Below are 60,786 nucleotides of genomic sequence, written 5' to 3' on the forward strand. Positions count from 1 at the left end.
AGATTACCTACCTATCATTGTTCTTACTAAAGCTTGTCCAAAGACCACTTGGCAGGAATTGCAGGATATACTCCTCAGCTACAACAGTAAGATGGGCATATGGCCACCAATCGGTTTTATCTTACCATAATATGTCACTTTGTCATTCGATAAAACTACTAATGAGGAAACCATGTCTCAAATCACAAGTCAAAATCTTGGGGCAACTCTAAACTCTTTTGAGAACGAATTGCATAAATATCCACTAATTTGGGTGCTAGCGGTGTTACACGGATATTTTGGCATGCATTGGGCAACTAAACAGTTTATCTAACACTAATAATGCACTAAGTTGCTTGATAGAACTAATAATGTAGAAATAACATTATCCCTAATCACAAGTCACAACCTCAGGGCTAATCTAATCACATTTGACATCTAAATCGAGAAGTATCAACTTACTAGAATGCTAGCTGTTTTATTTTGACATTCTAGAATGCATGGGGCTTCCAAAAGATTCATCTTACCTTAATATGTAACTTTTTCCCTTGATCGAATTTCTAATGAGGAAACCATGTTTCCAATCACAACTTAAAATCTTGGTGCTACTCTAATCTCGTTTGAGAACAAACTGGAGAAGTATCCACTAATTTGGATGCTAGTGATCTCCTTTGGACATTTTGTATGTATTAGGCTATTAAACAATTTATCTCACATTAATAAAGCACTAATTCGATAGATAAAACTTCTAATGTTGAAATAACATTATCCCTACTGACAAGACACAACCTCAGGGCTAATTTAATAACATTTGACCTCTAAATTTAGAAATACCCATTTATTGGAAAGCAAGTTGTTTCGTTTTGACATTCGAGAATGAAAATGGCCACCAATCGGTCTTATCTTACCATATTATGTCACTTTGTCATTCGATAGAACTAGTAATGAGGAAACCAAGTCTCAAATCACAAGTCAGAATCTTGGGGCAACTCTAATCTCGTTTGAGAACGAATTGGAGAAATGTCCACTAATTTGGGTGCTAGTGGTCTCACAGGGATATTTTGGCATGTATTGGCAACTAAAAAGTTTGTCTAACCCTAATAATGCACTAAGTCGCACTATAGAACTAATAATGTAGAAATAACATTATCCATAACGACAAGTCACAACCTCAAGGCTAATCTAATCTCATTTGACATCTAAATCGAGAAGTATCAATTTGCAAGAATGCTAGCTGAATGTGCTATCTGGGTCAAACAAGGTGTCTCCAATGGAAAATGTTGTCACCAAATCTCAAAATCCATCAATTGGTAGAGGTACCCATTCTAACTACTTTCGCCGAAATAATCATGGAACTTACAGAGTAGGTAATGGCCGCTCAAGAGGTCAAAATGGTGGCCGTGGTGATTCAAAACCCACTTGCCAAGTTTGTGGACGTTATGTACACTCTGCTACTTATTGCTATAACTGATATGACGAGTCATACATGGGTTCTTCTCTCTCTAGTGGAAATCAGCAAAACAAAGGAACTTAGGGAGGTGTTATAGCTTTCATTGCCACTTCGGACATGGTTGAAAATGATGCGTGGTATGCTGATAATGGTGCGAGCAACCACATCACCGCAGACACCAATCATATGACTCAGAAAAATGAGTATAATGGTAAGGAAAACTTTATTGTTGGTAATGGCAGTAAGTTAAATATTGTTCATGTTGGAAAAGGTGTCTTGACAACCTCTAAAAATAAGCCTTTAATCTTGAAGGATTTGTTACATGTTCCTCAAATAACAAAGAACCTTGTTAGTATTTCTAAGCTCACATTTGATAATAATGTCTTAGTTGAATTCTTTCCCTTCTGTTGTCTTGTGAAGGATCTTGCAACAAAGAATGTGGTTCTTCAAGGGAAGCTTAAAGAAGGGGCTTTATCAATTTGAAGACTCCAACACAAATCAAGTGTTTCACAATCATTGTAGCCTCAAAAATGACCAATGTCTGTCTAGTGTAGTTTCAGATTCAAATCAAAGCCAGCATGTAGCTTAGCCATGTTTAAATTCCAAAAAAGATATGTGGCATAGACATTTAGACCACCCATCAGCTAGGATTTTGAGTCTTGTCTTGAGTCATGTTAATGTAAATTTTTTAAAGAATGAAAAAGAAAGTTTATGTGAAGCTTGTCGATTTGGCAAATCGCATTCCTTACCTTTTACTATCAATCACAGCCGTGCTAAATTTCCTCTTGAATCAGTCCATGCAGATGTTTGGGGTCCTGCACCAGTCATGTCAAATACAAACTATCGATTCTATATCCATTTTATTGATGACCATAGTAAGATTACTTGGATACATCCATTGAAAGCCAAATCATATGTTATTTCAGCATTCATTCAATTCAAAACTCTTGTGGAAAATCAGTTTGATAGAAAAATAAAAACACTCCAAACTAATTGGGGTGGAGAATTCCAAGCCTTCTCTAGGTTTGTCACTGAAAATGGTATAGCTTTCCGACACTCTTGTCCACACACATCTGCCCAAAATGGTGGGGCAGAGGGAAAACACAGACACATTGTTGAAATAGGTCTAACACACTTGGCTCAAGCTCACATGCCACTAAAATATTTGTGGGATTCATTCCTAAGTGATGTCTGTCTCATAAATAGTTGCCAACGCCTATTTTGGACAACAAAACTCCCTTTGAAGTCCTTTTGTCCAAACAGCCAGATTACATGTTTCTCAAAGTTTTTGGTGTAGCTTGCTATCCTTACTTCGTCCATATCAATCTCATAAGTTTCAATATCACTCAACTAAGTGAGTTAATCTTGGCTATAGCGATATGCACAAAGGTTACAAATGTCTTAGCTCCACAGGAAGGTTGTACATCTCTCGAAATGTCATTTTCAATGAAAATGACTTTCCTTTCAAATCGGGGTTTCTAAACTCATATGAGCCAGAGCAACCAGTCAATGTGTCTATCCCCTCCTGGTTCACATTCACTCCAAATCCCTCTACACGAATATTTGCAGATGACCAAATTGATAGAGCCCACTCATCAATGTCTCTTGCAGTACCACCTTCACCACGGGCTTCCATTCACAGCAGCAATCAAGCATCTGAGTCTGAACAAGATGGTCCTAATCAGAGTCCATGCCATAGTCCGAATGCTCATCAAGAGACCGAAGAACATGAAGAAGCTGATGAACGCGTGCCTACTTCCCTTGATCATGATACAGTGGTTCCAACACATCCAATGATCACGAGATCAAAAGCAAGAATATTTAAACCAAAGGTTTATGTGGGGGAAGCAAAGTGGACCGATTATGATGAGGAACCAAACTCAGTTGATGATGCCTTGAATCATTCTGGTTGGAGACAAGCTATGCTTTAAGAGGTGACTACACTCAAAACAAATGAGACATGGCAGCTAGTACCACGAGAGCAATGGATGAATGTGATTGGAAACAAATGGGTTTTTCAGGTGAAGAAAAACTCAGATGGGACATTTCTGCAGTTCAAAGTACGCCTAGTAGCAAAAGGATACAATCAAAGACTAGGAATAGATTTTGGGGAGACTTTTAGCCCAATTGTGAAGGCTTCAATAGTGCATATTGTCCTTACAATTGCAGTGGCAAAGTCTTGGGATATTAGACAGTTGGACATTAATAATGCATTCCTGAATGGGAAACTTGAAGAGGATGTTTTCATGTGTCAACCTCAAGGCTTTGAAGACAAGGTGAGACCTAATTTTGTATGCAAACTTACTAAGTCTATTTATGGCCTAAAGTAGGCTCCAAGAGCCTAGTTTGATAGATTGAGAACTACATTACTCAGCTGGGAGTTTAAAAATTCTAAGGCTGACTCATCTCTTTTATTTTATAAAACTCTAACTGTGATCATAATGGTGCTTATATATGTGGATGATATAATAGTAACAGGGAACAATGCTTTGAAGCTTCAGCAATTCACCAAGTAATTGAATGATACTTTTGCTTTGAAGGATTTGGGAACTTTACATTATTTCTTAGGAATTGATGTTAAGAGAGATAAAACAGGCTTGTATCTAAATCAAGCCAAATATGTCAAGGAGCTACTGTTCAGAATTGGTATGCTGCATCTAAAGCCAGTTTCTACTCCTATGACAGTAAAAACGCTATCCAAATCAGATGGAGAAGTGCTTGAGAATCTGAAAATGTATAGGAGTGCGATCGGTAGGCTGCAATATTTGACGCATACAATACCTGATATCTCTTTTGCTACTGACAAGCTTAGTCAGTTTCTTCAAACTCCTACTTCAGTACATTGGAATGCAGCCAGGAGAGTGCTTAGATACTTGAAGGGAACCTTGCACCATGGACTGCACATAAAATACTCAGATCGGCTTGCTATTACAGGTTATTCTGATGCCGACTGGGCTTGCTGTCTAGATGATAGGAGGAGTTTTGCTGGCTATTGTGTCTATCTAGGTCTCTAATATCACGGTCATTGAAAAAGCAGGCAGTAGTCTCTCGACCCAACACTGAATCAGAGTACAAGGCTCTTGCACACGTTGCTGCTGAGATTTCATGGATTCAAGTTTTACTACAAGAGTTTGAATTCCATTTACCAAGTACTCTAATAACATGGTGTGATAACATGGGCGCAAGTGCACTAGCTGCAAATCCGGTGTATCATGCTAGGACCAAGCATATAGAGTTGGATGTTCATTTTGTCAGAGACAAAATCCTTCAGAAAAAATTGGAAATCTGATATATACCATCCCATGACCAGATCGCAGATTGCTTCACAAAGAGTCTCACCCATGACAGATATCATTTCCTTACTGACAAACTTTGTGTGGTTGAAACCCCACATAGTTTGAGAGGAGCTGTTAAGAAATGATATTTTGCATACCTTATTTACTTTGCCATTATCCTGTTATTTCTCATAGCTTCTAGAAGATTGTCTTGCTGTCATTGTGGTCTCAATGTAACAAAGTTTGTACAAACCGTTAGAATATTCCTTGCATAATTTTTCTGTGTATGATTTTGTAATCATAATGTTTCTGTTAGAATCCCTGTACCAATGAGGTTATAAATAGAAGTGCGGCCAGCCTCATTCAGTGAGCTGAGCATTTATCAATATTGTGCAACTTTTCAAATTTCTTTCTATGACCTTGTTATTTGATCCATGCATGCATAGCATAGTAAAGTACAGATAAATATACGTAATTACAAACACACAGATTGAATTCTTTTAAGAGAATTTCTGAGCAATCTCCTGGAGGCAGCAAGTGAGGTCCTCTGGTTTGGAGAACATGACCATATGATCTGAACCATTGATCACCTTGACCTCATCAGGTGGGTTGTTCTGGATCATCCACTCCTGGAAACTGGGCTTGATCACATTGTCTTGGTCACAAAGGATGAAGACTCTATTGACTGATCCATACTTCTCTTTGGACGGTTGGTCTTCTGGTGATAATATGGTGACTGAGAGATTGATTGGTCGAATCAATGACATCCCAAGAACTAAATCCTGTTTCATTTCATTATATTAATATTGGAAAGAAGTCGAAGAGAATTAATGTTCTATGGTCAAAGAAGAGAAGAGAAGTAACTGTTGTGCTGTGAGATCTTTGTAGTTGTTTACCTCTGGTGGGGAGAGCTGATACAATTTGGATTCCATAAATTTGGGCCCAAAGACTATGGTGGTTGGAGGATGACCAGGCCCTTTATCAAATGTAAATTCTGAGTCCAAGTAAGAGTCCAAACTTTGACCATACTGCATATTCCACACACAAATGAGTTGAGAGATAATAGAGGAGAGAAGGGTACAATAATATGGGAAGAAAATGATCAATATGCATATGAATTAAATTTTTAGTTATATATATCGCTGTCTACTTTTTGTTTTGCTCATATTAAAAAAATAACTTAGTACTAGATGCATCATAGAAAGAAACAAATATAGATTTAGAATATTGATTGGTCAGTTGTTTTGATTGCTGTTGTGTACCTGCCTGCTACCAAAACAAGTATATGGAAGCCATAACATGTGTACCTTTTCATTTATAATGGAGAAGCTCAAGTCAAGACCAGGCATAGATGCTGTGGCGAAAACAGCCACAGAAATTTTCTCAGGGAACCTTTCCATAGCAACAGATATGCATGCTCCACCCACGCTGTGACCCACCAGAATGACCCTCTCCTCTGGGGGTAGGGATGCCATGAAATCCATCAGTGGCTCAACGTAGTCAGAGATTGACTTGATTTCATGAATCGGCTTTGGGTGGATGCCGGAGGAGGCAAGGTCCAAAGTTGTGATTTTGTGGCCTTTTGACTTAGGTAGAGCCACCACCTTATACCAACACCATGCTCCATGACAAGCTCCATGAACCAGCACAAAATGTGTTCCTTTGTTTTCCATCTCCTGATGTGTCTTTGGACTTTTATTGCTATATGTCATTCGTCATTGGGTCCAGCCTTTTATAACAAAGAAATCACTCATAATATGGTCCCCGCAGATATCTTCAACTGGTACATTTCAAATAGGTGCGATAATACTTTTTAATCATGCCCATAGAGCCTGCCGACAAGTGTAAAAAAATCATTTATAGAAAAGAAAAGTCTTAAAGCATTCAAACAAGAATTCACAATAGTCACCTAAGATTTTTACCTCAAAAATGTCATGTTGGCAGCTTGGTATGGTGGCATTCTTAGTCAAAAGAAAATAAAAGTCCATGGGACTTGGGACCATTAATAAACTATTCATGATAATCTCACACAAGATCTTGTTTTTGTCGAAACCTTAATATTAGAGGATAATACTGCTAACACTCTTGCTGCTTGCACTTCTATTTTGTTTCTTTATTCTTTTAGAGGAGCTGTTTATCTTCCTCAAGACAGAGCTCCTCAAATCTCCATAATCTACGCACACAAAAATAGTGAAAACATATATGTTAGGATTACAGTGCCTTCAGGATCCTGAATTTACCAGAACGCTAGTGAAGTTAAATACCTTTTCAAGAGAACTTTAGGATTGTAAGGAAACAAATTCTTGTTATGGAGACTTTCAACAGAAACTCTAAGTGATAGCAAACACTCTCTGGCTTTCTTGTATGGTTTTACTGCAAGGCAATATTGCTTACCACCAGATTTCGACCCTTCGGCAAATCCCTCCACACATTTATCCTCAGGTACTGAAGAATCCAAATCATGATCAGTTGAGTTGTCCCATAAAAATTTTCTTTTCTTGTAAGATAATTGATTCTCATAATGCCCATTTGCTGAGAACTGTACAAAAAAGTGCCAGGAACCGCAAATTGTGCGCAAGCACCTAAACAGAGGCCATGAAGGAAAAAGTAAGTAGCAACTAGTAAGCCAAAATAATAGTGATATAAGGATCTACAGAAGCCACCTTATTTATATCAGTAACTGTATTTTTCTATGAAAAGAAGAAAAAAGTTCATTTAAATGACTAGACTAATGCTTAGGCTGTTTAGTTTAGATCATTATATATGATTTAAAATGATGAAAATAAAAAAATTTAAAAGGAAAAGACCACAACAGGTTTTAGTGAAAATAATTTCCACTAATAAAGAAAGAATACGAGCCCAGTCCAACTACAGTTCTCATGTATAACAATTTCATACAACAGTGAGGATAAAAGAAATTCAAGAGAACACACCTTAAAAGATACTCGGCGCAACTTATTCCTATATCTTTCGAAATAAGGTAATCCAGAAGCACTTGATGATCATAGTGTAACTGAGAGATAAGATTCATAAACTCAATAATTATAATAAATATGGTGACCGTTTACTACAAATTAGCAAATGGAAAATATCTAGAGCTTGTGGGTTGAGAATTTCAAAAGTCCCCCAGATATGGAATACTTGCCTCAGAAAGAAATAGATGGAATAAGTGCACAGGATTAAAATGTTTGAAACGTGAGAAATCACATCATGTTTTTCATCCTTGAGAAGCCACTTTTGCCTTCTGAAACCTATAAGAGACCAAATGAGGTTGTTTAAAAAACAATCCTTTACTGCATAGAGATAAAGGAATAAACCAGGATGTTTACTGCTTACTGTGTCTCTGGTGGAAAAGGTACAGAAAGCAGTAGCAAAAGCACTCTGAATAATAAATCATCCTAAAGTTCAGATAAATGAGAAAATAATTAAGAAATGAAAACATAGGAAACCTATAAGTAATAATAAACAACTATTTACTCAGACAACAACTTCATCCATTTAAAGAGACACCAATACCCCTATTATTTATTCAAATCAAATCTCATATTTATTCACAAATGAGACTTCCAGATATATCTACTTCTGCAAAAGCAGCACTCCCTTTATTTATTTTAAAGGATAATCACTATCAGTGTATACACACAAAAAAATAAGTGTGTTAATGGTCCCAGGTTGGAAAAACTTCTAAAGATTATAAATAAATTATTATACTATATATTTTTTTTTTAAATAAAAGGATAATCTATAAAAAAATTATAAAAAGTATACACACAAATACATCAATTCATACATCAAATTATGCTCTTTTATCATTTACTCTTTTTTCTTTATATTTGTCCCTATTCTAGTTGACATATTCAGTGTCCCGCCTAAAATATCGACAAAAATTAAGACTTGGTAGTCCATATTTTTTTTGAATCATCATCTTGACCGACCTATATTATATCTCTTCTATATAATAAGTTCTTCTATTTAGGTAACGAAAATTATTAGTTTTAACAATTTTTTATTTTTTAATGTTAACTTTGTAAAAATATTTTTATATTTAACAGAATATTAGTATATTTATTTTTAGTTTATAAATATCACTTAAATTTAAATAAAATAAAATAATTAATTAAAAAATTAAAAAAAGATATTTTTTTAGATATTTAAAATAACAATTATTTAAAAATACTAAATAATTAAACAAATTAAAATATGATATTTTTGAGATATTTTACCATAATAATTATTTAAAAATAATAAATAATTAAATAAATTAAAATAAGATATTTTTTTATATTTTACAATAATAATTATTTAAAAATAATAAAATCATACATTTTATAACTTAAATAAAATTTAATTAAAATTAAACTTAAACTCAATAATATCATATTAAACATATAATATAATCTACTGTCAATTAGCAACAAATTACTTTTTTTTTTTTTTAAAAAAAACTAGCAAGAAACTTAAATTTAAAAGTCACGTATAATATTTAATATTACATTAAATATATAATATTTAATATCTTGTTATCACTCCCAAATTCAAAAACTATAACAAATATAAATTTAAATTTAAACAAAAATAAATAAACTATTTAATTAAAACATGATATTTATTTGAAATTTATATGACATTAATATAAATTTAATAAAAATAATTAATAAATTCTATAAATAAAACTAAGAAAACGTGCATTGCATGTTACTTGTATCTAGTATATATATATTGAAATTATGTTTTTAGTGATTACCAAATTAATTAAACCAAGTATATTAATTAAGGTGCGAAATGGTAATTAAATGTTAAAACAGATTTCAGATTTGTCGGGACAGAATACAAACTTGTCACGACAGAAACTGAACACAATAAAAAGACAGTGCAAAAACAATAAAGAACACAACGAATTTTTACAAGGTTCAGAAACTATTTTGGATAACCTACTCCTTGGGGCCACACCCAGAGAATAAAACTAATTAATAAAGAATCACAAGTACAAAATATTGACTTAATGATAAGCGTACAAAATATACGCTTATTCATGACTTTTCCGGCTTGATGTGGTTGTTTTTCTCAAGTGAAATTATGTGTTGACGCCATTTTTCGTCAAACAGTGAAAGAAGAGCACTTAAACAAGAATTGATAATGGCCAAATACAATAAAACAAATCAAACACACGATTTTTACGTGGTTCAGCAGTTAAATCTGCCTAGTCCACGAGTCTCTGTTATTAAACTCAAGATTATCTCTGAAAATTCTTAAGCATGAATTCTTCAGAGTTTTCTCTCAAGGATCAGACTTTCGGTCCTTTACAATGGCGCATGGCTTCTCTATTTATAGAGAAGGATGCAGAATACTATCCCACATATTTTGGGTAGTTACTCTTTTTGTGAATAAAATAAATGACTTTAAATGCCTATAATCAGATATAAAAGGAAACGTCCCTGAAGACCAGGAAACACATAACTGATCAAATAATATCCCACGATTCTAGGGGATTTACATTAATAAATGAGGATTACATCTCATTTTTATAATACTTGTAGATATTCAATGTGTTTATTGCGTATCTCTAAGGCTTTAGTCTCCCAGGTTTCCTGTCACCTTTCGAGCTGGAGACATCTTCCGAGGTCACCCAATCTGTTCGAGATCGTATGCGCGTCGAGCTCGGGAACCCTGATCCGAAGTTGTCTCCAAAGATGAATGTGTTCCCGGGGCTGTCTTTCGAGATCATGAACTCTTCGAGGTCACCATACTCGAGATCGTCCATATCCTGCAAGCTCGGCATATGATCCTGGAGCTTGCTTCCAATCTTATGAGTCCACTTATTTGCGAATCCAACTTTCGAGGTCATAATTAACATGGCTCAAAATCTAGGTATAACATTTTGCCCCCTCAAAAGTATTTGTTCGAATCCTAAGAGAAGGAAACTTTTGAACTACTTTCCCTGAGAACTGTACTGTCACACCTTTGAAAATGGACACGCGTCAGCTGGGTATTGCTCACTTTTGGTACTCGAGTGCCTTGGAAACACGCCCACGATCGTCCGTCTGACAACTTTTCAGCGCCTTCTTGTCATTGATCCCCATCCATTCGATCTAGTGAAGATTTCACTCGACGCTCCTGATTAATTCCTTTTCCCCACTTATATATACAAGACCCCACTCTTCATCTTCTTCTTCACTTTTACCTTCATTCGCCATAAGCAAAAAAGAAAAACAAACTCAGAGACCTCTTTGCAAAATTCATATCCTGTGCATGTTTTCTCGACCAAAGAAGCAAAGGAATCCTGGTCTGTTTGAGTCAGTGAGTTCTTTCCTGGAACCTCTTCTTCAATCGACGATCTCTCTGCAATCGCCATTACTGTGTAAGTATGCCATTTTTGTTTTCCATTTAAAATGTTCTTGCTGTGTATGCTAGTTTACGTTCTTAGCATGATACGATAGGAGGTTTTGATCCGATAGGCTTTTATGCTTTCTAGATTTTCATTCTGGATGTTCGTCTCTAGTTTATACCCAGTTTTGACGTTTGAGTGTGGTTCCCATTTTCTGGGTTTTGAAATTTTTAGGCAGCGTTTCTTGTACATTAAGTTTTCGGATAAAAACATGGGCTTTGACAAATGCACGAAACCCAAAAACGCTTTTCCTGGCTAACTGCCACTCTTCTTTCCCTTGAATTTCAGGATTTTCAAAAAAAATTATCCACGCTCCTTTTCTTTTTCGTGGAATACACGCCCCTGACTCCTCAATAAGGATCTTAGTATTTAGTGTCTCGTTCCTAAATCTCCAAGCTCATTCCACCGAGCTCGTGATTCTTGCATGCATGGCCCTCACCATTTTTTCTTTCTCGCTAGATGTCACAGAATCTGGAAAGACGGTGGGGGTTATTGCTGGCAATACCTTACGAGCCGAAATCTCCGAGCCCAGAATCGCTCTTCGCCCGGAACCAACGTCGGATAAGAGAATACGAGCTTGCACGCGAGCAAGAAGACATTCGAGCTCACTATCGCCGCCAGATAGACGAGGTCATTGAAAAGAAGAGAAGAGTTCTTCGGGAGGCCCTCTATCCGGAGCCCAATTCAGGACCTAGGCCTATTCCCCTCGACCCTGTGCTAAAAGTCACTGTTGCGTATCATCCAGGGGAACTCCAGTTTTCCTTAATGGGGGAAACTTCATCATCGCAGCCGAGGAAGGAGATGTTCGAGGCCGAGCTCTACTGGAGCACGGTTACCACAACCAGCCAAATATCTGAAATCCTGGCTTTCCATGGCCTTAGCTCGTCAGACGCCTTTAAGTGTCGAGTTCCGACCAGCCATGAACGGAGCTGTTTTGCCCTTGGCGGCCGCGACGCCACAGTGAGATACGCGGCATGGAGCCAGGAGCACATGAGGGCAGGAGCTTTTCTGCCCTTGAAGTCTTTTTTCAAAGACTTTACTGATTTCGTTGGGTTGGCACTGTTCCAACTCAACTCCAATTCGTACAGGGTGCTGTCTGCCCTGAGGTCCTTGTACCACGAGTTGGGGTGGGAAGGACCTTCACCTCAAGAGATTTTATATCTCTTTTGTTTAAAAAGTAACCCCTCCCGAGCTCGGGGAGGGGATGGTTTTTATTACCTCTCGAGCTACCCCAAGGAGACGAAGGTTTTTGGGGATCTCCCCAACCACCCGCCTGATTTCAAGAGGGCCTTCTTCTGGACAGATGGTCTGTCCCCGTCTCGACATTATTCGTTCAGGCGGATTCGTAAGTATTCTCGTTACTTTTTATTCTTCAGCTCGAGACTTTAGTTCTTAAATCCATATTTAGACGAAATGTGTTTCGCTTTTCAGCTAATTTTAAGCGTCCCACCCCCAATGAAGCAATGATGAGGCACAGAGAGGCCTTGCTCCAACTTCCCTATGGCAGGAGGTCTCTTTCGTATCTATTACACGAGGACAAGCTCCGAGCTTGCGGGTTGTTGGGAGAGGGCCAGTCAACCTCTGACTGGTCCAGTAAAAAATATGAACACTGGGAGGAGGTGCCACTGCCCACAGGCGCCCTTCCTCCGAGGAGAGAAAGGAAGACATCACTCCCAGTTCGCTTGAGAAGTCCGCGTTCTGGGAATGAAGCCAATGATGAAGCCTCGAGCTCGGACTCAGATGAAGGTAAAACCCTTCCTACTTCGCGAATGTGGTCCCCCACTTTACTAAAACACAGGCCCAATAGGTTAGTCTCGTGCCCACAGGATAGATACCACTTCTATATATGGAGTTGGGTAGACGACTGTGTCCATAGGTTTGATAGTGGGCTCGGGAAATACCACACCATGTACACCACAGACGAGGTGTGGAATGAGATAGCTGTGCAGTACGGGACCAATGATTATAGGGACCTCTCGAGGTTATCACCTACTTATAGGGAAGGCACTCCCCACGCCTCCTCTGAAGACGGGGGAATTTCATGGTCCCCAAGCTCGAGCTCGGGGGAGAGTTCCAGTTAGGTTTCTTCTATCATCACTCTATATGTCTGTGATACTGAAATAACTTGATGTACACTTCTCTTTTACTGACTTACTGTGTTGTGACTTGTGCAGGCGAGATGGACTCCGACCTTGACACCCTTATCTACAATGCAGGCGCCAAGAGGAGCAAATGCCCTAGGGCGGGGTCACTGAAGACCGGTCAGCCGGGCAAAGGCTCCAAGAGATCCAAGAAGACACCTCCCCTTGCCCCGCTGGTTTCAAGCTCTATTGCTGCGTCGACTGTCCAGGCCAGTGCCTCCACGACAATGCCATCCTCGCAGACCGTCGTCTCTGCGGTTGCACCGACTTCGCTGGTTGGTGCCCCTGCCATTGTTGAGTCCCAACCTCCTGTGGTGGGCGAAACGTCTTCTGCTCAACTTTCCAGAAGACCTTCTGCTTCTCGAGTTCAGAAGCTAACAATCTCCACCCATATGGACTCGTATGTGGTGGACAATGCTGCTGGACCTCACGGATCTACGCTGATCTCGGATGTCATGTCCCGGATCGGCCAGAGCTATGGCAGTTTCGAAGCTCCCCAGTGGCAGTGCTTAACCGGCACCCGAGACCGCACTGTCCTTTACGAGAAGAGTATCGAGCACACTGCTGCGGTAAGTATCCTTCTATATTCCTTTTGCTTACATTCATACTGACCTGAGGCTAATGGTGGTTTCTTCCTTTTTTCAGGCTCTTGCCTTCACTGCCCAGCTCAATTACGAGCTGAACAACGAGATCCATTCGAGCAGGACTCATGCTCAAGAGGCGAAGGACCTCCACCTTAGAGCGAATGACGATCTGAAGGCGGCGAATGCTAAGCTCGAGGCAGTGGTTAAGGAGCGTGAGGACATGGCCAAGGAGCTCGGAAAGCTGAGAGCTGAACTCGAGGAGCAAAAGAAAGATAATACCCAGCTTTGGGAGACCAATAAGAAGCTCGAAGAGGACAAGGCCGCCACCTTGGACATCATAGAGGATGCCAAAACTCGCCTTCTTGTCGAGTACAAAGAAAAGAAGGAAAAGGCGGTCGACTTAGCTATGTACCGGATGTGGGCTTATAATGAAGATCTGGACATCAGTTTCTTAGGTCCCCATGAGGCGCCGCTTCTTGAACGATGGAATGCTCGGCTCGAGAAGGAAGAGGTTGAACAACTCGAGAAGGAGAAGGCTGCTCCGGACACCGTTTCGGAGGGAGCTCAAGAGGATAGTCATGCTATTCGTCCTGGGGGGTCCGGTGCCACCGACGCTGAGAAGGCCAAGGAGACTCCTCTTCCTTGAATCTGACCTCGGGGAGATCAGTTATCGGGGCTGTGTCCCCTTATTTCTGTAATTATTTTAATATATGCCCACGGGGCTGATACTATTTCTTTTACCATTCTTTTATATGCTTTACATTTCTTGGCTCGAAATATTTTGCATATTTTTATATTGATGAACCGGTTATGTTTATTTAATTCATACAAACATAGTTTGGATTTAGGCTCGAAATTCGATGCATTCATGCATAGTCTATTCGAATTATCCGCTTCCGACCTTGTTACTTATCAAGGTCAGATATTACTTTAACCATGAACTCAAGAGTACTTATATGGTATGTAATGTGAATGATCTGGTTATATCTTTTTTTTGTTTAGTCACTTTTCCTCATCCTCATTTTTTGTTCCGAGGTTAAGAGTTTGAAACTATTTTTCTCTTAAGATATTCCAGCCTCGATCTCGACTTGTCTCGTGATAGGTTTAGGCTCCTACTTATTATCGATCAATTTTTTGGCTGGTTCCAGACCTGTTAAGTTTGCACATCTGGTTAACTCCAAACATTTTAGGTTTTTGGTAGTTCGGTTTTGTCCGAACTATCTAAGCTCGCGTATTTGGTTATATCCAAACACTTCATATGTTTTTGATAACTCAGTTATCTAGGCTCGCGTACTTGGTTATCTCCAAATACTTTTATCTTTTTGATAAGTCAGTTATGTCCGAACTATCTAAGCTCGCGTACTTGGTTATCTCCAAATACTTCATGTATATATATATATTTTTTATTTTTTAATCTGATGGTATATATACCAATGATGCCCCCTTAATATCCTATGAGTGTGACTATAGGTTATTAAATTAAGAGAGATTGCAAAAATAAAAAGAAATTACATATGGAACAAAATAGACCTTTTATTTGATGAAATTCAAAAACAAACAAACAAACTAGTACAGATAGAAAGTCATGGTTACAGGCAACACTTCCTACACTATTGATAGTAAGGTCTAAGGTGTTCGCCATTCCATGCTCGCGGTATTGGGCTCCCATCCAATCTCGCAAGTTTGTACACACCAGGTCGGATGACTGACTCTATCTGGTATGGTCCTTCCCAGTTCGGCCCGAGCACTCCAGCTGCTGGATCTCGGGTTGCCAAGAATACGCGTATTAATACCAGATCTCCCATTCCGAACTTTCGATCTCGAACCCTCTTATTGAAATATCGTGCAGTTCGTTGCTGGTAAGCAGCGTTTCTCAGCTGAGCCTCTTCTCTTTTTTCATCAATCAAGTCTAGAGTTTCTTCGAGCTGAGTGTGATTGGAACTTTGATCGTAAATCTGAGTTCGAATCGTTGGGATTTCGACCTCGATGGGCAACATTGCCTCACAGCCGTATGCTAGAGAGAACGGGGTATGCCCTGTTGAGGTCCGAGCTGTGGTTCTATACCCCCAAAGGACTTGAGGTAATTCCTCGGGCCATCGTCCCTTGGCTTCTTCCAACTTTTTCTTCAGAGAACTCTTGAGAGTTTTGTTAACGGCCTCGACCTGACCATTCGCCTGAGGGTGAGCCACAGATGAAAAACTCTTTATTATGCCATTCTTTTTGCAAAAGCTGGCGAACAAGTCGCAATCGAACTGAGTTCCGTTATCGGATACGATTTTTCTCGGTACTCCGTATCGGCATACGATGTTCTTTACCACGAAATCAAGGATCTTTTTCGAATTTATGGTTGCCAATGGTTCAGCCTCCGTCCATTTCGTGAAGTAATCAACGGCGACTACAGCATATTTCACTCCGCCTTTTCCAGTTGGGAGAGAGCCTATGAGGTCGATGCCCCATACTACGAAAGGCCATGGGGATGTCAACATGGTCAGTTCGGATGGTGGAGCTCGGGGTATCGTGGCGAATCTCTGGCATTTGTCGCATTTCTTCACATACTCAAAAGAGTCTGTTTTAATGGTTGGCCAGAAATATCCTTGGCGTATGATCTTCTTGGATAGGCTATGCCCCCCGGTGTGGTCTCCGCAGAACCCTTCATGAATTTCTTCAATGATTTTCTTAGCTTCGGGAGGGGTTACACATCTAAGCAGCGGCATGGAATACCCTCTTCTGTATAGCTTTCCGTCTAGAATGGTGTAGCGAGGAAGTTGATACATCAACTTTCGAGCTTGATTTTGATTTTTTGGAAGAATTCCATTTTCGAGATAGTCAACTATTGGACTCATCCAGGTCGGCTCTGTTTCAATCATACACACATCTTCCTCGTCTGGCTCAGTAATGCTGGGTGTTGATAGGTGTTCTACGGGTACAACATTCAGTTCTTCATTTTCGGCGGAAGTGGCGAGTCGAGCTAAGGCATCTGCATTTGAGTTTTGTTCTCGGGGAACCTGTTCAATTGCATAAAATTCGAAATACTCCAATGAGGATTTTTCCTTCTCCAGATAAGCTGCCATTCTTGTGCCACGAGCCTGGTACTCTCCCAGGATTTGATTAACCACGAGCTAGGAGTCGCTGTAGCAATGTATAGCTTTGGCTTTGAGCTATTTTGTTATTCGCAGTCCCGCGAGTAGAGCCTCGTACTCAGCTTCATTATTAGATGCTTTAAAGCCAAATCTTAAAGCAGAGTGAAATTTGCTCCCTGCAGGAGTGATCAGGATTACTCCTGCCCCCGCTCCATTTTCATTTGACGAGCCGTCGACGTAAAGTTTCCATAGCTCGTGGGCCGTGGTTATTACCTCATCGTCGGCTATTCCAGTACATTCCACTATAAAGTCTGCCAATACTTGTGCCTTAATGGTCGTTCTTGGATGGTAGGTGATCTCGAACTGTCCGAGCTCAACATCCCATTTAAGGAGTAGACCTGACGCCTCTGGTTTAGACAGGACCTGCCTAAGTGGTTGATCTGTCAGTACATGGATGGGATGTGCCTGAAAATAGGGGCGGAGCTTATGAGACGAATGAATTAGACTGAGGGCGAGTTTCTCCATCAATGGATACCTTGACTCTACCCCCAGTAATCTCTTACTGATGTAATAGATGAGTTTATGCACCCTCTCTTCCTCTCGAATGAGCACCGCGCTTATCGCGTGTTCGGTGGTCGAGAGGTATAGGTACAATACTTCTCCCGTTTCGAGTTTTGACAGGATGGGTGGTTCAGCGAGGTGTATTTTGAGCTCCTGAAAGGCCAGCTCGCACTCCTCTGTCCATTCAAACTTCTTACTTCCTCTCAATAAGTTGAAGAATGGAAGGCCACGATCCGTTGACTTCGAGATGAATCTGCTCAGGGTGGCCATCCTGCCAGTCAAGCTTTGGACATCTTTATGCTTCTGAGGTGAAGGCATATCAATCAGGGCCTTTATTTTTTCGGGATTAGCCTCAATTCCACGAGAGTTGACAATGAAACCCAGAAATTTTCCCGAAGATACCCCAAAAGTGCACTTCTGAGGATTTAGCTTCATGTTGTATTTTCTGAGCACGCCAAAGCACTCTTCGAGGTCATCAACATGGTTCTTGTTAAGTTGAGACTTTACAAGCATGTCATCAACATAAACTTCCATGTTGTTCCCTATTTGCTCTGAAAACATCATGTTTACGAGCCGCTGATATGTAGCTCCAGCGTTCTTGAGCCCAAACAGCATAACATTATAACAGTATAGCCCTTTATCTGTGATGAAGCTCGTATGTTCTTGGTCGGGGGCATACATGGGGATCTGGTTGTATCCAGAATATGCATCCATGAATGACATCAAGCCATGCCCCGCCGTGGCATCCACGAGCTGATCAATTCTTGGCAGCGGAAAGCAGTCTTTTGGGAAAGCTTTGTTGAGATCCGAGTAGTCAATACAGGTTCTCCACATCCCATTGGGTTTTGGGACCAACACTGGATTGGCTACCCAGTCAGGGTAAAAGACATCCCTAATGAAATGGTTTTCTTTTAACTTGTCAACTTCCTCCTTTAATGCTTTCTTTCTGTCCTCGTCCAGCTGTCTTCGCTTTTGTTGCTTCGGGGGAAAGCTTTTGTCTATGTTTAATGCGTGGCTCGCAACATTCGGGCTTATCCCCACCATATCTGAGTGTGACCATGCGAAGACATCCTGGTTTTTCTTCATAAAGCAAATTAATTGCTATTTTGCCTCGTCTCGGAGGTGTTTTCCGACCTTCACCTTCTTCGAGGGATCAGTTTCCTCGAGCTGAATTTCTTCGAGCTCCTCCAAAGGTTCGAGGTCAACTTTCTCCTCAATCCTTGGATCGATCTCCTCGTCAATTTCTAAGACTGTTCCGTCTTTATTTTGTATGATAACGAGTGTTTGAGCGCTCGTTTGTTTCTTTCCCCTCAAAGAAATGCTATAGCACTCCCTTCATGCCAATTGATCTCCTTTTAATGTCCCGACCCCGCTTGGGGTTGGGAACTTAAGGGCCAGGTGCCTCACAGATGAAACTGCCCCCAGCCCGACCAGGGCGGGGCTCCCGAGCAGTACATTGTAGGCAGATGGTAAATCTACTACCACGAACTCCATTATCTTGGTCACCGAGACTGGATAGTCTCCCAAGGTCACAGGGAGTTCAATGGATCCCATACAGGCAGTCCCTTCTCCTGAAAAGCCGTACAAAGTAGTTGCACATGCCTTCAGGTTGCGAAGGGAGAGTCCCATTTTCTCGAGGGTCGCTTTATAAAGAATGTTGACTGAGCTCCCATTGTCTATGAGAACTCGGCGGACTCTCTTGTTGGCAAGCTGAAGAGTAATAACTAATGGATCATGATGAGGGAACTGAACATGGGAAGCGTCCTCCTCAGTGAAGGTTATCGGTTGTGTTTCAATCCTTTGGCTCTTCGGTGCCCTAGGTTCGGATTCATAAGGAGTCCCGTCCCCTGTCTTCAGCTCGTTAACGTATCTCTTTTGAGCATTTCTGCCCCCTCCTGCGAGATGAGGCCCTCCCGTGATGGTTATTACGTCCTCTCCATCTATCGGCGGGGGCCTGTCTTCTTCCCAAGATCGGGAGTTATTATTTTGTGTCGTCGAAGGCGCGGCTACTCTCTGGCTCGCAGTAGTCTGTCCAGTACTCTGGTTTTTGACGTACTGCCGGAAGTAACCTCTCGAGATCAACCCTTCGATCTCATCCTTCAGCTGTCGACATTCATCAGTTGTGTGTCCGGTGTCTCTGTGGAATCAGCAATACTTACTGGAATCCCTTTTGGATTTTTGATTTCTCATTGGGTCCGGACGCCTAAAGGGGACCTGGTTTTCATTAGCCAGGTATATGTTTTCCCGGGACTCGTTGAGCTCGGTGTGCACTTTATATACGGAGAAATACCTTTCTCCTTTCTTTTTCTTTCCTCCTTTAGCCTCGGGGTTATTTCCCTCGCTCTTTTTCCTCTTGGAGGGATTCTCCGAGGTAGGCTGTGGAGCTGCTGGGTAAGCCGAGGTTGAGGCGGAGTTAATGTTTATCGTTGTAGTTTCAGTCTGCGAGGTCGCCTTGAGCGTTGACCTCGCCTCCTCTACATTGACAAATCTCTGCGCCCGTCTGTTAAACTCGGTTATTGACCTCACCGGTTTCCCTTGCATGTCGTCCCAAAGGGCACTTCCGGGTAAAACACCAGCTCGGATAGCCATCAGGTGCCCACTGTCATCCACATCTCAAGCCCGGGCGACCTCCAGATTAAATCTTGTCAGATAGCTTTTCAGTGTTTCGCCTGGCTGTTGTTGGACGTTGGTCAAAGTGGATGCCTCTGGCCTGACTCCCACCATAGCTCGGAACTGCTTCTTGAAGTCTCTAGACAACTGTTCCCATGAAGTTATTGAGTGTTTCTTGTACTTTTCGAACAAACTTTTGGCAGGTCCTGCCAATGATGTTGGAAACAACATGCACCTGAGCTCGTAACCCACGTTACTAGCTCTCATAATAGTGTTGAATGTACTCAGGTGACTACATGGGTCGGTTTTTCCTTCAAACGCTGGGACGTGAGGAATCCGGAACCCTTGAGGAAATTGAGTGTTAGAAATAGGTGGAGCAAACGGCTCGAGCTCCTCATCAGAGTCCTCGTATCGACCATTCCCCTGTTCATTCTTTAAAAGCCTAAAGGCTTTTTCGAGCTGATCGATCCTTTCTTGGACTGGTTCCGTGGGAGGTGTTGTCTGGAATTGACAGTCATTGATCATGATTCCAGGCTCGCGTCTCCTTGAGGGATCTCTACGCCCATTCAGGTGATTCCTCAGGTCCGGATTTGTCTGATCTTCCTTCCCCCTACTCTGATTCAGATGATTTCGCAGGTCAGGACGATTCTTGCGGCTTCCAGTATTTTTACGACCTCGGTCGTGTTTACTGACGGACCTGGTCTCTCCGGACTCGTCACTGGTGAAACTCATTGATCGGTCATTTCGCGATGGGTTCTTCCCATGTCGCCTCGTCTCCGCAGTGCGAGACCGAGACGTCTGACTTTTCTCAGATTGTGCGCCTCTCCGCTCCTGGAAAGTCTCCCTGTGTCCTTGTCTATCCCTTGTACGCCCTTGATCCTGATCTCGAACAGGTTGAGCGTTTCTGCGGGGAGGTGAAGGATATCTTATGGGAGATAGAGGGAACCGTATAGGTGATGGTGGCTGCCGCCCTTGCCTCAGCCTAGAGGGTCCAGAATTTGCCTGAGATGGGTCAGTCGCGTTCGGTGCACTACCAGGAACCTGAGTCCGAGCCTCGGCAGAAGTTCGGTTATTCTTAGTTCCTGGAGGCACTTCCACAGGTGGATTAGGCGGGACCTGAGTTCGGGTACTCCTCTGTGGCCTAGGAGGAGCAGATGGCTCCGCTGGTGTCGGAGGTTGAGTCAGCCTCCTTGTGGCAGCATCCTTTCGTGGACATCCACGGGGCCTCCGGGGATGAACGTGCACGTCCCTTGGAGGAGGGACTTGGTTTTCGCGCGAGGCGGGGGCTGAGCCACCTGCGCCTCTGCGGCTATCCTAGTCAACTCCTCATTCCGTTTGTTGGCCTCTGCCAACAGCTGTTTCAACTGCCGGTTTTCCAGTTCTACAATAGGAACGTAACGCTCAGGATTGTAGTACATGTCTTCATCCCTTGGTGGAGGCGGTGGTCCCCGGGAATCAGAAGACCCACTTCTCTCCTCAGCATCCGGGTTCTCCATTGGTTGTTTTCCAGGATGCCTTGGGTAACTTTCATCAGGCGTGTTCTGATTGTTCGTGGCCATGAATCTCTCAGGGATGAATGCTTAAGGCTCTCAATGAAAGCACCAAACTGTTGACACCGTTTTTCGTCAAACAGTGAAAGAAGAGCACTTAAACAAGAATTGATAATGGCCAAATACAATAAAACAAATCAAACACACGATTTTTACGTGGTTCAGCAGTTAAATCTGCCTAGTCCACGAGTCTCTGTTATTAAACTCAAGATTATCTCTGAAAATTCTTAAGCATGAATTCTTCAGAGTTTTCTCTCAAGGATCAGACTTTCGGTCCTTTACAATGGCGCATGGCTTCTCTATTTATAGAGAAGGATGCAGAATACTATCCCACATATTTTGGGTAGTTACTCTTTTTGTGAATAAAATAAATGACTTTAAATGCCTATAATCAGATATAAAAGGAAACATCCCTGAAGACCAGGAAACACATAACTGATCAAATAATATCCCACGATTCTAGGGGATTTACATTAATAAATGAGGATTACATCTCATTTTTATAATACTTGTAGATATTCAATGTGGTTATTGCGTATCTCTAAGGCTTTAGTCTCCCAGGTTTCCTGTCACCTTTCGAGCTGGAGACATCTTCCGAGGTCACCCAATCTGTTCGAGATCGTATGCGCGTCGAGCTCGAGAACCCTGATCCGAAGTTGTCTCCGAAGATGAATGTGTTCCCGGGGCTGTCTTTCGAGATCATGAACTCTTCGAGGTCACCATACTTGAGATCGTCCATATCCTGCAAGCTCGGCATATGATCCTGGAGCTTGCTTCCAACCTTATGAGTCCACTTATTTGCGAATCCAACTTTCGAGGTCATAATTGACATGGCTCGAAATCTGGGTATAACATTATGTATTTGATCTGTTTTGTGAACTTGTACAATTTTTTGCTATAATTCTTATTAGTATGTGAATTCGGAGTTTTTAAATTAAATATTTGTGTGGCTAGTATTCGGAAAGCTTCCACATGCGATATATCGTTGGTCTTAGGTGATATATCGCCCTTGAGAAATATGGATTTTCGCAAAGACAGAAACGACAACAGATATTTTGCGTTTTTATCGAGAATTTTTTGCATGCGATATATCGCAACATGGGAGGGGATATAATGGCACGAGGGCATTTTTGGAATTTTCATGAAATTTTGTAGGGTTTTTTTCGTGAAAATAAAAAGAAGAAGGAGGCAGAGGTGTTCTGGATGGCATAGAGGAGGAACAGAGCAAGAATTCATTAGTTTTATTTCATCATTTTATGCTTTTCAATTTTAGATCATTTTTATGCAATTATGTTTAACATTATGAACTAAATTTTTGTTTAGAGTATTTTAATGTAGTTGTTGGATATTCTTTTCATCTTTAATGCAGTTTCTATGATTTCTTGAATTTATGTTTATCTATTGTTCTTATGCTTAATGCTTGTAATTGATTGGCCATCTTTTGCATGATTTTTGGTTTGAATTCAATATCTGAAAATTGAGAATTGGAATAGCTATAGACAACAGACACAAATTTCAATTTAGAACGAAAGTATCAAACTAGTTTGTGTAGCAATTAGGTTTCTGTTCTTAATGCGGTTTACTTAAACAAAACAAGACTCTCTCTTGAAATTTGCTGCAACTTTGTTGTACTTCTCTTCACTAATCTGATTCTGAATGAAACGCTCAACCACTTGAACTCCCTTCAATGGTCAGCAAGCGCTTAAAATTATAGACAATATTTACAACTTTAAAACTAAACAAACGTGCATTGCACGTTGTTTCTACCTAGTATATATAAAAAGTTGGTATTTAATGTTTTTTCTTGGTTTTAATGATTTTTTTAACTTCAATGGAATATTCTAAACATTTAACGAAATATACTTTTAAAATAAATTAAAAATAAATATTTATTAATTATATTAATATAAATTCAAATATTATAAAATATTATTATAATATTTAATAATTATATAAATATAAATTAAATATTATAAAATATAATTGTTATAATAATATATAATACAAGACTATATATTTAATAATTATATTAATATAAATTCAAATGTTATAAAATATTATTATAATAATGTATAATATATAATCCTAATCTTGAAATATGTTTTTTTATTACTTAATCTAACTTATATAAATATATGCATATTAAATAACAACAAATATTATAAATATATTTTATGTAAGTGTCATGTATGACAGAATAACTACATAAGAAATCAAAATAACATTTCTCTTTTATCAAGAATTAGCAAGTTTCTTCTCCGATTATTGATGTGTGATTTGAATAATATCATAAATATTTTGTACCTTAAATAAGATGATCTAAAATGTTATCATATTATTATTATTTAATCATAAACAATGTTTTAGTTAATTTTTCGTTTAATATGTTTATGTCATTCTTTTATTTATAATATTATTTATTTATTTGAAATTTATATGACAATCATAAAAACTTAATAAAACTAAACATTTATGTGCATTGCACGTTGACCTAATATATATATATATATATATAACTCAACATTTGTTTTGTTTTATTTAAAAAATATATTAATTTATTTTTATCATATTTTTTAATTTTCATATAAATTTTAAATCAAAAATTGTGTCATATATTATAAAAGAATAGCATAAACATATTAAATAAAAAATATATTTAAACCAAAAAAATTGTCAATAATTTAAAATATATATATATGATAATTTTTTAAATCACAAATTGTCTTACTTACCTCTATTTAAGGTACAAAATATTCGATTATGATATTATTCAAAAATACATATTCTTAATTAGAGAAAAAAACTTGTTTATTCTTAATTAAATAGGTATATTAATCTACTTTCTTATGTAGTTATACGGCAACACTATTTGTACACATATATATAATATATTTGTAATGTTTGTCAGTATTTAATTATATGAACATATATTTATTTTATTTAAGTTGGATTAAGTAATAATAAAAAAAATAAGTAATGTGTTTTTAAAAAAAATTAGGATTATGTATTAAATATTATTATAATAATGATATTTTATAATATTTAAATTTATGTTAATATAATTATTAAATATCGAATTTTGTATTAAATATCATAATCACTATATCTAGTCTATCGTATTTTTTAAATGTTTTAGGTATATTCTATTAAATATTTGTAAGATTCTTTTAAAGTTAATAAAAAAATTGTTAAACCAAGAAAGCATAAAATATAGGGGACTTTACAATAATATACCACTATAACAAAATAACTACAAGTTTGTTATAAGAAAAATAATATACCCAAATGGACTATAATATTATTAAATATAACAAATTTTATATTCATGACAAATATCTCACATAACTAATTCATATCCTCATTCATTATTAATAACATATTCCAAAACATTTAACACTCATTAAAACAATTATTAAATATAATAAAATATTCCTTATTAATCGTTTTAAAGTGGAAATACGTAATCACATTATAAAATATATCATGTAATTATATATTATAGTATGATATTATGTAGTTTTTGATTGCATACTATACACAATAACAAGTTATTTAAGAGATTCCAATTAGTTCCAAATTGCATATGACACCAATGGATATCATACAAATATTGTATGCCAACTCATAACAAATTATTTTGGATACCAATTAGTACCGAATGGCATAAGATACCAATAAATATCATATTGTATACTAGCTGATCATAACAAGTTATTTTGGATACCAACTAGTATATATACCAAAGTGCATAACAATTAATACACAATTACATATGATACCAATAAGTATCAGATTGCATATTAGCTCATAACAAGTTATTTTGGATACCAATTAGTACCAAATTACATATGATATCAACAAATATCTGATTGTATATACTAGCTTGTATAGGATATCTCCAATAAGTAGTTAAATATGGTAGTATATATTATTCGATAAGATACTAAATAGTAAATGTTTTATAAGATATACAAACAAACAGATTCTATAGGATACTAAATAGTATTGTTTTATTAATTATGTAGTAGTATACTACAACACAAAGTAAATGGAGAAATAGAATAATAATGATTATAAAGTAACTATTATTTTGATACTATTTAGTGGTTTATGTGATTTTTTTAGAAGCTAAACTAATAAATGATAACAAAATAAAATATAGAATACCAAATAGTATCCAAATAAATCAATTTTTAATATTGAAGTAAACATGGAACATTGTTCATTCAAAATAAAAATTTACTACTTATAAATTGTTTAAAAAAACATAGAACTCAAAAATTAGGGATTGAAAACTCAGTCGTAAAAAGCAAAGAAAATAAGGAAAAAATTGATTTAGTCATAATTAGCAAAGCAATTAATTAAGGAAATGTAATAAATTAATATTTCCAATTGGGTATATTATACACATAATTATTGAATTAATAAATTAGTTTATAGTAAAAAAGTAGTGGGTATACTAAATAAGTAAATAAAACTTGAATATTTGTTATTTAAGTTAATAAATATTATAATATGGGTATATTAAAATATCAATAACAAATTAGTAATTATTTATAATATAAAGTGTGTGAATGTAAATCTTCCTAAAATATATGGTTTATAAATTTTCAGACTCTGTATTTTGTTTTATTATTTGTGTTATCCCCAAAAATTGGAGATCAATAACGTGGCAATAATGGTGACAAGTGGCAGTGCATGGTCAGTAAAAGACACATTAATAGTCAATAAATACATTGACTCCTCAGAGTTGTGATAAAGGGACCCGGTAGACTGACGAAGAATTTGGATTGCTTGAAATATGTCATAACCAAGCCAAGTGCACCTTGGTCCGAGGAAAGCTAAGGAGAGTGCATCCTAGGAGGCTAAGGAGAGTGCATCCTAGGAGACCCCAAGGATGTAGTTCGAGGAGAGCCCAAGGGACTTTTGTCTGAGGAGAACTCAAGAAAGTGGTCCTAGGAGACCCCAAGAGAGTGGTTCTAGGAAACCCCAAGGATGTTAGAGGAGAGAAGTGCATGTCCACCATGCACACGTCCGACCAACAAATGTTTGTCCTACCACCATGCACATGTCCAACCAGCACTTGCATGAGTGGTCAGTAGGAGAGGTGGATCAACTAGCTAGAGGAGGACTAAGTCAAGATTCCCAGAAACAGCTTCAACAAGATACGCGGGAATCTCTCATTCTTCCCAAAAATTGGGGGTTTTGTTACATTTTGAATGTTTTTGTAATTTAAATGTAATAAATATAATTAAATGTCCCGATTCTAGGGGATATCAGATGTATGACCCTAAGCCTATAAATATATGGCTTATGGGATCAGAAAGGGCTTCTTCTGCTTCTTCTTTCTAGAGAGAGAGAAAATTTGGGTCTGAGTATTCTAGAGAGAGAAATTTGGGTCTAAGTATTCTAGAGAGAGAAAGTGCTGGCATTTGAGAGAATTCTTGTATTTTTGCAATCTGTACTGAAGAAACTCAGTTGGCTCAGTTCATCTGATCTTGAGTACAGATATATAATCACAACTCTACGTGGATTAGGCTATTACCGACTATCGGGGCTGAACCACTATAAAATCTTCTGTGTTATTTATTTTTCTTGATTAAACTGTCTGTGTTGTTTAAATTCTCTTGAAGGTTCATCGTTTTTGACGTTCTCACGTCGTTGGCTAAAAACACAGTCAACAATTTGTTTTGACCCAGTATTTTGGTAAATTATTTTTTAGATCCTATATCTTGTAAAATGGTTCAAATAGACCTCTAAACCCGATTTCAGTCAAAGTATTTTACACTAAAAACACAAATAATTGACCAAAATAAAAATTCAGAACAAAAGCACAATTATCCAACCTAACAACCGTTAGTTGTATTCAATTTTTTCTTTATCGAAAAAAACATTTAATATTACAAATTATATAAAAAATAGTATAATGTGTAAAAGAGAGCATATATATTGCATATACCTTACTATACCTACCACTTTGAGAGAGAAGAAGAGAACTAGACCCTTTTGGCAACCATACTTGAAAAATGTGAAGTGGCATATTGTAATCTTTTCCACAAAGAAGAAAATAGACTTGAAAAAAAAACAACTTTCACAGCTCTAGCTAATATATTCTTGATAATTCCACCATAGACCGTGTCATTGGATTTGTTCATTCATTTTGCTCCTATTAAAATAAATCAATGATGAATATTAGTTCAATTATTAAGAATAATAGGGCACAACTTTTTTTTTTCTTTTCTTTTTGTGGGAGATCATATGGCTCAACCATTTTAATACACACTCAAACGCCCAACTTGAACCACACGGTTTATGATGACTGTCAAGAAATGATATTTTGCACACCTTATTTACTTTGCCATTATCCTGTTATTTCTCATAGCTTCTAGAAGATTGTCATGTTGTTATTGTGGTCTCAATGTAACAAATTTTGTACAAACCGTTAGAATATTCCCTGCATAATTTTTCTGTGTATGATTTTGTAATCATAATGTTTCTGTTAGAATCCATGTACCAATGAAGTTATAAATAGAAGAGCAGCCAGCCTCATTCAGTGATCTGAGCATTTATCAATATTGTGCAACTTTTCAAATTTCTTTCTTGGTATCAAAGCCAGGTTCCGTGAGTAACAGATGGCAACGTCTGGTGAACAAACACCTTCAGCACAAGCTGGTAGCAATGCCAACCAGTAACTTTTCGTCCAAGATGCTGGCTCTAGCAGTGTTCTCCCTCCACCAGCATCCAATAGTCCTGCGCTGATTAGCAGCACACTCACTCAGCCATTTGCACTCAAGCTGGATCGAAATAATTTCACTCTGTGGAAAACAATGGTTTCGACGATAGTTCGTGGTCACAGGTTAGATGGGTACTTGAATGGTTCGAAAGTTAGACCCACTAAGTTCCTTTCTTCCTCAGATGGTCAAGATGGTGTCGATGCTCAAGTCAATTCAGTGTTTGAGCACTGGATAGTAAATGACCAGTTGTTGCTTGGTTGGTTGTATGGGTCAATTTCTGAAGGGATAGCAACAGAAGTAATGGGATGTGAGTCTTCGGCAGCATTGTGGCCAGCCCTAAAAGCTCTGTTTGGAGCACACTCAAAATTGAAGAGGGATGAATACAGAACAAAGATTCAAACATCATATAAAGGAGCTATGGCCATGGCAGATTACCTTCGACAAAAATGTTAATGGGCAGATGTGCTAACTCTTGCATGTGACCCTTACCCAAAAAACCAATTAGTTGCTAATGCTTAATCTGGTCTAGATGCAGATTACCTGCCTATCATTGTTCTTACTAAAGCTCGTCCAAAGACCACTTGGCAGGAACTGCAGGATATACTCCTCAGCTACAACAGTAAGATGGGTATATGGCCACCAATCGATTTTATCTTACCATAATATGTCACTTTGTCATTCGATAAAACTACTAATGAGGAAACCATGTCTCAAATCACAAGTCAGAATCTTGGGGCAACTCTAATCTCGTTTGAGAACGAATTGGAGAAATATCCATTAATTTGGGTGCTAGCGGTGTCACACGGATATTTTGGCATGCATTGGGCAACTAAACAGTTTATCTAACACTAATAATGCACTAAGTTGCTCGATAGAACTAATAATGTAGAAATAACATTATCCCTAATGACAAGTCACAACCTCAGGGCTAATCTAATCACATTTGACATCTAAATCGAGAAGTATCAATTTACTAGAATGCTAGCTATTTTATTTTGACATTCTAGAATGCATGGGGCTTCCAAAAGATTCATCTTACCTTAATATGTAACTTTTTCCCTTGATCGAATTTCTAATGAGGAAACCATGTCTCCAATCACAACTTAAAATCTTGGTGCTACTCTAATCTCGTTTGAGAACAAATTGGAGAAGTATCCACTAATTTGGTTGCTAGTGATCTCCTTGGGACATTTTGTATGCATTGGGCTATTAAACACTTTATCTCACACTAATAAAGCACTAATTCGATAGATTAAACTTATAATGTTGAAATAACATTATCCCTACTGACAAGACACAACCTCGGGGCTAATTTAATTTAATAACATTTGACCTCTAAATTTAGAAATACCCATTTATTGGAATGCAAGTTGTTTCGTTTCGACATTCGAGAATGCAAATGGCCACCAATTGGTTTTTTCTTACCATATTATGTCACTTTGTCATTCGATAGAACTACTAATGAGGAAACCAAGTCTCAAATCACAAGTCAGAATCTTGGGGCAACTCTAATCTCGTTTGAGAATGAATTGGAGAAATATCCACTAATTTGGGTGCTAGTGGTCTCACATGGATATTTTGGCATGTATTGGACAACTAAAAAGTTTGTCTAACCCTAATAATGCACTAAGTCGCACGATAGAACTAATAATGTAGAAATAACATTATCCACAATGACAAGTCACAACCTCGAGGCTAATCAAATCCCATTTGACATCTAAATCGAGAAGTATCAATTTACAAGAATGCTTGCTGAATGTGTTATCTGGGTCAAACAAGGTGTCTTCAATGGCAAATGTTGTCACCAAATCTCATAATCAATCCATTGGTAGAGGTACCCATTCTAACTACTTTGGCCGAAATAATTGTGGAACTTACAAAGGAGGTAATGGCCGCTCAAGAGGTCGAAATGGTGGCCGTGGTGATTCAAAACCCATTTGCCAAGTTTGTGGACGTTATGGACACTCTACTACTTATTGCTACAACTGATATGACAAGTCATACATGGGTTCTTCTCTCTCTGGTGGAAATCAGCAAAACAAAGGAACACAGGGAGGTGTTATAGCTTTCATTGCCACTCCAGACATGGTCGAAAATGATGCGTGGTATGCCGATAGTGGTGTGAGCAATCACATCACCGCAGACACCAATCATATGACTCAGAAAAATGAGTATAATGGTAAGGAAAACTTTATTGTTGGTAATGGCAGTAAGTAAATATTGTTCATGTTGGAAAATGTGTCTTGACAGCCTCTAAAAATAAGCCTTTAATCTTGAAGGATCTGTTACATGTTCCTCAAATAACAAAGAACCTTGTCAGTATTTCCAAGCTCGCATTTGATAATAATGTCTCAGTTGAATTCTTTCCCTTTTGTTGTGTTGTGAAGGATCTTGCAACAAAGAAGGTGGTTCTTCAAGGGAAGCTTAAATAGGGGCTTTATCAATTTGAAGACTCCAACACAAATCAAGTGTTTCACAATCGTTGCAACCTCAAAAATGACCTATGTCTGTCTAATGTACTTTCAGATTCCAATTAAAGCCAGCATGTAGCTAAGCCATGTTTAAATTCAAAAATAGATATATGGCATAGACGTTTAGGCCACCCGTCAGCTAGGATTTTGAGTCTTGTCTTGAGTCATGTTGATGTAAATTTTTTAATGAATGAAAAAGAAAGTTCTGTGAAGTTTGTCAATTTGGCAAATCGCATTCATCAATGTCTCTTGCAGAACCACCTTCACCACGGGCTTCCATTCACAGTAGCAATCAAGCATATGAGCCTGAACAAGATGGTCCTAATCAGAGTCCATGCCATAGTTCGAATGCTCATCAAGAGACCGAAGCACATGAAGAAGCTGATGAACCCGTGCCTACTTCACTTGATCATGATACAGTGGTTCCAACACATCCAATGATCACTAGATCAAAGGCAAGAATATTTAAACCAAAGGTTTATGTGGGGGAGGCAAAATGGACCTATTATGATGAGGAACCAAACTCAGTTGATGATGCCTTGAATCATTCTGGTTGGAGACAAGCTATGCTTTAAGAGGTGACTGCACTCAAAACAAATGAGACATGGCAGTTAGTACCACGAGAGCAATGGATGAATGTGATTGGAAACAAATGGGTTTTTAAGGTGAAGAAAAACTCAGATGGGACATTTCAGCAGTTCAAAGTACGCCTAGTAGCAAAAGGATACAATCAAAGACCAGGAATAGATTTTGGGGAGACTTTCAGTGTAACGACCCCAAATTTGCTAATAAGGCTTAAGGGCCTTGATTAGTGTGCCAGGAGGGCATTATTGAGTTTAATGTGATTTGAATGATTTTATAGATTTAAATGCATAATTATATGATTAATGATGCTTGTATGATTATATTGGTAACATTGTGAGAACCACATTATTATGTGGATAGGTCAGTAGAGCACGACTCGAGGCAATCCTAGGGCTAGATAGCGGAGAAAAGTCACAACGGGGCTTAGCAGTTGACTTTGGATAGGTCAGGGGTATTTTAGGTGTCGGGTAGCTATTTAGACTATCGGGTTATGAAAATAAATATATGGAGATATATTTGAGATTAGGAATTCTAGGCGGGAATATTGGGGGATTTTACCGTTTTGCCCTCGAGGACGTTTTCGGCACCCCGAGCCTCGGGATTAACTTAACGGGATAAGACTAAGCTAAAGCTTTAGAGAAACATTAGACAGAAAATTAAACCGACCTTTTTGCTCCTTCACAGCTCTACTCTCTCTCAAGGAAACTAGGCAAACCACAAGGGGAAAACTGGGAATTTGCAGGAATTCAGCTGAAGCTTGGTGGATTGAAGGAATGATTTAGAGGCTTAACTCAAGAATTAATCAGGAACCTAATCAGGACTAAGGTGAGCACTAAATTTCCTTTTCTGTGGTTAGAAATTCTGGGTTTTGGTTGGGTTTTGAGGTAAATATGGTTTTGATGTCTAAGGGCAGAATTAAGGAGGAAAGCTTGGGAATTAGCTTGGATTTGGCTTGGTGAAGTGGTTCAGCAGAAGAGGTAAGTCTCAATTCGTGATTTAGAGATTTTAATCTGAGTTTGAATGGTTGGTTTGAGTGTTTGAGGTTCTTGAGTTTCAGAAATTGGAAATGGGATTTTGGTAGGTTTCTGGGTTGTATTTCTGTTGAATTACGTTGTTTAAGTCATTCTAAAGGTGTTGGGATTAATTGGTTTTGTATTGGGGAGCTTTGGGATGGCTTAAGATGAGGTTTAGATGTTGGAAATGGAGGGTTTTTTGGGCACGAAGGGAAGGGCCGCGACTTTGTTCTAGAGCGTTGCGGCCCTAGGTTGAAGATAAGCCTAGGAGGCTCGGCCAGGGGTGAGCGCCGCAACGCCTATTGCAAGGGCCGCGGCGCGTGTCTTTGCCCAGGGTGGTCCTTGGTTCTGTTTTGAGGCTAGGGTCGCGACTAGGCTTCAAGGGTCGCAGCCCTTAGTTGGGCACATGAACTTTTGGGGATTTTAGGCGTGGGAATGTGGTCTAGAATGCTCGGGATCGATTTCACCACCATGCTTGGTGGAATTCGGATTTCCGGAAGTTAGTTTTGTGACCGGAAACCCTTATTTGAATATTAATGGAACCCTATACTTTGGTTGTGATTAGGTGATAAAAGCTTAGGCTCGGGAACGGATCGTGCTTGAGGAGTGTTGCTCGTAAACAATAACCGCAAAGATTAAAGGTAAGAAAACTGTACCTGGTTGAATATATGTGACGGGACTAAGGGCTCCCTATCGAGTATGCTTGAAAATATGGTATTATGTCATGCAAGCTATTTAGTGAACCAACGGCCTAAGGGTGCCAAGGGTTACACTAGCGCACAGGGCGTGGCTTGGCCACTGGTAGCCGATGACAGCTTAATATGCATTGAGCTCGGTTTAAGCGGGCCGGAGTCAGTGGGTTAAACAAAGGGTGCGGCCTAAGTTGTCGGCCTTGATTATTATGTGATATAAATGTTATAAGTTTTTGATTGCATCCATGATTCTGAATTTATGTTGCTTGATTAATGTGGATTATATGATGAGAGTTCATGCTTAGTGAGTATGTTATCTGTTATTCCTGTTTGTGTTGCACATGTTTTCTTGCTGGGCCTTGGCTCACAGATGCTACGTGGTGCAGGTAAAGGCAAGGGTAAGCTTGATCAACCTTGATTGGAGAGCTCTGCGAGCGGAATGTACATGGTCGGTTGCTCAGCTGCCACGGTTGAGGTTTAGGCAAGGACGTGAGACCTAAAGATAGTCTATTTTGCCTTAGTATGGCTAAAAATTACTTATGTACTTTTGGAAGTCTGTAAACCTACTTTTAAACCCTGTTACTTTTGGGATCCCGTGTATATAACTGTTCAATTATATAAAATGAAACTTTTGAGACCCAAAACCTTTTTAACCCTAGCTCATACATGTTTAGTAACACGTTTTTTTTTTTAAATTAATGACTTGATTAGCAAGTCTTGCACCTTATTAACACACAGTGTAGTGGTCCTGGATATCTAGAGTGTTACATTCAGCCCAGCTGTGAAGGCTTCAATAGTGCATATTGTCCTTATAATTGCAGTGGCAAAGTCTTGGGATATTAGACAATTGGACATTAATAATGCATTCCTAAATGGGAAACTTGAAGAGGATGTTTTCATGTGTCAACCTCAAGCCTTTGAAGACAAGGTGAGACCTAATTTTGTATGCAAACTTACCAAGTCTCTTTATGACCTAAAACAGGCTCCAAGAGCCTAGTTTGATAGAATGAGAACTACATTACTCAGCTGGGAGTTTACAAATTCTAAGGCTGACTGATCTCTTTTCTTTTATAAAACTCTAACTGTGATCATAATGGTGCTTATATATGTGGATGATATAATAGTAACAGGGAACAATGCTGAGAAGCTTCAGCAATTCACCAAGTAATTGAATGATACTTTTGCTTTGAAGGATTTGGGACCTTTTCATTATTTCTTAGGAATTGATGTTAAGAGAGATGAAACATGCTTGTATCTAAATCAAGCCAAATATGTCAAGGAGCTACTATTCAGAACTGGTATGCTGCATCTAAAGCTAGTTTCTACTCCTATGACAGTAAAAACGCTATCCAAATCAGAAGGAGAAGTGCTTGAGAATCTGAAAATGTACAGGAGTGTGATTGGTAGGCTGCAATATTTGACGCATACAAGACCTGATATCTCTTTTGCTACTAATAAGCTTAGTCAGTTTCTTCAAACTCCTACTTCAGTACATTGGAATGCAGCCAAGAGAGTGCTTAGATACTTGAAGGGAACCTTGCACCATGGACTGCACATAAAATACTCAGATCAGCTTGCTATTATAGGTTATTCGGATGCCGATTGGGCTTGTTGTCTAGACGATAGGAGGAGTTTTGCTGGCTATTGTGTTTATCTAGGTCTCTGATATCATGGTCATCGAAAAAGCAGGCAGTAGTCTCTCGATCCAGCACTGAATCAGAGTACAAGGCTCTTGCACACGTTGCTGCTGAGATTTCATGGATTCAAGTTTTACTACAAGAGTTTGAATTCCATTTACCAAGTACTCCAATAACATGGTGTGATAACATGGGCGCAAGTGCACTAGCTGCAAACCCTGTGGTTGAAACCCCACATAGTTTGAGAGGGGCTATTAAGAAATGATATTTTGCACACCTTATTTACTCTGTCATTATCCTGTTATTTCTCATAACTTCTAGAAGATTGTCTTGCTGTCATTGTGGTCCCAATGTAACAAATTTTGTACAAACCGTTAGAATATTCCTTGCATAATTTTTCTGTGTATGATTTTGTAATCATAATGTTTCCGTTAGAGTCCCTGTACCAATGAGGTTATAAATAGAAGTGCGGCCAGCCTCATTCAGTGAGCTGAGCATTTATCAATATTGTGCAACTTTTCAAATTTCTTTCTATGACCTTGTTATTTGATCCATGCATGCATAGCATAGTAAAGTACAGATAAATATACGTAATTACAAACACACAGATTGAATTCTTTTAAGAGTATTTCTGAGCAATCTCCTGGAGGCAGCAAGTTAGGTCCACTGGTTTGGAGAACATGACCATATGATCTGAACCATTGATCACCTTGACCTCATCAGGTGGGTTGTTCTGGATCATCCACTCCTGGAAACTGGGCTTGATCACATTGTCTTGGTCACAAAGGATGAAGACTCTATTAACTGATCCATACTTCTCTTTGGACGGTTGGTCTTCTGGTGATAATATGGCGACTGAGAGATTGATTGGTCGAATCAATGACATCCCAAGAACCAAATCCTGATTCATTTCATTATATTAATATTGGAAAGAAGTAGAGAATTAATGTTCTATGGTCAAAGAAGAGAAGAGAAGTAACTGTTGTGCTGTGAGATCTTTGTAGTTGTTTACCTCTGGTGGGGAGAGCTGATACAATTTGGATTCCATAAATTTGGGCCCAAAGACTATGGTGGTTGGAGGATGACCAGGCCCTTTATCAAATGTAAATTCTGAGTCCAAGTAAGAGTCCAAACTTTGACCATACTGCATATTCCACACACAAAAAAGTGACTTATATTTGCTTGAATTCAGACTACTCACTCGTACACACTCAGTCATCCAATTACTTGAGCTAGCTCATCTAGTCATGTTCATGGTGGGTTTGAAAAACAAAAACCATTTATGTAAAATCTTATCTGATCGGTTTGGTTAGTACTTAATCACAGGGGTGTTTTTAAGCAAATTGGTAGATTTGGACTTTTTAAGTTCACTAGTTTTATATATTTGATATTTTCCTACTAAGTGTAAAACATGAAAATCAAAATCACAATCACCACATATAATATATAATTTCTATCACATCATTGCGTTGATATTTTATTGTCTATCAGTTGAGTGAATATGGACAAGCAAGGAAAAAACAAGCAAATAGAGACAATGTATGGGAGTTTTTAAAATGAGTTGAGAGATAATAGAGGAGAGAAAGGTACAATAATATGGGAAGAAAATGATCAATATGCATATGAATTAAATATATATTTATATATATCGCTGTCTACTTTTTGTTTTGCTCATATTAAAATAATATGACTTAGTACTAGATGCATCATAGAAAGAAACAAATATAGCTATAGAATATTGTGGAATCTTTACCCTACTTAATAATCCGAGTCAAAATAATTATAGGCTTTAGCCAAATGCTTGTCTAACTCCATGGAATTGGATTTGCTCTTTTTGTGTCAAAATGTTATTTGAAAAAAATCAAACTCGACATTGATCTTTATAACAAATGCATAGTAGCAAAACTCCAAAGTTCAAAAAACTAAGGAGCTTAATGATTTTTGTTTCGAAAATAATAATTTTGAAACAATAGTTTCAAATTTTATGAGTTGAAAAATATAGTTTAGAAAATAATGAGAAAATATTGAAAATTAAGTAGATAGTCGTGAAAATGAATTTTTAGTATTTCTAAACAAATAAGTATTTAAGTTTTTTAGTAGGGCTACATGTTTAATGTTTAAAGAACATTCAACTTCTTCAAGGAAAAGAACACAACATGAATTTTATGGCAAAATTTATTGCTGGTGTGTACCTGCCTGCTACCAAACCAAGTATATGGGAGCCATAACATGTGTACCTTTTCATTTATAATGGAGAAGCTCAAGTCAGGACCAGGCATAAATGCTGCGGCGAAAACAGCCACAGAAATTTTCTCAGGGAACCTTTCCATAGCAACAGATATGCATGCTCCACCCACGCTGTGACCCACCAGAATGACCCTCTCCTCTGGGGGTAGGGATGCCATGAAATCCATCAGTGGCTCAACGTAGTCAGAGATTGACTTAATTTCATGAATCGGCTTTGGGTGGATGCCAGAGGAGGCAAGGTCCAAAGTTGTGACTTTGTGGCCTTTTGACTTAAGTAGAGCCACCACCTTATACCAACACCATGCTCCATGACAAGATCCATGAACCAGCACAAAATGTGTTCCTTTGTTTTCCATCTCCTGATGTGTCTTTGGACTTTTATTGCTATATGCCATTCTTCATTGGGTCCAGCCTTTTATAACAAATAAATCACTCATAATATGGTCCCCGCAGATATCTTCAACTAGTACATTCCAAATAGGTGCGATAATACTTTTTAATCATGCCCATAGAGCCTGCCGACAAGTGTAAAAAACATTTATAGAAAAGAAAAGTCTTAAAGCATTCAAACAAGAATTCACAATAGTCACCTAAGATTTTTACCTCAAAAATGTCATGTTGACCACTCAAGCATCTGTTGGCAGCTTGGTATGGTGGCATTCTTAGTCAAAAGAAAATAAAAGTCCATGGGACTTGGGACCATTAATAAACTATTCATGATAATCTCACACGAGATCTTGTTTTTGTTGAAACCTTAATATTAGAGGATAATACTGCTAACACTCTTGCTGCTTGCACTTCTATTTTGTTTCTTTATTCTTTTAGAGGAGCTGTTTATCTTCCTCAAGACAGAGCTCCTCAAATCTCCATAATCTACGCACACAAAAATAGTGAAAACATATATGTTAGGATTACAGTGCCTTCAGGATCCTGAATTTACCAGAACGCTAGTGAAGTTAAATACCTTTTCAAGAGAACTTTAGGATTGTAAGGAAACAAATTCTTGTTATGGAGACTTTCAACAGAAACTCTAAGTGATAGCAAACACTCTCTGGCTTTCTTGTATGGTTTTACTGCAAGGCAATATTGCTTACCACCAGATTTCGACCCTTCGGCAAATCCCTCCACACATTTATCCTCAGGTACTGAAGAATCCAAATCATGATCAGTTGAGTTGTCCCATAAAAATTTTCTTTTCTTGTAAGATAATTGATTCTCATAATGCCCATTTGCTGAGAACTGTACAAAAAAGTGCCAGGAACCGCAAATTGTGCGCAAGCACCTAAACAGAGGCCATGAAGGAAAAAGTAAGTAGCAACTAGCAAGCCAAAATAATAGTGAAATAAGTATCTACAGAAGCCACCCTATTTATTTCAGTAACTGTATCATTCTATGAAAAGAAGAAAAAAGTTCATTTAAGTGACTAGACTAATGCTTAGGCTGTTTAGTTTAGATCATTATATATGATTTAAAATGATGAAAATAAAAAATTTAAGAAGGAAAAGACCACAACAGGTTTTAGTGAAAACAATTTCCACTTATAAAGAAAGAATACGAGCCCAATCCAACTACAGTTCTCATGTATAACAATTTCATACAACAGTGAGGATAAAAGAAATTCAAGAAAACACACCTTAAAAGATACTCGGCGCAACTTATTCCCGTATCTTTCGAAATAAGGTAATCCAGAAGCACTTGATGATCATAGTGTAACTGAGAGATAAGATTCATAAACTCGATAATTATAATAAATATGGTGACCATTTACTACAAATTAGCAAATGGAAAATATCTACAGCTTGTGGGTTGAGAATTTCAAATGTCCCCCAGATATGGAATACTTGCCTCAGAAAGAAATAGATGGAATAAGTGCACAGGATTAAAAATGTTTGAAACGTGAGAAATCATATCATGTTTTTCATCCTGAGAAGCCACTTTTTCCTTCTGAAACCTATAAGAGACCAAATGAGGTTGTTTAAAAAACAATCCTTTACTGCTTAGAGAAAAAGGAATAAACCAGGATGTTTACTGCTTACTGTGTCTCTGGAGGAAAAGGTACAGAAAGCAGTAGCAAAAGCACTCTGAATAATAAATCATCCTACAGTTCAGATAAATGAGAAAATAATTAAGAAATGAAAACATAGGAAACCTATAAGTAATAATAAACAACTATGTACTCAGACGACAACTTCATCCATTTAAAGAGACACCAATACCCCTATTATTTATTGGGCACATACCAGAAAAATTATTCAAATAATAAGGCAGATTAAAAAAATCCCAAGAAAAGAACCACATTATTTAGAATAAAAAAATTAGATTAACTTATAAAACACAAACCTCATGCATGTATAGTCGAAGGAAGGATAAGGTGAAATCCAAACACTTCTTCAAGTACATTTTGTGGTTCAGATTAATCTCAGTTGGTACCTGCCCTTGAAGCCAGTGATAAAGCTCTGCAAAGCCTCTCTTTATTCCACAACACTCTAACTCCACATTTGAGTCGTTAGGCAAGCACAAGTTTTGAGCTGTGCAAGTACATTCTATAACCGTATCTCCCTTTAGGTTGATCAGACTAAATGAACACCTTAGGAAAAGGAATATAGCTCGCCTTTGTACATGCGGGGAGGATACATTATTAACTTCTTCATCAAACATACTCGATAGAAATGGAGATCCTTGTAGACTGTCATTCTGAACCAACTCAAGTGGGGTTATAGGCTGCCACAAAAGCTCACCAAAGTAATTATGGACTAGCTGCAACCATGAAACAGTAGTTGAGAAGTTCAAATAAGTTGGGACACTGAGCCTGATCATCAACACCTGCAGTAAGTTGTTCAATCGGTGTCATTCAAATTAAATCTCATTTTTATTCACAAATGAGACTTCCAGATATATCTACTTCTGCAAAAGCAGCACCCCCTTTATTTATTTTAAAGATACCAATGCAGAGAATACATGGAAGTTGTACAGAATAATGCAGGAAAACATTCAAAATATCTGAGAATAGTTCCCATGAAATATTCCCATCTTTACATGATTGGTAATAACTACTTGTACCTTAACCTTTAATTAGCTTTAGAGGTACTCAGAAAGGTTTCCTTTACAACTCTAGACCACAAATTTGAATCTCAATGAAACTCATATGCATCCTATCCACCCAATTGGCTGGAAGATTCTGATAGATCTTTCTTAGGTAAGAATAATTCTATCTTAGTTTCCAAATCCAGTAATGAAATTCCTCAAGAACAGCTTTATTAATAACAATGAAAGATTTACAAATGAGCATTCGAGAGGCTCAAACCCTCCTAGCACAGCCTTTCGAGAGGGCTGATCTCTCCACCAAAGTCTTACTTCTATCCTCCCCCTTCTTACAATTCCCTTCCCCTCCCTATATATAGACTTCCCAAAAATAAGACAGTTCAGCCAATCAAAATAAAGAATAAAGCCAACTAGATGCAAGGATTAACATAAAAAAAATATCATATTAAACTAAAGTTACTAGGACTTAATTCTTTCCTACCGTTTTCTGTTGTCTCCTCTAGTATACACGTAGGACAGGTTTATCAATACCCCCAATAACCTTCACCTTGTCCTCAAGGTGGAATAGGGGAAACTGTTCGTTGATGGTGGAAAATGGCTCCCACGTCGCTTCAAAGTTAGGTAATGATTTCCATTTGATGAGGACTTCGGAAGGGTAGTCAACTGTTGGAGTATCGAATGGCTGATCTAAGACTGCCTCTGGTTCCACGTTGAGTTCTAAGTCGGTCGTCAACTGAGGAGGGATGGTAGCTGCACTTGGAGCTGGACCTATGGAACGACGAAGCTGAGAGACATGGAAGACTGGGTGAATCTGGGCATGGTCTGGAAGTTGCAGCTTGTGAGCGACGGGACCAATGCGTTGAGTGATGGAAAAAGGACCATAATATCGAGCAGAAAGTTTGTCATTGGGACGTCGAGCAAGGGACTGCTGTCGGTATGGTCTTAGTTTTAGGAACATCATGTCCCCCATGGCAAATTCTTCAGGTCAACGCTTCTTGTCCGCTTGGAGCTTCATCTGGTATTGGGCCCGAAGTAGGTGCATCCAAAGGTCGTCTAAAATGGCATCTCGAAATAGTAAGAGCTCGTCAACAGAAGATACTACCGCTGTCCCCTTTTTGTAAGGAATTAATGGTGGAGGATCCTTGCCGTAAAGAGCTTTAAAGGGGGTACAGTTGAGTGAGGAATGGTGTGAAGTATTGTAGGAATATTCCGCCCAGGCCAACCATTTGGACCATTTTTTTGGGACCTGGTAGGTGAAGTAGTGAAGGTAGGTTTCTAAGCAGTGATTGAGAACTTCAGACTGCCCATCTGTTTGTGGGTGGTAAGCGGTACTTTTTTTAAGAGTCGTACCCTGTAACTTAAAGAGATGGGTCCAAAAATTACTCAGAAAAATCTGATCTCTGTCTGAGATGATGGACTGTGGTAGACCATGTAAACGGACCACGTCCCTCATAAATAATTCTGCTACTGTAGGAGCAGAAAATGGGTGTTTGAGCTTGAGAAAATGAGCATATTTTGAGAGACGATCAACAAGCACAAGAATAGTGGTCCACCCCTCTGATGTCGGAAGGCCCTCAATAAAACCCATGGTAATCTCATCCCAAACTTGGGCCGGAAGGGCGAGGGGCTGTAGTGAGCAATTTATTTTGCTGACTGTTGAGTCTAGTTTTTGTCATGTTTTAAGTAGCCTTTTATCTCATTTTTTCTTTCATTGAGTGCAGGTTTATGCTTTGTTTGTCTTTGTGAATATCAGGAAGAATTAAGTACTTGGAGGATAATGTCAAAGAAAGGAAAGAAATAACCAAGTTTTACAACATATTTCGAGAAATGATGAGTCTCAGCATGATTTGGAAGTGTTGGTGAATTTTTGGGATGAAATCTTGAAAAATTTCTTAAGAGCCACGGCATGAGCAAAGTAGAGCCGCGACTAGCTGGTGAAACAGAACCATTGTTTTGAAGGAGAACCACGAGCCGCGGCATGGCTGAAGAGAGCCGTGGCATAGATGGGCATCAACCCAGAAATTTTAGACACGGGCCGCGGCATGGTGCATGTAGAGCCGCGGCCCGCCTCTTTTAAAAACTGAATCTTAGGTTTTTATAAGGCGAAAAAGAGAGAAGAAAAGTGAGGTACGGATCTGGGGTGGAAATTGCTTGAAGGCTGAAGGCTTGGAGTATTCAATCTACATGTTTTTCTTCTACTTTCTGATGTTATCTTCAATTATCTTTGTGATTAGTATTATGATTATGAACTAATTTTCTGTTTAGAATTTTTAATTGAATCACTTGAATCCCTATTATGAACTAATGCAATTTCAATTTTCTTCTTCTTCAATTCCATATAACCTGTTTTTATTGATTGATTATCGATTGGCCATCTATAGTCATTATATATATGTTTTTAAATCAAAATCTGAGAAGTGAGATTTGAATCTGCTGTGGTTATATTGGACATAATTTTAATTTGGAACGAAAGTATCCATATTAATTGTGTAACTGTTTATTAAGTTGTCGAGATTAATGCTACCTTTGTAGTTCAATTTACCATAGAAATATAGGAAATTGTCACCTAGGTTGAGTCTATAATTCATAGTATGATTATAGGCTGCTGTATCAACTTGTTAATTGAATTAGGCAGAAAGAAGAAGAACTTAGTACTTTGCATTAGGGAATGATAGGGAGGATAGTTGATGAGATTAAACATCCTAATTATTTCTTCAGTGTTTGAATCAAAGGTTTCGCTATTAGTTGTTATTATATTTAATTTTCAATTATTGTCACTGAATATTATAGTTTCTTTTGCTGTGTCTACAAAAAATCAAGAATTTTAATTGATCAAATAGAAAGAGAAATTAATTGACTGGTAATTGAGAATTCAGTCCTTGAGGACGATACTTGGTTTCTTTACCATATTATTACAAATTGCGACTGTGTGCACTTGCATAGCATAAAAATTTCGCAACAAGTTTTTGGCGCCGTTGCCGGGGACTGAAAAGAATTATCAATATCAGTCTGATTAATTTGTCTATCTCAGGTGAATTGTGTTATATGCGTAGCAGAAGAGGAGCAGACAGTCTTGTTCCTTTGTATCCTGAGATTGAAAAGTCTTGCAAGCAAAACAGAAAGAACAAGAGGGAAGCCCAGAAGTCTGTGAAGATGGCACAGAATGATGGGGACAGGAGGAATGTTTTAATTCCTGGAATTGCACAAGGGGGTCAGGCTCAGAACAATGCTGAGAGGTGCCTGAGAGACTATGTACTGCCCACTCTGACGGGAGTACAAAACAGTATACGCCCACCAGCTGTAGAGGCTAACAACTTTGAGATCAAGCCAGCTATTCTACAAATGGTGCAATCTTCTGTTCAATTTAATGGGTTGCCTTCTGAAGATCCTCACACCCATTTGTCTAATTTTCTGGAGCTATGTGGAACTTTTAGATACAATAGGGTGAGTGACAACGCTATTAAACTTAGGCTTTTCCCATTTTCTCTGAGGGATAGAGCTAAAAGTTGGCTGAAGTCTTTGCAACCGAACTCTATTATCACCTGGCAAGATTTGGCTCAGAAGTTTTTGTCAAAATTCTTCCCTCATTCCAAAGCTGCTAAATTGAGGGGCGAAATCAATAATTTTTGCCAGAATGATGGAGAATCATTGTATGAAGCTTGGGAACGGTTCAAAGAACTTTTGAGAAGATGTCCTCATTATGGCATTGAACAATGGATGTTAGTGCATAATTTTTATAATGGTTTATGTCCTACTACTAGAACCATTATTGATGCTGCAGCGGGTGGTACGTTTATGAGCAAGAGTGCAACTGGTGCTTATGAGCTGCTGGAGGACATGGCCACAAATAATCATCAGTGATCTGAGGAAAGATCATCGGGGTCAGAAAGGTAGTTGGGGTGCATGAGCTGGATGCAATCACTGCTCTAACAACACAAGTAGCCTCCTTGACAAAACAATTACAGCAGAGCGCTGTATCTGCTAATGCGGTTCAAATGGCAGTTAGGTGTGAAATTTGTGGTGGTTCTCACTCTATTGATCAGTGCCCTACCAGCATTAACAATAACATTCCGATGGATCAAGCTCAGGTTCAAGCGGTGGGAAACTTTCAGAGGCCAGTCAATAATCCATTCTCCAATACTTACAATCCTGGGTGGCGAAATCATCTTAATTTTTCTTGGAGGAATAATCAGGGCCAGCAACCTCAGTTTCAGAATAATATGCCTCAGCCACCAATGCATCAAGCCTCTTCATCACAACAGCCTAGGCCTCAACAATCAATGAATCAAGCTCCACCTGAAAGGCCTAATGAATTGCAAGCTGCATTATTGACTCTCACAAACACTCAAACTCAGTTTATGACAGAGACTAGATCTTCTATCAGGAACCTGGAAACACAAGTAGGGCAGTTGGCTAATATGCTTAATAACAGACCGCAGGAAAATTTGCCCAAAGTAATACTGAAGTCAACCCTAAGGAGCAAGTTCAGACAATTACTTTGAGGAGTGGGAAGCAAACTGAGCAGTCTAGATCTCCAAAGGAAGTGGTTCAGAATGGAGAGGTGGGTGAACAGTCTGATTCAGCAAAGGTTACTGAAGACCACCAACTTTCAGAAAAGAGTCTGTCAGTTGTTAATGAGCAGCCAGTTCGAGTTCCATATCCTCAGAGGCTTAGAAAGAGTACACTGGATAAACAGTTTTCTAAGTTTTTAGAGGTGTTTAAAAAGCTGCATATAAATATTTCTTTTGCTGAGGCCTTGGAGCAGATGCCTAGCTATGTGAAATTCATGAAGGAGATTCTGTCCAAGAAAAGGAGGATGAAAGACTATGAGACGGTAGCACTCACTGAAGAGTGCAGCGCGATATTATAGAGGAAGTTACCCCAAAAGCTGAGAGATCCGGGGAGCTTTACCATACCATGCCCCATTGGCTTCCGAACTAGATCGCCGGCGAAGACTGGTACCTCATAAGTGTTACATAGGGTCGAGATAAAAGTACCATGGGCAACACCAACAGTAGTATTGAATCAGCTGATGTTGCGAGTGCTGTAACGAATTATTCGGCCCACATCAATTGTCATCTTGGTCATGATAGCATAAACCAACAAACAGCGCTCTCTATCAATAGTAGAAACATGAGAGGTCGGCAATAAACGTGAAATTACAAAATAAACCCATGCCTTAGCAATTGGGTTAAGCTGCCACCTGTTCATGTCTTTAGGCTTGCCATTATGATAATTGAACCGAACACCTTCCATACTCAGAACTTCAACCACAACATCATAATCTGGCTCGCTAAAATAGGCCAACTGCAAAGTCGAACCTCCTTTTGATGACGAGCATTGACAGTTGGCCCATTTTAGCTGGCTTGATCTCAAAGTTGTTAGCGTCTACAGCTGGTGGGCGTATACTGTTTTGTACTCCCGTCAGAGTGGGTAGTACATAGTCTCTCAGGCTCCTCTCAGCATTGTTCTGAGCCTGATCCCCTTGTGCAATTCCAGGAATTAAAACATTCCTCCCGTCCCCATCATTCTGTGCCATCTTCACAGACTTTTGGGCTTCCCTCTTGTTCTTTCTGTTTTGCTTGCAAGACTTTTCAATCTCAGGATTCAAAGGAACAAGACTGTCTGCTCCTCTTCTGCTACGCATATAACACAATTCACCTTAGATAGACAAATTAAGCAACTAAACAGATTAGAAACAAGATAAATTAAAATAAAAATTAATCAGACTGATATTGATAATTCTTTTCAGTCCCCGGCAACGGCGCCAAAAACTTGTTGCGAAATTTTTATGCTATGCAAGTGCACACAGTCGCAATTTGTAATAATATGGTAAAGAAACCAAGTATCGTCCTCAAGGACTGAATTCTCAATTACCAGTCAATTAATTTCTCTTTCTATTTGATCAATTAAAATTCTTGATTTTTTGTAGACACAGCAAAAGAAACTATAATATTCAGAGACAATAATTGAAAATTAAATATAATAACAACTAATAGCGAAACCTTTGATTCAAACACTGAAGAAATAATTAGGATGTTTAATCTCATCAACTATCCTCCCTATCATTCCCTAATGCAAAATACTAAGATCTTCTTCTTTCTGCCTAATTCAATTAACAAGTTGATACAGCAGCCTATAATCATACTATGAATTATAGACTCAACCTAGGTGACAATTTCCTATATTTCTATGGTAAATTGAACTACAAAGGTAGCATTAATCTCGACAACTTAATAAACAGTTACACAATTAATATGGATACTTTCGTTCCAAATTAAAATTATGTCCAATATAACCACAGCAGATTCAAATCTCACTTCTCAGATTTTGATTTAAAAACATATATATAATGACTATAGATGGCCAATCGATAATCAATCAATAAGAACAGGTTATATGGAATTGAAGAAGAAGAAAATTGAAATTGCATTAGTTCATAATAGGGATTCAAGTGATTCAATTAAAAATTCTAAACAGAAAATTAGTTCATAATCATAATACTAATCACAAAGATAATTGAAGATAACATCAGAAAGTAGAAGAAAAACATGTAGATTGAATACTCCAAGCCTTCAGCCTTCAAGCAATTTCCACCCCAGATCCGTACCTCACTTTTCTTCTCTCTTTTTCGCCTTATAAAAACCTAAGATTCAGTTTTTAAAAGAGGCGGGCCGCGGCTCTACATGCACCATGCCGCGGCCCGTGTCTAAAATTTCTGGGTTGATGCCCATCTATGCCACGGCTCTCTTCAGCCATGCCGCGGCCCGTGGTTCTCCTTCAAAACAATGGTTCTGTTTCACCAGCTAGTCGCGGCTCTACTTTGCTCATGCCGTGGCTCTTAAGAAATTTCTCAATTTTCCAAGATTTTATCCCAAAAATTCACCAACACTTCTAAATCATGCTGAGATTCATCATTTCTCGAAATATGTTGTAAAACTTGGTTATTTCTTCCCTTTCTTTGACATTTTCCTCCAAGTACTCAATTCTTCCTGATATTCACAAAGACAAACAAACAAAGCATAAACCCGCACTAAATGAAAGAAAAAATGAGATAAAAGGCTACTTAAAACATCACCTAAACATGACAAAAACTAGACTCAACAAACTCCCCTAAACTTAACATTTACTCGCCCTCGAGTAAAGATTGACTTTAGACTTGAAACAAAACAAAACACACAAATAATAAAACCTCCACTTTGTCCACAACACACTGACACACCATACATTGCTACACGAAATTATGGACCTTTGTTCGAAGACCTTCCCAAAATAATTCAGCTGCTAGATATTTGTAAGTTTTAAGTTCTCCTGAAGGCTCACTGAATGGAGTGCTGTGAAATTCCTCCAATATCTTTGGAATTAAGTGCGATTTTTTTGGAATAACCAGCCGATTCTTGATGTGGAGTAGGCCAATGTGTAAGTGGAAGCCATGATGGTGTTTTGACCCAGTTTGAAGATCACGAAGTAGCTGTTGGAGTACAGGATCAGCTGTTATTTCCGAAGCTAATTCGGACCATAGTTGCCATTCTAAATCAGATAAGTGGTCCACCGTAGCTACTTCACTTTGTCGAGAGAGTGCATCAGCCACTCTATTGTTGGTTCCTGGTTTGTTCCCGATTTCAAAATCCATTCCCATCAGCTTGGAAACCCATTTTTGATATTCTAAACCGATAACCTGTTGTCCCAAAAGAAACTTCAGACTTTGTTGATCGGTTCATACTAGAAACTTGCGACCTAGAAGATAAGGTCGCCATTTGGTCACTGCATAAACTAAGGCCATTAATTCTTTTTCATAAATAGATTTTTTTCGTGCTTGAACCCCCAAGACTTGGCTGAAATAGGCTATTGGTTTCTGGTTTTGTAAGAGGACAGCACCTAAACCATGTCCTGAAGCATCAGTTTCGATGACAAATGGCTGGGAGAAATCAGGTAAGGCTAGCACCGGTACTGTAGTCATTGCATGCTATAGGTGGCAGAACGCTTGTTCCGCGTCTGGACCCCACAAGAACTGATCTTTTTTTAGTTGATCGGTCAATGGTTGAGCTATTTTAGCATAGTTGGCGACAAACTTTCTGTAGTGTCTTGTTAAGCCTAAAAATCCGCGAAGAGCTTTAATAGTTTTAGGTATCGGCCACTCCAACATAGCTTTGATTTTTGCCGGATCAGCCTGAACGCCGTGGTGAGAAATTATATGGCCAAGGTATTCCACTTGTGCTTGGCCGAAGGCACACTTCTTTAGGTTAGCATACAATCTGTGGAGTCACAATAATTCCATGACCTCCCTTAAATGTTGCTGGTGCAGTTCCTTTGTTCGACTGTAGACCAATATGTCGTCAAAGAAAACTAGCACAAACTTGCGCAAATATTTCGATACAGGAAATGGCAGACAAGATTCAACAACAGCTGCAAGAAACCCTTCAACAACAGTTTAAGGCTCTCATGGCAGTTCAAGAAAAGTCAAGAACTCTCCAAGAAATAGGGGGAGAGGTGAATGGCACTACTAGCAGCCAGGGAAAAGGAAAAAGTAAGGGTTCGGAGACACCATTTGACCCCAGCCGAGTGAGGAACGATCAGGTTTTCGACAAAGGTCTGCCGGGACGTCGCCAACAACAGGTTTCCAAAGGGATCGAAATTTCGAAAAAGGTTCCATTGACAGGGGTCAACACAAGACATGTTTCCGCCATCAAAATCGCCTTAAGAAACTGAAGATGCCGACCTTTAATGGTGAAAATCCAGACGGGTGGATAATGCAAGTAGAGAGGTTCTTCACATGCAATGACTAGGATGAGGATGAGAAGGTTGAAGCTGCGTTTATTTCATTTTCTGGTGATGCATTGCTTTGGTATCAATACGAAAACAATAAGAGGGCTGATCTCTCCAGCAAAGTCTTACTTGTATCCTCCTCCTTCTTACAATTCCCTTCCCCTCCCTATATATAGACTTCCCAAAAATAAGACAGCTCAGCCAATCAAAATAAAGAATAAAGCCAACTAGATACAAGGATTAAAATACAAAAAATATCATATCAAACTAAAGTCACTAGGACTTAATTCTTTCCTACTGTTTTCTGTTGTCTCCTCTGGTATACACGTAGGACAGGTTTATCAGATTCACAACAACAAAGAGAAATTTTGAAAATTGTGATAAACATCATATCAATTGTCAGACAACCAAAGGACAAATAATATGAATAAAAAGCAGAAATTTAAAGAATTATATCAACTCCACTATGTACACTAATTTAGTAAAAATAGAACACAGGGAAGGAAATTGAGACTTTGATGTTAAACAATTGAAATAAAATTATAAACCAAAAATAAGCTGACCATACCAATAGCTTGTGTCTGATGTACTGAATGATGCACTTGCTAACACCATCTCCTTGCTTGCCAGGAAACCAACCTAATAGTTTGGGTACAAGGACAATTGTTAACAAAATAACTGGATGCTTATTCACAGTACTACCTGCAGTATCTATGGCACCGCTTTGGTCCACCAAGGAGCAGAGGAATTGAACAAAATTTCCTAGAAACAATAGTCTTTCTAATGAAGCTTCTGTGACAGAGCTTTTAGTAGCACCACCATCTGACTCAACAAAAATCTCAGTAAGTGAATCCCAATGCACATTTGACAGACAAGAATTGATAGAATCAAAGAATGCACAAATGAGCTCAAAATCATTCTCCGGGGTCAAGTGTTTCAAGATATAGCGTAAAACCCGCATGATGCCAGCCAATGCAGACCAGTTAGCACCTTTCAGCTTATCTTTTATTACAGGTACAAAACTAGAAAAATTGCTATTAAAATCATCAGCTCCAATCACTGAATGTGCCAAGGGATCAGAATGCAAAGTTCTGATCCCCAAATCGAGGCAAAAACACAAACATTGAATAAAAGCTTCCCAGTTGCTTCCCTACACAAAATTTGCAGATAAAGATGATAAATATATTTTGATAAATAAAATTAAATGATGCTAATTTTTCAAGCATATGAATTGTAACATACAGATGCAGCCACAAGCTCCGAAACGACAAGCAGAACATTGCTCGCCAAATGTCGAACATATTGACTATTGACAGTCAACAAATACACCTGATAAGAAACACAAAATTGAATTCACATCAAAAACCATAGTACAGCAGGCATGAGGAAAGAAGAATTATCTACTGAATCTGAAAGGCACCTCTAATATTAATCTTCAAAATGATTTTCAGATAGAAAATGCAACAACCATTCTTGGACATGATAATTATTTTAGTTCCAAATGCTTTCAAGACAGTGTTGCAAAATGACCATAAATATGGCAAAACCTATCAAAGTACTTTGTATTAAAAAGATTGTTTTAGGTGAAGCAAAGACTGTCATTATTGATCACATGATTAGAATATTACCAACTCAGCTACGATTTTGGACAGACATTGAATTTCATCAGAATGTGAGCTGCACCCATCCAAGCATTTAATCTCACAAACCAATCTCTCCACTGAACCCTGTTGATCACAAGGACTAAGCTTTTTAAGTATATCCATTCCATAAATCTCCTTGCCAATAAAACCAATATTTCTAGATCAATAGAGACTTACACTCTCGGAATCAGAATCCAACTCTTGATTCCAAAGCTGAATTCCTCGAAAAACCTAAATTTAAGCCGAAGCCATTAATTTATTGAACTGGGCAAGCACAAAATTTTCAGTTATAAAAAAAAGCTCCAAACTGAACCTGTGATAGAGACAGTAGAATCTCTTTGTCCTTCTCCTTCGTCACAGAGCCCACTTCCAATTCCTGCAAAAACAACGAAAATCATCAACAAAGAAGAAGTTCAGTGAGAGAATATTGAACGGTGAATTCTCACCCTGTATGAACGGAGAGAGTCATCGATCAGCCGGCATAGCCGGGAACAGCACTGAGGTTCACGCATTTTCTGGTCTGAGGAAGATGCGAGGAAGGAAGAGGGCATTAAACGCTGCGTTTTTGGCGGGAAGAAGCAAAATGTGATATTATTGAAAACATTTGCGGTGAAGTCTTTTATTAGTTTCCTCTGTTTTACTTTTACGGACTGATTGATATCAAACGACAATCGTTTCGAGTGTTCGACCTGTTTATGTTACCGTCGTACGAAGCCTCTTCTTTAGCTGCTCTAGTGCAAAAATGCACCTCCGTTACCTCGCTGAAACAAGCGCGTCAGCTCCACGCTCTGGTGCTGACCACCATGACTGCCGTCTGGCAGTCACCTTTCTTGTACAACAATATCATTTCCATGTATGGAAGATGTGGTTCAGTGGAGGATGCATGGAAGGTGTTCGAGAAAATGCCTCAAAGAAATGTTATTTCTTTCAACGCAATCATTGCGGCCTGTTCGCGTGCTCCAGACCATGCTGTTACGGCCTTGAATTTGAGTACCCAAATGGAATTTGAATGTGTTAGAGCTAATGGCTCGACCTTCACGAGCTTACTGCAAGCTTCGTCTGTGCTTGAAGATTGGTGCGTTGGGTCTTTGCTTCATGCTCAAGTTGTGAAATTTGGTTACTTAAATGACCAACGTGTTCAAACCTCTCTACTTGGTATGTACTCAAATTGTGGGGACTTAAACGCCGCAAGAAAAGTTTTTGGGTGGTTAGTTGACAAAGATGTTGTAGCTTGGAACTCTATTATATGTGGGAGTTTGAAGAATGATGAGGTGAGGGAAGGGCTTCAAATCTTTAATGATATGTTAAGAACTGGAGTTACTCCTACTCAGTTCACGTATGCAATGGTGTTGAAGGTATGTAGCAGACTAAGTGATTATCAACTTGGGCAACTCACTCATGCCCGGTTCATTGTTTCCAACTCGAAAGCTGATTTGACTTTGCAGAATGCTTTGCTTGACATGTATTGCAACTGTGGAGATATAGAAACAGCAGTTGTTCTGTTTAAGAAAATGGAAAACAAAGACTTGGTTTCATGGAACACAATGATTTCTGGATACACAGAAAATGGGGATGGTGAAAATGCCATGTGTCTGTTCGTCCAGTTAAAGGCTACGTCGTTTGTTAAACCAGATCAGTATACGTTTGCAGCTGTTGTTTCTGCAACAGCCGGATGCTTAGCCTGCGGCTATGGGAAACCTCTTCATGCTGAAGTTATAAAAACAGGAATTGAGAAGAGTGTTTTTGTTGGAAGTACACTTGTGTCCATGTATTTCAAAAATGGTGAACATAAATCCGCTGTGAAAGTATTTCATTCAATCTCAGAGAAAGATGTTGTTCTCTGGACTGAGATGATCACAAGTAATGCTAGATTGGCCGAGGGGAACAGTGCAATTAAATTCTATTACGAAATGTGTCAACAAGGACACAAGGTTGATAGCTTTGCTCTCAGTGGAGCTTTGAGTGCATGTGCTGACCTTACAATTTTGAAACAAGGTGAGATGATTCATTCCCAGGCCATAAAAACAGGATATGAAGCTGAAATGTCTGTTTGTGGAAGCCTGGTAGATATGTATGCCAAAAATGGAAGCATCAAAGCTTCTTGTTCAGTATTTTCTCAAGCAGTGAATCCTGACTTGAAGTGTTGGAACTCAATGCTTGGAGGATTTAGTCACCATGGAATGGCAAAGGAAGCACTGGAGATTTTCGATGAGATTCAAAAACATGGCATGAGCCCAGATCATGTAACATTTCTGTCTCTCCTCTCAGCGTGCAACCACAGTGGATTGACTGAAAATGGGAAGTTCTTGTGGACCTATATGCAGCAAAAGGGCATCATGCCTGGGCTTAAGCATTATTGTTGCATGGTTAGTTTGTTAAGCAGAGCTGGATTGTTAGATGAGGCAGTGGAAATTATTGTCAAATCACCATTTAGTGAAGATGGGGTTGAGTTGTGGAGAAGTTTGCTAAGTTCATGTGTCATTAAGAAAAATCTGAGAATTGGAATTTATGCTGCTGAGCAGGTTTTGAAATTAGATGCAGAAGACAGTGCTACACATATTTTGCTCTCAAATCTTTATGCAGCCTCAGGAGAGTGGGATGGTGTTTCAGAAATGAGGAGAAAGATAAAGGGAATGATGCTAGAAAAGGATCCTGGATTGAGCTGGTTGGAGGCTAAGAATAATATTCAGGTTTTCTTTTCTGGTATTCAATCACACCCAGAGGTTGGGGAAGCTCACATTGCATTGCATAGACTACAAGGAAATATGAGAAGAACTGAAAGAAATGAATTCGATGCAACCTGTAATTTGAGTTAGGATGTATAGGACTTCCATAATTCAATATAGCAAATCCTGATGGAGAATTTTGAGACATTCTTTTATGACTCTTATCATATTTAAAAAAGGGAATTTAATCATTTGTTATCCTTTGTTTTGTTTTTGTAAAGTATCGTTTTGTTACCCTCTGTTTTCAATAATACTCATATGGTACCTTGTATATTGAAAACATAGATATTTGGTATCCTAATTGATAAAATTTTGTCAAAATGAGCAAACTCTCAGCAGTTATATATAATTTGTAGCTCATATGATTGAAAGTAATTTGATTAAATTGGTAAAATTTTATTAATTAAATTTGAGTTTAGGGTACCAAATATGTACAATTTTAAAATACAGGGTACCAAATATGTACGATTTTAAAATGCAAAGTATCAAATATGTACGATTTCAAAATGCAGGGTACCAAATAATCATTATTTAACGCCCAAATCGTGACAACCACTAAGCGGTGGTTGTAGTATAATCAGGCGGTCGATCCACAAGGAGGTAACCTAAACTCAAAAGATTAGTAGAAAATAACACAAAAATTAGTAACAATAAATAAATAAAAAGATGGAAATGAAAAGAGATTTTAGATTTTGATGTTGTCTTTTTGATGAAATGATAAAATGAGATAGGAGAAATAAATGTAAGATGTAATCAAGAGTTTGAGAAGTGGAAATGTTTCAAGAATCATCCATATGCTTGCTTAATTACTTAGTTACTTGATTTACAAAAATACACAAGTAAATAGTTCACATCCCAACATTTACTTGGAAAATCTAACATTAAAGTTTATATTCTTTTCTAACAAAAGTCTATTTGAGTTATAAAGTTCTTTACTTTAAAAACACAATGTTAATCTTATGAAAAATCTAAAAATGACAAAATACCCAAGGGCAATAATGCAATAAAATGTTAGACATAAAATTATGTATCAATATTACTTTAACTAATTAGAAACACGTAGAAAGAGCATGACTAATCCTATATACTATTAGCATAAGTAAATAAAGATAACAAAATAAAGATGGAGATGAAAGAACATAAATAACTCAAATATTTTACATTAAGAACATAGTAAATCAAAGTAGCAAAATAACATCACTAACATATGGAATAATCCCTAACCTTCCTAGGAAGATTAGGTCATTATGCTCATGATTCTCACAAAATTCTAAAAAGAAAATATGAGAAGAAAGTGAGTAGAAATTTTACTATAGTTTCTTTACTCTGAAAATTACATACATATTGTGAAGAAAGAGTCCCTATTTATAGAAGGAGAAAATGACTAAAAAGAAATTAAACAACAAAATGGGGTTTACAAAATAAATCTGAAATATTAATAATAAAATATGATTTTGAAAAATCAAATCTTATTATTAATATTACCCTAGCTATTTTGGTGTATGGTCAAAATGCTCTTTTTCAAAAACACCAAAAAAAGATGAGCTTTAAGCTCAAAATGGAAGGTCCAAGGCCCAAGAGCACACAAAATGGGATGGTGGCAGCTGATCCATTGACCCAGCCGCAACCAATCAGAGGCGGACACATGGCATGGCTGGCTGGGCATGTGGACAAAAAAATGGCAGCTGGAGTTGACGTGGCGTCGCGTGTTTGGTTGGCAGGGAGGCTGGCAGGCGGCTCGGCAGGGAGGCTCGCGTGGCTCGACTCGCGTGGCTTGAGCTGGCTTTAGTGGCTGGGGAGGAAAACGGGCCTGGGCCTGGGCCGAATTCTGGGCCTATTTTTGGGCTTCTCTCTTTCAACAATGCCACATTTCTTTTTCCTTCTTCAATTTTATTTATTTCTTTATTTCCAAGTGCCAAAAATATCAATTAAATCCTACAAAATAAAAAAAACTAAATTAAAATTAAATATTTTCATTTATAAATTTAATCATATTAATTTGATGAAAATATTAATTAAAACTTAATTTATTTTAACTATTAAAATCAATAAATGTGTATTTTTGGGCACGAATCATAACCCCCAACCAGCTTATTGCTAGTCCCTAGCAATTCAAGCGAAAGAAAAATTGTCAAGTTGAATAATCAAGTCAAACCAAGCAAAATCATATAAGCATTTTTAAATTATTAGCAAGAAGTCAGAAATTACTATCTAAGCTACTATAGTTGCGATTTCAAAATTGTGTGTGTGTGCACCAAACCATATTCTTTTTATCACAAGTCATAACACAAATAGTATCGAGAAATCTTAAAAGTATAAAGATCTCAACTCCAAATTCCTCACGGGCATTGAAAGTATTTGTATGGGAAGGATTACACTCTTGGAGTTGGAAATGTAACAGTTTACGCTCAAATGAGAAAAGATAAACTTTTTTAGGACAATCAATTTGAACAAGTATTGATCACAAGATAGGCAAATCAACTTAGTGGCATTCAAATGACAAACAACCTTTGGGATTTACATGAGAAAACTCCAAGAACAAAATGACAACTAACTAAAAATGATAAATAAGAAAATGAACAATAATAATAATAAAAAAAATTTAATACAATTACACAAAATAATATTAATAGAAATATATATATATAAATATATATTTTAACAACTGCAAAATAATAGAAGGAAGTGTTGCTCTTGTTCTTTTTTTTTTCATTTATCTATTATTTTTTTCTTTTTCTTTTGTTTTCTTCTTTTTTTTTCATTATTTTTTTTTTGACAAGAGACAGCACAAAAATAAAAAGGAAACTACAAATACAATACAATAAATAGAACACAAATTTATTACAAAGACTTATCTTAAATGAAAAACATTCATCTAGTAAATGTCATGTTTTAAATTCCAAAGATGTGACTTTACCAACTCAAATGATCAATAAATGTTCAAAAAGTTGTTTTCTCAACTCTCACAACTCACCAAGAAATGAAAAACTTTAAACTTGAAATTTCTCTCAACTATTTGTGTTAACAACCAATTTATCACATGTTTGGAAAGTGCACAAAAGAACTCTGAAACTCACTTCTTAATAGCTAAACATAGTAAGAACTGACTCAAACCAACAAATTATACTCATGCTTGGATAATTTTGAGAAAATTTGACTTAAAAAATTCAACAAGACAATAATGTTTTCCAAATGAATGTTAATGACACAACAATAAGATTTTCCAAATGAAAGCAAATGCATGCTCACCACCCCCAACCAAAAATCAGACAGTGTCCTCAATGTCAAAATGAATAATCAATGAAAAAGGTAAGGAGAGAGAACACCTGTATGATGACCATGTCCATGAGGTGAGAGCGAAAATAGTCTGGTAACAATGCCCCAAAACAAACACAATACAAAAATAAAAGAAAGACAGAAAAATAAAAAATAAAGAATAAAAAAGAACAAACACGCAAACCATTCAAAACGTCAAAGTGTATAGATTGGGTCCTTAAGAAGGACCTCCTCAACATGACTCACACTCTCAATGTAATGCTTCAGTCTTTGGCCATTTACTCGAAAAATTCTACCATCGGTTGGATCCGCGACCTCAACAGAACCGTTGGGAAATACTTGTTTTACGACAAATGGACCAATCCATCGCGATCGCAGTTTAATTAATGTCATTAATTGTTGTGGAACCATAGAGAAAACAGACGAGAGAAAAATGTATTTGCTTTTATTATCAGTAAGCAAGTGATTCAATATACAAAGGGTTGTGCCTTATATAGGGAGCTGAGTTCAAGAAAAGAGTAACAGAAAAAAGAACTAATAAATTAACATCCTAGCTTAACTAATTAGGGGAAATAATAGAAATTGGTTATGTTAAACTAACTCAAGTTCTAATATCCCCTCAAGATGGAGTGTATAAATTTTTTACACCCATCTTGGATACAATATCATTGAAAGAGCTAGGAACTAAAGCTTCGGTGAATATGTCGGCTAGGTTGCTTATTGAGGAGACATGAATCATCTTGAGTACTCATTCTGTTACTTTCTCCCAAACTATGTAACAATCAATGTCAACATGTTTGGTGAGCTCATGGAAGACTGGATTTTTTGATATGTGAACAGCTGCATTGTTGTCGCAATACATGATGGTTGGAAGTGGCATTTGAATGCCAAAGTCTTTGAGAATGGTGAGAAGCCAAGTTACTTCACATGTGGCATTTTCCATGGCTCGATATTCAGCTTCGGCAGAAGAACGAGAGACTGTGGATTGTTTCTTTGATTTCCAAAAGACCAAGGAGTTGTCTATATTCACACAATAACCAGAAACAGAGCGTCTAGTGTCTAGACAACTACCCCAATCAACATCAACAACGGATTCTACTTGAAAATCAACAGAAGTAGAAGAGAAAAAGAAACCTTGACCAGGATTTGCTTTGAGATATTGTAAAATGCATTGGCCATTATTACTTGGGGTCCCATAGACTAAACAAGTCATATGCCCATGAGATTAGGTCATATACATAAATTTCATAAGAAACATAAACAAGGAAACATAAAGACATAACATAACACTTTCATAAAATGCCCAGCAAGGAAAAATCTAACACATAGTTCATATACATAAATTTCATAAGAAACATAAAGACATAACATAACACTTTATCATACACATACTATAATGGCAATTATTACTTGGGGTCCCATAGACTAAACAAGTCATATGCCCATGAGATTAGTGGGGTCCTACTAGCTAAGTAGGTCATATGCCCATAATCTATTTGGGGTCTTGTTAGTCATATGGGTCATATGCCCAAGCCTACAAACATACATATCATAACACTTATCATAACATAAGAAACATAAGATAACATATAGAACATATAACATATGCATTTCTATCCCATTTTCCTTACCAAAGTTACCGGGATAAGAGGACAGCGTTGGGACTTTTGGAACACTCCTAAAACCATATATAACAGGGTGAGTAGATTGAAGAAAAAGTAATGAAAAGAATGGAAGGAATGGAATGACTAAACCTTTGAGAAACATACTTACCAAAAACTTATGTGCAAGTTCTTAGATTTCCTAACCAAAATAAGAATAAGGTTAGAAGACTGAGTAGAAGACTATGAGAAAGAAAATAACGTAAAACCAATGAACTAGAGTGTGGAAATACCTTGAAGACTTGTAGACCAATCTAAACCTCGAACCGAAATACTATAGAACCTTACTTCCCATAGTGTTTGATAAGCTTATGATGATCAAGCTTATGATTTCCCCAAACTAGGTGTTTACACTCTCACACTCACTTAGCACTTGCAGCCTCTGAACTTAGAGCAAAAGATGAATAATGGCTGGGTACTAGGTCCTATTTATAAAGTTTAGGAAAGAAAGGATCTTAATTTTACTTGAATAAAAATAATAGCTTTTTAGGTGAAAATAATTTGAATAATCGTTCAGCAGAGGCTGAAGACTTGTTCAAAAAGGTGTTGGACTTATCAAGAGGTTGAATGGCTGAAAGGAAAAAGAATTCAAAATTTTTTGAAATATACTGAAGGAGGCGATATATCGCCCCCTGTAGGCGATATATCGCCTGGGCCAGTATGCCCGAGGCTGTCGTGCATCGTCTCGTGTTTTTCGTATCTACGTGCTGCGATATATCGCCCCCTATAGCTGCGATATATCGGCACACGCTGATTAATTAAACATAAAATTACACATTTTTAGCTAAGTTTGAATGGAGTAAACAGCCTTGACTAAGCCCTCAACATATTCAAAGCTGCTGACTGACCTTATAGCATTCAAAATTTACCCCTTATTAAATTTAATCCTCAAAATACTTAATCCTTAATCACCCATTCATAACATGTGCTTAAAATCCTATTGGTTGTTGTCTAAACCTTATAGTATAATAAATATTATCCTTAATATCAGTCATATTAATCAAACCTTAGGTTAAAATTAATATTCTTAAACTATAGGTTAAACTTAGAAAATCTACAAGTACTACTATGAGTGTCCAAATAATTCTCGGTCTGAACCAAAAATCCACAGTTACAAAGATAATGCTATAAATATTATAATACTACTATCTAACTAGCTAAGTAAAGTTCTTGGACTCTACATGTTTCTAATGAATAGAGAATGATCAGAGGGAGATTGAAGGAAACCTTGTTGTAACAAAGTGGAACTAAGCTTAGCATATCATTGTCTAGATTCTTATTTGGGCCCATAAAGACTCTTTTGTAGCTTGCAAACTGAATTTTAGGTAACGAGTGTATTGTAACCTTTTGGAATGTCCATATAGACATCCTTATTGAGTTCACCATGTAAGAAGGCATTATCTATGTCCATTTGATGTAAGGACCATTATTTCATGGCAGCAAGAGCTAAGATGATTTTAAGGGTGTTAAACTTTGCAACAAGAGCATAAGTTTAAGTATAATCAATGCCATGTTTTGTGTATAGCCTTTGGCAACGAGGCATGCTTTATACCTATCAATAGCACCATTGGTTTATATTTGATTTTGTAAACACATTTGCTTCCTACTGTTTTGCATCTAGGAGGAAGGGATGTGATAATTCAAGTGTGATTAGCTTCTAAGGCACTTAATTCATTTGTCATTGCTTGCTGCCATTCGGGATGTTTAGCAGCTTCAAAGTATTTTTGAGGTTCAATCTGAGTGTTGGCTGCAAGGATGGCAGCCCGAAAAGAAGAAGATAATTTATGATATGATAAAGATTTTTGAATTGGATATGAAGTGGAACTTACGGGGATTAGAGGATTGACAAACATAGTCTTGAACATGAGATGGTTTGGTTGATTGTCGACCTACTCTAGTGATAATAGGAGCAGTTGGTTGTGTAGGGTCATCATGTGTGGTTGTCAAAGAGTGAGTTGTGGACGTGTTAGTATGGTCCAAATAAAATAAAGGCATTGTAGTAGGTAATACATTTTGAGGGAAAAAAACTATTAAGGATGTCGTTAGAAAGAGAATTTGCAAAAAGGGAGATGTTTTCATAAAATATGACATCTCTAGAGTGTATAATCTGATTTATGGTAATATCAAGAAGTGAATAGGCTTTCATGCCTTCAGGATAGCCAATAAAAACATATGCTCGTGATCTATGAGAGAATTTATGTCTATGTTTGTCTAAGGTAGATGCATAAGTTAAGCATCAAAAACTCCTTAATGTGTATAAATAGGTTCATTTTGAAAAAGGATGTGAAATGAAGTTTGTCCTTTAAGGAGCATAGAGGGAGTTTGGTTGATAAGGTAAGTGGTTGTCTTGATTAAATAAGCCCAATAAACAAGAGGCCAATGAGATTGAAAGAGGAGTGCTCTATCGACATTTAAAAAGTGTTGATGTTTCCTTTCAACAACGGAATTTTGTTGTGGTCTATCGACACAAGAATGGTGCTGAAGGATACCATTTTTGGCATAAAAAGCAGTGAGATTTAACTCGGGTGCATTATCATTTCGGACAGCCATAATGAAGGTTTAAAATTGTGTTTGAATGAGATGAAAAAAATGATGAATAATGTCTTTTACATTTGATTTTTCTTTTAACATGTATGTCCATGTATAACGAGATTTGTCATCAACAATTGTTAAAACAT

General features: G+C 37.8%; 6 protein-coding genes and 1 non-coding gene across 9 annotated transcripts; 2 read left to right on the forward strand and 5 right to left on the reverse strand.

Moving 5' to 3' along the window:
* Positions 1–5,101: 5,101 nt before the first annotated feature.
* LOC133811569 (methyl jasmonate esterase 1-like) lies at positions 5,102–7,735 on the reverse strand. Its single transcript, XM_062246184.1, has 6 exons — positions 7,638–7,735; positions 6,969–7,286; positions 6,627–6,877; positions 6,012–6,536; positions 5,601–5,732; positions 5,102–5,486 (listed from the first exon to the last, which is right to left on the reverse strand). The coding sequence occupies exons 4-6, from the start codon at positions 6,414–6,416 to the stop codon at positions 5,205–5,207; spliced, it is 819 nt and encodes a 272-aa protein (XP_062102168.1). The 5' UTR covers positions 6,417–6,536; positions 6,627–6,877; positions 6,969–7,286; positions 7,638–7,735; the 3' UTR covers positions 5,102–5,204.
* Positions 7,736–13,279: 5,544 nt separating this feature from the next.
* On the forward strand, positions 13,280–14,692 carry LOC133779769 (uncharacterized). The gene is made up of 2 exons (XM_062219685.1): positions 13,280–13,799; positions 13,876–14,692. Exons 1-2 carry the CDS (start codon positions 13,458–13,460, stop codon positions 14,458–14,460), a joined length of 927 nt encoding a protein of 308 aa, XP_062075669.1. The 5' UTR covers positions 13,280–13,457; the 3' UTR covers positions 14,461–14,692.
* A 20,560-nt stretch (positions 14,693–35,252) lies between these two features.
* On the reverse strand, positions 35,253–36,972 carry LOC133811629 (methyl jasmonate esterase 1-like). Its single transcript, XM_062246200.1, has 2 exons — positions 35,760–36,972; positions 35,253–35,648 (listed from the first exon to the last, which is right to left on the reverse strand). The coding sequence occupies exons 1-2, from the start codon at positions 35,964–35,966 to the stop codon at positions 35,367–35,369; spliced, it is 489 nt and encodes a 162-aa protein (XP_062102184.1). The 5' UTR covers positions 35,967–36,972; the 3' UTR covers positions 35,253–35,366.
* Positions 36,865–37,389, reverse strand: LOC133779842 (methyl jasmonate esterase 1). Its single transcript, XM_062219746.1, has 2 exons — positions 36,985–37,389; positions 36,865–36,882 (listed from the first exon to the last, which is right to left on the reverse strand). The coding sequence occupies exons 1-2, from the start codon at positions 37,387–37,389 to the stop codon at positions 36,865–36,867; spliced, it is 423 nt and encodes a 140-aa protein (XP_062075730.1).
* On the reverse strand, positions 37,294–51,022 carry LOC133811601 (uncharacterized). Of its 3 annotated transcripts, none has more exons than XM_062246187.1 (13): positions 50,892–51,022; positions 50,759–50,821; positions 50,623–50,676; positions 50,431–50,529; positions 50,045–50,131; positions 49,371–49,952; positions 39,425–39,817; positions 39,031–39,092; positions 38,840–38,945; positions 38,628–38,707; positions 37,959–38,276; positions 37,598–37,867; positions 37,294–37,509 (listed from the first exon to the last, which is right to left on the reverse strand). In XM_062246187.1, exons 1-12 carry the CDS (start codon positions 50,994–50,996, stop codon positions 37,816–37,818), a joined length of 2,001 nt encoding a protein of 666 aa, XP_062102171.1. In that variant the 5' UTR covers positions 50,997–51,022; the 3' UTR covers positions 37,294–37,509; positions 37,598–37,815. The 3 variants fall into 3 exon arrangements, with proteins under 3 accessions (XP_062102171.1, XP_062102175.1, XP_062102170.1); XM_062246191.1 differs by having other exon boundaries at positions 39,335–39,817; XM_062246186.1 differs by lacking the exon at positions 37,294–37,509 and having other exon boundaries at positions 37,598–37,655; positions 37,748–37,867; positions 39,335–39,817.
* Positions 43,637–43,743, reverse strand: LOC133813573 (small nucleolar RNA R71). Its single transcript, XR_009884583.1, has one exon. It is a non-coding gene; the product is annotated as a small nucleolar RNA R71 (small nucleolar RNA).
* A 118-nt stretch (positions 51,023–51,140) lies between the features above and the next one.
* On the forward strand, positions 51,141–53,457 carry LOC133811585 (pentatricopeptide repeat-containing protein At3g50420). Its single transcript, XM_062246185.1, has one exon. It carries the CDS (start codon positions 51,141–51,143, stop codon positions 53,259–53,261), a length of 2,121 nt encoding a protein of 706 aa, XP_062102169.1. The 3' UTR covers positions 53,262–53,457.
* Positions 53,458–60,786: the final 7,329 nt, after the last annotated feature.

The sequence above is a fragment of the Humulus lupulus genome, chromosome 1 (genome assembly GCF_963169125.1).
Source record: "Humulus lupulus chromosome 1, drHumLupu1.1, whole genome shotgun sequence".
Taxonomy (NCBI): Eukaryota; Viridiplantae; Streptophyta; class Magnoliopsida; order Rosales; family Cannabaceae; genus Humulus; species Humulus lupulus.

Excerpts from the sequence above, each read along its gene's own strand:
- LOC133811569 (XM_062246184.1), bottom strand. The coding sequence starts at position 6,416 with ATGACATATAGCAATAAAAGTCCAAAGACACATCAGGAGATGGAAAAC. Across the intron at positions 5,733-6,011 it reads TCTCCATTATAAATGAAAAG|TATGGTCAAAGTTTGGACTC; the intron begins GTACACATGTTA and ends TGGAATATGCAG. Across the intron at positions 5,487-5,600 it reads ATCAGCTCTCCCCACCAGAG|GATTTAGTTCTTGGGATGTC; the intron begins GTAAACAACTAC and ends GAAATGAAACAG.
- LOC133779769 (XM_062219685.1), top strand. The coding sequence starts at position 13,458 with ATGCCATCCTCGCAGACCGTCGTCTCTGCGGTTGCACCGACTTCGCTG. Across the intron at positions 13,800-13,875 it reads GTATCGAGCACACTGCTGCG|GCTCTTGCCTTCACTGCCCA; the intron begins GTAAGTATCCTT and ends TCCTTTTTTCAG.
- LOC133811629 (XM_062246200.1), bottom strand. The coding sequence starts at position 35,966 with ATGACTGAGTGTGTACGAGTGAGTAGTCTGAATTCAAGCAAATATAAG. Across the intron at positions 35,649-35,759 it reads ATCAGCTCTCCCCACCAGAG|GATTTGGTTCTTGGGATGTC; the intron begins GTAAACAACTAC and ends GAAATGAATCAG.
- LOC133779842 (XM_062219746.1), bottom strand. The coding sequence starts at position 37,389 with ATGGCATATAGCAATAAAAGTCCAAAGACACATCAGGAGATGGAAAAC.
- LOC133811601 (XM_062246191.1), bottom strand. The coding sequence starts at position 50,996 with ATGCCCTCTTCCTTCCTCGCATCTTCCTCAGACCAGAAAATGCGTGAA. Across the intron at positions 38,946-39,030 it reads CCTTTTCCTCCAGAGACACA|GTTTCAGAAGGAAAAAGTGG; the intron begins GTAAGCAGTAAA and ends GGTCTCTTATAG. Across the intron at positions 38,708-38,839 it reads TCCATCTATTTCTTTCTGAG|TTACACTATGATCATCAAGT; the intron begins GCAAGTATTCCA and ends CTTATCTCTCAG.
- LOC133811585 (XM_062246185.1), top strand. The coding sequence starts at position 51,141 with ATGTTACCGTCGTACGAAGCCTCTTCTTTAGCTGCTCTAGTGCAAAAA.